This window comes from Amblyraja radiata, chromosome 24, assembly GCF_010909765.2.
Source record: "Amblyraja radiata isolate CabotCenter1 chromosome 24, sAmbRad1.1.pri, whole genome shotgun sequence".
Lineage (NCBI taxonomy): Eukaryota > Metazoa > Chordata > Chondrichthyes > Rajiformes > Rajidae > Amblyraja > Amblyraja radiata.
Window position 1 is genome coordinate 23,409,981 of NC_045979.1, and position 72,089 is coordinate 23,482,069.

The following is a 72,089-nucleotide window of genomic DNA, read 5'->3' on the forward strand; positions in this document are numbered from 1 at the left end:
TTCTGAAAAACGCAAGGAATCATGGGATTTGCTAGAGGCTAGACCATAAAGAAAAGGCGGACTGAAGAAACCGTGTATAAATTATTCTTTTTATTCATAATTTATGTGTAAAAAATATATTTAATCTGAGGATTGGGGGTGCCGTGTGGTCACATTATAGGAAAATTAATGTATTCCAGACTGGAGCACAACATTGATAGTTTCTGAGTCGAATATCACTATTCCGCTAATTCCAAGGCAATTAAATTCTTTAGCCTCATCTATAATACGAATGAGCAATGAAATGCTTGCTGCCAGAGAGACTCCCATAAATGGTCAACTTCAAAGGAACTGGTAGCAGGCGAGTGCGGTGTAACAGCGAGAGAGAGGGGGGCAGATGCGAGTGAGAGACGGGAGAGCGTGCACACAGACCTGCACCTCATCCGCAGCCAGAATCGAAGCTGGGACCCCGGCGCCGCAAGCGCTGCCCAACCGCCACTGAACCCCCCCCCCCCCCGAGTGTCCCATCCCCGCCCGGGGGGCAGCCGCAGATGTCCGGGGCGACCCCGGACCGACGGGACACCAGCTGCCACTGCCAGCGTGGAGAAGAAGAGCCAACTCCAACCCAACCCAACCCCGTTCCTGCCCCTTAGGAACCTGCTCCCCAACGGTCCAGGGACCGTCGGCTGCGCCTCTTGCATTGTCCAGTGGCTGTCGGCTGGTGCCCCATGGAATAGAGACCCAGCCTACTCAACCTCTCTCTATAGCTCACTTCCTCTCGTCCTGGCAACATCCTCGTAAGTCTTTACTGAACCTTTTCAAGCTGGACAATATCTTTCCAATAATATGGTGCCCGGAAATGAAAACACGGTGTTCTAAATGAGGTCTTGTAACACGTATTTTACTGTGGAGAAAGATATGAAGACTGGGGCACTTTTAACTGGGGACAGTTAATGGAAGTGTCTTGAGGACAATTGTTTGTATGTGGCTTATATCAATGATTTGGATGAGAATGTAACATGCTTAGCAGGTTTGTAGATGACACAAAAGTGGGTGGTATCATAAATATTGCAGATGATTATCAAAAATTGCAGCAGGATTGTGATTGGCTGGGCAGGTGGGCTGTGGAATGGTTAATGGTTACAGATAAGTGTAAGGTGTTGCATTGGGGGAAGTCGAACCAGGGCAAAACCTACACAGTGACTGACAGCTCTCGGGAGTGTTGTAGAGCAGAGGGATCTAGGGATGCAGATTGGTACATAATTTCTTGAAAGTGGGGTTGTGGCATTGTTCCTTGGGTAGTGGTCAAGGAGGCTTTTGGCACATTGACCTACATAAATCAAAGTATGGACTATAGAAGTACGGAGGTTATGTTAATAGTTGGTCAAGACATCGATGAGACCACATTTGGCGTTTTGCATTCAGTTTAGGTCACTTTTATAAGAAAAGTTGTTCTTAAGCTGGAAATGATGCAGAGAACATTTGAGGATGGCGCAAGGACTTGAGGGCCCTAAGCTATAGGGAGATGTTGCACAAGCTAGGTCATTATTCCTTGGAGTGCAGTAGGATAAGAGGTGATCTTATGCAAGTGTATAAGATCATGAGGTGAATAGATAGGGGTGAATGCATAATCCATAGTAGGGGAATCAAGAACCAGGGGGCCTAGGTTTGTGAGGGGGGTAAGATTTAATAAGAACCCGAGGGGCAACGTTTTGTACACGAAGGGCAGTTGAAATATGGAATGACTTGCCAGGAGAGGTTGGAGCAGGTACTATTACAACATTTAAAAGAAATCTGGATAGTAACACGGACATAGGTTTATAAGGATATGGGTAAAATGCAGGCAGGTGTTGATGGGGCATGATGTTTGCTGTGAGCAAATTGGGTTGAAGGGCCTGTTTCTATGCTATATTGCTCTATTTTACTTTGCTTGCAAGATGTTACGTGTTTTCCCTGGAGTGACTGAAAGCGGTGGACAGCAGGAAGTGAACAGTGACCTCGGACTGGTATGTGAGCAGCAAAGGGTATTTTGCGGTCCAAAAAGACAGAACTTTTCAAACAGCTGCCATTGAAAGACGACAAGAAAGGTAAGGTCGTCTTATTGCTACAGATAAGCATTTCGCAATAAAACATTGTTGGCATTATGCCTGGACAACGCACGCTGAAATTGCAGTATTATGTTGTATGTGGTAATGCATTGCAACATTTAAACATTGCAAAATTATTTTGTAGTACAACTGCACCACACCCACTGATTTTCCATTATTTAATCTCCATTACATTCTCAAAACTCTAATATATTTATTAAACATGATTTATTTCATAAACGATGATGACTTTAATCAAGCCAGTGAATGTTTTACCCAAGTGTGGTCTTTACATCATTCCTTTTTTTGCATATATAAATAAAATCTTACTATTTATAGGCGCAATCATACTTAATTTCAGGAGTGGAGGAATAGTAGATTACTCTTAGCCAATATAAACGGGTCACCACATTTCCAGTGCCATTTTTAGAATTTAAGTCAAATTTTTTAAAAGGCAGTCTTAACTTGGCCATCAAGGCTGGTGGTCAGTGATTTCTTAGCTATACTTGGGTCAAGTAGAGGTCAGGTCCTCAGACATGCAGAAAATACATGCATTTTCACCATTACTATTGTTAATTGATGTGCAGCACCAAATTTCTCACCATTCTTGGAATGGTAGGTGTATATTTGCCACCTTCTAATTTGTTGGTTTAAAGAATTTTGGAAGATGATCACAAATCCGTTCACTATTTCCAAGAACATAACATTTTGTACTCCTGAGATGCAGATCATCAATAATTGGGCATTTGTTAACCTTTAGCCCTTTTAATTTCATTTGCTCTATTTATTAATCGTGATTTTCTTTGTTCTTTATCTTGTGATCTTTTATCTCCTGAATTTTGTATGGTTATTTTCTGTTGCACTGCCTTCATAAAGCAGTTTTATAATTTTTCTTATTTTCCCGAATAATTTCCCTGTTTCTGATTAGGTGGGGGGGGGGGGGGGAGAAACACTTGAGTTCATTTATTTTCTCTGCTTCACATGTCATGGAATATTTTAGTCAGTCTGCATGTTTCTTTCAAGCTTATTCTCATTCTATTATTTCCACCTTAATAGTTTTGTCGTCTTACTGAATTTTAAAATTCTTCTAAACCTTTGGTGCAGTTACATTTTCCAGCAATGTTATGTGCATCATCTGTGGATCTATTACTATACAGAATTTCCTTTGGAATCACAGTTGTGACATCTTTGCTTTTTGACCATTTTTTTTGAAGAGGCTATTAGACTTCAGAACTAATTACTTATTTTACTCCTACATTACTGAGGTGCTTCCACGTACTCTGTATTAACTCTGCCTCATTGTTATTTTGTGTTTCCTTGGGTACCGCTTCATATTGCACCATTTCAGTGTTTTTTTGAATTTGCTGTGGTAAATGCTGTATCTATCTTACTAGATACTGTTTACTCTGACCTTTATGCAAACAAGGAATTTTATTGTACCCTGGCAGATAAGACAATAAATTAATCTGGTATTTGCAAATCTATTTTTTAACTATGAATTGAAAATAATAAAACAATAACGGAAGATGCTTGAATTGGGAAACAAAAGCAGAAAATTCTGAAATATTCTGGTCAGATTGCATTGGTGAAACTCTTCGTCAGTTTGCTTCCATCTGCAGCAATTAATTAAGCAGAATAAGGGGTAAGTCATTTAAAACTGAGATGAGGATAAAACGTTTTCACAGAGTTGTGAGTTTGTGGAATTCTCTGCCTCAGTGGAGACTGGTTCTCTGGATGCTTTCAAGAGAGAGCTAGACAAACTCTTAAACATAGCGGAGTCAAGGGATATGGGGATATGCAGGAATGGGGTATTGATTGTGGATGAACAGCCATGATCACATTAAATGGCGGTGCTGGCTCGAGGGGCCGAATGGCCTACTCCTGCATCTATTGTCTATTGTCTATTGTCAAGATAAGTGATTTGCCTTTCTGGGCAGAGAGAAGAAATGTCTTCACCCAAATTGGAGTGTATTTTTGGAATTCCCCCACCGTTGATGACCAATGGATGCACAATTGCTGAATGTATTAAAAATAGAATTTTGTATATTACGGGATTTTGTGTTCATGCAGGAAAGTGGCACTGAGCTAAAAGATCAGTCATAATTTTACTGAATGAAAAGGCAGTCGTAAGGAGTTAAATTGTTTAATACAGTTCTAATCTATAATCACATTGAGATATGCATTCTGCACCTTTAAGTAATTTTTGTTTTAAATGTAAGACAACCTTTTTTCCATATTTATATGGTTTTGACTTTTGTATTCTATGAGAGCAAGCATCTCTTATAGTGGTTGGGAAGGGAAGATTTGATGCCCTGTTTACAATAGATATCTTGTCATCAGATCTCTGTCTAATTATCATGATTACATTTACTATAGTATCATAACCACCTTTTGGAAGTACCATTTGCCCATCATGGCTGAAAGTTCAAATGAGACTCCAGTACCAAGATCTGCAGTGAATACAAGTATGTTCATTTTTTCTTTGAATCATAATGTCTGTTCTATCAAATGGTGTAAATGTTATGTGTGTAATTTTATATGCAGGAAGAGGAACTGAAATGGATACTGGCGATAGTCCTTGCGTCATACAGCATGGAAACAGGCCCTTCGGCCCGACTTGCCCACACCGACCAACATGTCCTATTTGCGCTAATCCCATCTGCTTTTGCTAAGTTTTGTACCAGGGTGGAAATGTTAAATGCTGTAGGGGATAACTCTAAGGTGAGAGGAAGAATGTTTAAAACAGATTTACATCAATATTTCTATGCAGAGTGGTAGGTGCCTGGAACTTACTGTCAAAGAAAATAAACACGTGATGGCAATATTTTAGCTATTTAGCCAGGCACTTCAAAGGGCAAGGATTGGAGGCCAAGTTCACATGGGAGGGCTGGTCCCCCAACGCAATATTCCACCTCTCCACCAATTCCAATATTGGTGGCCAGTTGTGGGGGCTTTCTGGAGCGCTACTATGGGTGTTGTGGGCCGAAGGGACTAGTTTCCAGAGGGCTAGTATGGACATTGTGGGCCGAATGGATTCTTGGTCTGGCAGCTCAATCACTCAGGCCTGGTGGGCTGGCAGCTCAGTTACTCAGGGTTGGTGGTCTGGCAGTTCACTCACTCACGGCTGTTGGACTGGCAGTTGGTTGACTCGCGGCTGGTGGGCTGGCAGTTGATTGACTCGCGGCTGGTGGGCTGGCAGTTGATTGACTCGCTGCTGGTCGGCTGGCAGTTCACTCACGGCTATTCCTTGAAATTCCATTTCCAAGTCCTCGGGGCTGCCTCAGTGACGGAGGACTGAGTTAGATGGCCAAAAATCATAGTGCTATATGATAGCGTTTTTTCTAAAATCAATATATAGCGCAGACAGGAAGTGGTCAAGATCAGACTTTTAGTTACATAGATATTCGGGTGAACTGAATGATAGCTGGGGAGGGAACAAAAAAATCAGGCAATGGTAATAGCAGCAAAACTGGACTAAGTTAAGCACTGAGAAGTAAAGTTACTTTTAAGAATTATGATCACAATTCATCATCCCGTGAAGCGGTTAGAATTTTGCCGTACGTATATTCATTCAATTATCAGGACAATAACAAATATTTTTCCTGCAAGAGGATTTGTGATCTTATGTTCAGTATTTGAATTTTATTGCAGACGTGTTTCATGTATTTGTAAGGGGATTACATTAAGTGGTGAATTGATTTTTTGATGACACAATGGGGAAATATATGTTGGAATGTTCTAAAGCATGTCTCTTCCAGTGATTACCTAGTCAAGCTCCTATTGCAAAATTCCATCCTGGCTTCAGAAGGAAATACATTTTGGGACAGAAAAAGCCATTAAATGCTTATCAAGTTGACTTTCATAAGTCCTGCATAACACGGGTCAAGTCCGGAAACCTCAAACCCTCCTACCTCAACGACGGTGGGGTGGGAGGAGGTTACTGTTCTCTATTTTTCCGCTTTCAAGTGCATAGTGCATCTCATCAAGTTGGGCCATAGCATCATGGGGCATGTGTTGCCAGTGAGGCAGATTGAGTAACTGCTGCTTCCAGTTTCTGATGGCTGCACCTAGCAGCATTGAGAAATGTATTTAGTATATCTTTTGTATCTTTTCCTCTGAACCAGCACATGATTTATGGAAATAGACAAACTGGGACTTGTGGACATTAGATGAGAGTCTAGCAACCATAGGTCATATCTGGTTGGATAGAGTTGATGTATGAAAATCATTACCTTAATGCTTTCGTTATCACTTCAGTGAACATAGAGGTATTGGTATGGTGATCTTGCCACTTCATACAATTTTTTGGAGGCATTGTTGGTTCCTCTCTAGACTGTTGAGGTGTTGTTCGCTATTCATTCCGCATTTCCTGTTCATAGCAAAGTGCACAGATGACAACTCCATTGGAGCAACTGGAGCATTGTTCAATTCTTGTTGCCAGGAAAGATGCGAGTGCATTGGCTAGCTACTGAATAGATTGGTAGGAATGGTTCTTCAAATGAAAAAAATTATATTTGCCAGAATAAATAAAGATTTGGGACTAGTTTCTGAGTGGAAATTGATATAAGCATGGAAAATAATGAAGAACCTTTGCAGAGTGGTTGGTCAAGGTTAAAGGAAATCAAGCTAAGATGACATGAGGAATAATTTGTTTCCTGAACATAATACAGAGATTACGGGCCATTCAGCACATCAATAATGTGCCAACCATCAAGCATCTTTTGTTTGAAGTAAATAAGCAACTTGGACATAAATGTTGGTGGGTTGATTAGTTCTTTTTGGAGTGCCTTTATAGGACTTTTGTCAGGTTGTCTTTGAAGTATTGTGTGCATTTCTAATCACTCCATTACAGGTAGGATGTGGAGACATTGGAGAGGGTGAAGAAGATGCTTACCAGAACACTGCCTGGATTTGAGGGTATTGGCTATAAAGAGAAGTTGGATACATTTGGATTGTTTTCTTTGGAATGATGTGGTTTGAGAGGAGACCTGATAGAAGTACATAAAATTATGAGAGGCATAAATGGATGTCAGTAACTTTTTCCCAGGGTGTAAATGTCAGACTTGAGAGGATTAGACGGGTAGATGCACAGTCTCTTGCCCAGAGTAGGTGAATGAGTAGGTGAATCGAGGACTAGAGGACAGGTTTGAGGTGAAGGGGAAAAGATTTAATAGGAATCTGAGGAATAACTTTTTCACACAAAGGGTGGTTGGTGTATGGAACGAGCTGCTCGGTAGTTGAGGCAGGGACTTTACCAACATTTAAGAAACGTTTAGACAGGTACATGGATAGAACAGGTTTGGAGGCATATGGACCGAACACGGGCAGGTGGGACTAGTGTAGCTGGGACATGTTGGCCGGTGTGGGCAAGTTGGGCCGAAGGGCCTGTTTCCACACTGCATCACTCTATGACTATGACTCTTATCAATTCTCTCCTCAACCTTGACATTGATAACAATGCAGAAAGTGCATTGAGTGGTTTTTCAGATGGTAGTTGAAGAGATTTGTAGAAGCCCCCAGTCTTATGCTAAAGGAAAATAAGGTATCCTGTTAACACATTGTTAATGTTCCATTTTTCTCCATATGTTCACAGGTCTGAGGAAAGCATTCATGGATTTCTTGGAAATATGTGATGAGCACAAACTCTTCAAATTAACACAGTTTTACCGGGACAGGTTAGAACAGGCAATTGAAGAAGAGGTGAAATCAATTGCCTTGCTTTTGAAAGAGCAGCAGCAGATCAGTAAACAAGAACTTTTGGTGAGTGACACAATTTGGTTTCAACCGTATTCACAAAACCAAGAGAGCATCAGTTTAAGTACTGCAAACGTATGCTGCAAAGAAACAGGCCAGAAAACCTGAGGAATTTAAAACTGGGAAAGGCGACCATTTTCAGCTGCTTCTGTACTGAAGTAGAGAGTGATTTGATTTCCTGCGTAAAAATAATTTTATTTTTGAAGGAAAGGGGAGATCAAATTTGGATTAAATAATTCAAGCAAAGCGCCTGTGAACTTGGTTCAACTGAAGGAACTTGGAGATGACACTGATATGTGCAAAAATGTAGCGTATTTCTGAGCAAACATGTAAATGTTTCATCGTCATATAGATACAACATGGACCAGTCCTTCGATTCACACCGTTCATCACCCACATATTTGCACTAATTCAACATTAATTCCATAATCTTCCCCATTCTCGATCGCCCTTTCTCCCTTACCCCGATCCCACCAGTTACCTATAAACAAGCTGCAAATTTGCCCTATATGGTTGTAAGTATGTGGTTGATGAACAGCGTGAATCGAAGGACCTGTCCTCTCTCCGTCTCTCCCACACTCCCACACCCACTCCCCCTCTCCCCCGGATTAAGCATTTATTCCTTCCAAACACATTCGGACCAAATTAAGCATTGCAGTTTCAAGCACAGGCAGGGCAGCAGGCCAAACAACTCATGGCATTGTCATTAAGGGCTAACAAATCATTTATTGCAAGTACATTGCAGACTCACAGTTCAGTTGATTCACAGCTTAGAATGACAGTCGTGGCCTGTCTCTCGTGCGATCTTGCAGGGTGACTGACACACCAGGCATCCGGGGGTTTATAGTCCTGCACCCCCCCCCCCCCCTCCCGGAAGGGGCGTTTACTTCATAGCGGTGATTGATAGGCGAGAGGACCAATCAGCTGATCTCAAGGTTTTTTTAAACACTCAAAACATTTTGATTTTTATAGATGGGAAAAATCCTCGGGGCTGGTTCAGCGGAGGAGGACTGAGTAAGACGGCCAAAATCACAGCAATACAGGGTAGCGTTTTTTCTAAAATCAATATACAGCGCAGACAGGAAGTGGTCAAGATGAGACTTTTAATTATATAGATAAGGATATAAGGATGGACAATGTCTACATTTGGTATATTTTTTAAAGCCAATAGACTGTAAGTGAAAGTAAGGCATGTAAATGAAGCCAAGATAAGGATTAGTTAATATCTTACTTGCTGAACAGCAGATTGCATGAAATAAATGTTACAGAATATTCATTCTATCTGAATAATTTATTTCAGTAGATTTTGATTGTGAGAGCTCCTCACACTGAACAGGTCAATTCCTTGTGTTTATTTTTCACTCTGATCCACAATATATTTGACATTATTTGCAGAAAGTTGAGGAGGAAAGGAATAAGGCCCACAGTTCCAAACTTCTTGTAACTCTTGTGATGGAGAGAGGCTCCTTCTCCAGAGAGGTAATGTGGAAATCCATTCTGAAAACAAAATATAGATTTCCAAAATTGGAGAAGATGTTGACAGATATACTGAATATGGGTACGAAAACATTACATGCTGAACTTGAATTCTTCCCATTTTACTATTTGCACATACGCAATTCATAAAATCTAAATGATTTAAACAGGTACTGATCATCAGGATTTCATAAAAATAATCCGGGGTTGTACAGAGATTCCCAGCCACCTAAAAGGTAAGTTAGATTTTCATTTTCTAATTATTCCCTTTCCATAAACACAATCAGTATTTGTGGTTTATCCTGAAATCCACTCTAATGAATGATAATGAGCCCCTTCTCATTGCCAGATGGAATCCTGTAAATGTACAATGCTTTTGGAGCTGGAATTCCAGGATGTGGATATGGCAATATTTCCAGATTAGGGCAATGTGCAACTTTGAGGAGAGTCTGCAGTTGTTGTTGCTCTTCTATGTATGAAGGCCCCTTGTATTGCAAATTTGGGAGCTGTTAGTGTAGTGTAGGTGGGTTATTGCAGTGTGGTTTGATGATGTTACACACGACACGAGTGGTGCCGGAAATGAATATTTAAGGTGATGGATGGCATTCTAGTCAATTGGGTTCCTGTTTTGTACTGCAAGTGTGGAAGTTCACTCATCCAGACTAGTAGAGGATTATCCAATGCACATTTCAAACCTATCTACTTATCTTTTCCACCATCTATGTGCTGTCAGGAGGTAAGGTCTAATCTCTGACCTTCTCTTGTAGCAGCATTATGGGCCTGTCCCACTTAGGCGACTGCAGGAGACTGTGCAATAGCCACATGGTCGCCACATGTTCGCGGTTGGTTTCCAGGAAATCGCCTTCATGGTCGTGAGGAGTTCCAGCATTCTGGGAACTAGTTGCGGCCTCATTATGGTCGCCGCGAATGTTTCAACATGTTGAAAAATTAGTGGCGACCAGAATGAAGCTTCCATGGAGAGTAGCGAGAATTCTCGTGCCGTAGGTGGGTCGCCAGGAGGTCCTAGTTGGTTGCCAGGAGGTCGAAGGTTCTCGTAGGTTGTAGCCGGTGCTGACCGGTGAATTTCATTGTCTCATTGGGGAAAAAAAACGTAAGCAGTAGTTTTCAGAACCATGGATAACCGACCGGTAATGTTAAATGTCTGCCGAGCTTCACAGCCATGTATCTCTTGCTTCTTCCTCCTCCTCAGCCCCCCTCCTTCTCAGCCCCCCCCCCCCCCCCACCTCTTTTAAAGGACAGACCGTGCACTGTGCTTTAGCCGTCTTAATTACAGCGCCAACCTTCCTGTTCATCGTGGCATTGCTCCACTGGCGGGAGCGTGGGGGTCATTTTCCCACACAAGCCATCGGTGACTGGGCAATCTGAACACAAGCACCAAGTTGTAAGTGGCTGAAGGTGCGCATCCCTCGGGACAGCCCCTACTCTCCCACGGCCACCCTCCGTGGGCTGTGAGTCAGGTGGAGCGGAGGTGTGGGACAATGTTCATCCCTCCACAGTGATGTGATGGACGCGGGGTCTGACAAGTCCCGCCCCCCGGCAATGTCATGTCCGTTATTTGACTTTTCTGTTGAGCGGCATTCGGTTCGTTGGCTTGTAGGCGATGCCGCCTTTCGGGTAGATGGCGTTTCGGCAGAGCAGCCATTCGGTGAATTTGCTTTTAGGCAATGCAGCCTTTCGGTTTGTTGGCTTTTAGGCCTCCCGCCCTTTCGGTTAGTTTGCATTTAGTTGTCCCACTCTTTCGGTTAGTTGGCGTTTCGGCTTCGTTTCCATTCGGTTATTTGGCTTCCACTTCTTTGTTTCGGCTTCTCGTCCGTCGGCGCCACGTCCGCACACGCTATTAAGTATGCCATTCTTTCCCATTCAGAATTGGTCATGTAATAGAACATGGAAACAGACCCCAAGCCCAACTTGTCCATGCCGTCCAAGATGCCGCCTTTAAACTTGTTTTACCTGGCTGTGTTTGACTATATTCCTTTAAACCAGGGGGCTCCAATCTTTTCAGCATGAGGGCCACATTATATATTTGGCACTTTTTTGCGGGCCGTAGGAAAAAATAATGTCACACATGCACGCATGCGCAGAAACGCACACGTGCATACCGAACCAGACGCACCCCACACCCCGCTCGCCGTGGGCCCCGCAGCCCGCTTGCCCGCAACCTGCCCTCTCTTCCTCCTCCTCCTCACCCCCACCTTCTCCTCACCCCCACCTCCTCCTCACCCCCACCTCCTCCTCACCCCCACCTCCTCCTCACCCCCACCTCCTCCTCACCCCCCACCTCCTCCTCCCCCCTCCTCCTCAGCCCCCCTCCTCCTCAGCCCCCCTCCTCCTCAGCCCCCCTCCTCCTCAGCCCCCTCCTCCTCAGGCCCCCCTCCTCCTCACCCCCCTCCTCCTCACACCCTCTTCCTCACCCCCCTCCTCCTCACCCCCCCCTCCTCCTCACCCCCCCCCGCCTCCTCACCCCCCTCCTCCTCACCCCCACCTCCTCCCTCACCCCCCACCTCCTCCTCACCCCCCCTCCTCCTCACCCCCCCTCCTCCTCACCCCCCCTCCTCCTCACCCCCCCTCCTCCTCCCACCCCTCCTCCTCACCCTCCCCTCCTCATCCCGCACCCCCCCTCCTCCTCACCCCCCTCCTCCTCACCCCCCCCTCCTCCTCACCCCCCCCTCCTCCTCACCCCCCCTCCTCCTCACCCCCACCTCCTCCTCACCCCCCCCTCCTCCTCACCCCCCCCTCCTCCTCACCCCCCCACTCCTCCTCACCCCCCCCTCCTCCTCACCCCCACCTCCTCCTCACCCCCACCTCCTCCTCACCCCCCCTCCTCCTCACCCCCCCCTCCTCCTCACCCCCACCTCCTCCTCACCCCCCCTCCTCCTCACCCCCCCTACCTCCTCACCCCCCCCTCCTCCTCACCCTCCCCCTCCTCCTCCTCACCCCCCCATCCTCCTCACCCCCCCTCCTCCTCACCCCCCCTCCTCCTCCTCACCCCCCCCCTCCTCCTCCTCACCCCCCCTCCTCCTCATCCCCCCCTCCTCCTCACCTCCCCCCCTCCTCCTCACCCCCCCCCCTCCTCCTCACCCCCCACCCTACTCTCCTCACACCCCCCTCCTCCTCACTCCCCTCCTCCTCCCCCCCCTCCTCCTCACCCCCCCCCTCCTCCTCACCCCCCCCTCCTCCTCCCCCCCCCTCCTCCTCCCCCCCCCTCCTCCTCACCCCCCTCCTCCTCACCCCCCCTCCTCCTCACCCCCCCTCCTCCTCACCCCCCTCCTCCTCCTCCCCCCACCTCCTCCTCACCGCCCCCCTCCTCCTCACCCCCCCCCCTCCTCCTCACCCCCCCCTCCTCCTCACCCCCCCCTCCTCCTCCACCCCCCCCTCCTCCTCCTCCCCCTCCTCCTCATCACCCCCTCCTCCTCCTCATCACCCCTCCTCCTCCTCATCACCCCCTCCTCCTCCTCATCCCTCCTCCTCACCCCCCCCCCCCCCTCACTCCTCGCCCTCTTCCTCTTCTCCCCCCCTCCTCCGGTATGGATATGTTAGGCCAAAGGGTCTGCTTCTGTGCTCTATTAGTCAATGACTCTTAAATGAATCATAACTTGCATAGTTAAAACTAATATTGTGAATTACTTTGCTCCAATGAAGATGTTCAACAGAAACACCAGGAAGAATTGTGCAAACAAACTGAAAAACTGAGAATGAACGTGCTTTTGTCAAAAGACGGGGTGAAGTTTTTCCAGCTGGATGATCGATATGCTGACCTTACAGTTATTTCAGGCAAACGAAAGCGGAAACATGTAGAACATGAAGTGCTGTCGAGAGACCAAGAACATGAAGAGTGGCACGAAAATCAGACTGAAAGAATCCCAACAGATAAATTGTTCTGGAGTAGTTTTGCCCAGGGTAAGAGGTCAGTTGCTGTGAGTGGAGATCCAGGGATTGGAAAAACAACAATGGTGCAAAAGATTGTTCATGATTGGGCCACTAAGAAAATCTACCAAAATTTCCAATTTGTGTTCAGTTTTAAATTTCGTGAGTTGAATGATACTAATTGTAAAATCAACCTGAGGGAACTGATACTGGACCAGTATCCTTACTTTGCTAACATCCTGCAAGAAATCTGGAAACATCCAGAACTATTATTGTTTATATTTGATGGTTTGGATGAATACAAAGACGGAATTGATTTTGCAGATAATCGAAGAAATACAGAGCCTAAGCACAAGTGTGATGATCCCGAGACATGGTGTCAAGTGTCTGACATTGTTTATGCTTTAATACAACGCAAGTTGCTCCCAGGATGTTCGGTGCTGCTGACCAGTCGCCCCACCACCTTGTATTTATTGGAAAGGGCTGAGATCGATCTCTGGGCTGAAATCCGGGGATTTGCTCATGAAGAACGGAAACAATATTTCAACAGGTTTTTTGAAAAACAGGCAGTGGCAGCAGCTGTTTTCAAACACGTGGAAGAGAATAAAATCCTATACTCTATGAGCTTCAACCCTTCTTACTGCTGGATTCTTGGTGAAACTATAGGCCCCTTCTTCATAAAAAGTGAAAAACTGCAGCAAATTCCCAGAACCATCACTGAATTGTATTCCTACCATATTTACAACATCCTGAAAAACCACAGTTCTATTATTCAAAAGCCTCGTGATATATTGCTGAAAATTGGTGAACTGGCCTTTGCCGGAGTTTCTGAGAGGAAAATTATGTTTCGAACTGGAGACTTGATCATGCACAAGCTGCAACCTTCCCAGTTCGTATCTGGGTTTCTGAAGGAGCTTTTCGAGAGAGATGATTCTGTTCAGAATATAGTCTATGAATTCACGCATCTCACTGTCCAAGAGTTTATAGCTGCACTTGCACAATTCCTAAATGCAGGCCCTGGTGACATCAGGAAACTTTTCGAGGAAGCCCGTAAGGTTGAAGATGGGCGATATGATTTATTTCTCAGATTCCTTGTTGGCCTGTCTTCACGAAAACGTCAGCCACTGATAGAGTATTTGGGACCATTTCCTATTGAAGCAACCTACCAAGTGATTGATTGGATAAAAGTGGAAGTTCAAAAACGGATTGCAAACACTGTGACCAAAGCCGGTAAAACTAGTCTCCTGAACATGTTCCACTACCTGTTTGAGTGTCAGAATAAACCACTGGTTGAGTTGACAGTGGGATCGGTGAACACACTTAAATTTAATGGATTGCAAATGAACCCAATTGACTGTGCTGTTCTGTCTAATGTTATTGGGTTCTGTGACACCATGAATGACATTGACCTGCAGAATTGCTCCATTCAGTGTGATGGGCTGCGGTGGCTGGAATCTGGACTGCACAAATGCAGAGTGTTGAGGTAATTGTTGATTTGTCCCCGATTGCAACTTTGGGAGGCAGGGGGTTGGGAGCTGCAGGTGGAAGAAATGATCAAACATGGCATGAAACCAGAGTTCTGTTTAGTGGTTCGCAAATAATTTGTGCTTAATGTAGATCCCTGTGAGGCGATATTACTCGGTTATCATATCCAATAATGAGCATTGATTTAATTGTAATAAATGTGTTCTTGTTGCATGTATGAACAAAGTCCCCTTTCACTGTATCTACACCCAGGCCAGGGTACGAGATGCAGTGGTCAGTGTGTAGCCGCATTCTAGTCTGTCCCAAGGAATGGGAACAGCCACTGGACTGTCAAGGTGAAGGGGTGTGAAGTATAAATGCCAAACATCCAGTAACTGAGGATGTTACTACTTTGGAATCACAGCTTTGCAAAGTCATTCAACCCTTGGGATAACTTGCTGCTAATGTGTTATCTGAGTTTACTTTTCCAATCCATTCATCATTTCTTTATTCAGCTGATATGACATTGGCCCCTCATCAGACAATTGATGCCAGGCCAGCATTCTCCTGGTGTGCAGTGTTTTATTCTTGTCTCAAGTGGTCAGTCTTTGGGTAAAGCATGGCAGCTAACTCGTAAATTTGGTAAAGTGGCCCGTGCTTGGGTAGAAAATGCCAAAAGAACTCACCAAATACTGTCCAATCAGTTCAATAGAAATGAGGTAAAACACTACATACATGCACACACCAGCAGTTTGTGGCATTGAAAACTTGTGATGAGTCTGAATGGAGTTTTATAGGATACTGAAACTGAAGTTAGCCCTTAAAATATACTTCTTCTTCTTCTTGCTGCGTATGGCGTGCACAGCCTAAAGTTGTAAGACAAATTGTTCTGTTTGATCTTCTGTTTGTGCACGCCAGGTTGATTGCATTCATCGAAACTGGGTGGACCACGTGAAGGTTGCAATCTCCCACCCCAAGAAGAAGAAGACGAAGATATACCTGGTGTAAAGTCCAGGATATAATCATGCTTTCATTGAATTTGTGGAAAGTCGCCCATCTCTTCCAGAAATCTAAGTTTTACAAAACAAATGAATACGTTTCCTCAGACATGATTCATCATTGAGCTTCAGGAGAATAAATCCAATTGTCTGAAACTAAAGATAGACACAAAAAGCTGGAGTAACTCAGCGGGATAGGCAGCATCTCTGGAGAGAAGGAATGAGTGACATTTCGGGTCGAGACCTTTCTTCAGACCGGTTAGAGGGCAAGAGAAATGAGAGATATAGACAGCGATGTGGAGAAGTAAAGAACAAACTAAAGATAGATTGAGGCACACTTGGAAAGTTCATGCAGCACTTTTAGTAACCGCATTTACTGATGATCCCTGAATATTCAGGAAGTAAGACTGACAGAAAATCTGGCACATCTGGTGTGTTTGCTGTAATCTATAATATTCAGTGATGGACATTGTAACAAAAAACATATCACTGTATCTTGGTACATGTGATGATAAACCTAAACCTAATCTAGCACTTGATTCAATTTATTTCTCAATGTCTCTGCTTAGATTAAGGAACAACAAACTGGGTGATTCGGGAGTGGAACTGCTGTCTGTTGCTCTGAGGGAACCTACATGTAAAATAGAAGAACTGCAGTAAGTAGCAGATTGAGAATAAATGTTGAGATATAATTAGTAAAAATTACATTATCATTAATACCTATTAAACATTAATACGGTATACCTCAGTGATTTACACTGAATTTTTTGTTCTCTTCTTATCTTGTTCTTTGATCCTTCAGACTGGGTGCGAACAATCTCACAGCTTCTTGTACTACGGATCTTGCTTCTGCTCTGAGTGAAAATCAATCGTTATTGGAATTGGACTTGAATGAGAACAAACTGGGTGATTCTGGAATTCAAAATCTGTGTGTGGTTTTGAGGAATCGGGCCTGTAAAATAAAGAAGTTGAGGTGTGTTCCAGATTGTGCAAAATGTTCTTTATTTTACTGGCATTTGAGACTACATATGGTGTACTCTGTAATTTCTTTATCCATTTTTCTCTTTCCTGATTCTCAGCATGAGAGCTAATGGTCTTACAGCTGCTTGTATCGAGGATCTTTCCTCTGCTCTCAGCATAAACCAGTCACTGACAACTCTGTCTCTGGGAAGAAATCCGTTAGGTGATGCAGGAGTGCGACAACTGCCCAAGGGGCTGTGTAGAATGGAGGAATTGGAGTGAGTATCACAGACGTTCTCTTTATAATGGTTCGCTGTTCACTACTGGACATCAGTTAGTAATATATATCCATTATTGAGTGTAATCATGACATTGCATAATTTGCACTGTCTCTTTTCCCATTATTTCTTCTTGCACTCTCAATCTTGTTTTCTGCTTCTTCCTTCCCTCCCAACTCCTGATGGATAGGTTGGATGATACCAGTCTCTCAGCTTGTTGCACTGAGGATCTTGCTTCCGCTGTTAGTACGTACCAGTCACTCAGAGCACTGAACCTGAGTAAAAATGACCTGGGGGATTCAGGAATTAAAATAGTATCTGCAGCTCTGAGGACATCTAACCAACACCTAGAAGATCTGCGGTATGTACAAGCCTTTGTAAAATGGGTTTCATAATAATTGGAGTGGTAATGCTAAACATTATCAGTAGTATGGGTAAGTATTACAGCTCATAATAATTTCATGTTAATTATCCCTAATTCCTTCAATGAACTCCATGGGTTTAAAGTGCAATTATTCCTCTTTGTCATTTATATCTTTGAATTCCAGACTTTGGGAAGTTGGGCTCACAGCTTCTTGTGCCAGAGATGTCGCCTCTGTGATGATCAGTATAAGCAGCTCGCTGAAGGTTCTGGACCTGGGTGGTAATAACCTAGGAGATCTGGGCATGAAAATATTATGTGAGGCAATGAAGACGAACCAGTACCCTCAATTAAAAAAGCTGCAGTAAGTGCAAGAGTCATAACAAATGGCTTACAATAACGATCTAACCATAAGCATGATTAATAATGGTGTAGATTAACACTGGAGAATGCATCATTTCTTAGGATTTCTTTTTTTTCATCCACAGATTCTGGAAGAATGAACTCACTGATTTATGTGCGAGTGATCTTTACTCTGCTCTCCGTGCAGCCCGGTCAGTGTGGATGCTCAACCTGAAATCTAACAACTTTACAGACCAATCTGTTCAGACATTCCGCAATCTCGTACAAGACTGCAGAAGTTTGAGGGACCTTGAGTGAGTATTCTAGTTACTCTTTAATGTCACAAAACATATTTACACTTTTCATTTTTTATGGAAGACATTTTTCTGTAAATATTGACAATACCACTATTTTCTCTGTAATGGGCTTTGATACAATCGGTTACATTGTATTCTTAAATTTGTTTCAGCCTGGATGACAATAAATTCAGTTCCGACGGGCGGCAGAGTCTGCTGTCACTGAAAGGATACAGAAATGGAATGAAGGTGTTTGTGTGAATGTTTTAATTTCCACACGTCAGATGCTTTTGATCAAGATTTGGATTGCTCTTTGTCCTGTAGATTTTGAGGATGGTGTAGGGAATCACTTGGGCATGATACATCCTTTTTTCTGAAAGCTATTGCAGCCATTTATTTAAAGCACAAAATACAAATTTTCAAGCAAATCTCAATGATGAACATGAATTGCATCGAGTAAAAAAAAATGTCTCTTTAACTGCATGCCTGATAGGTATGCACAAAAACTAAGACATAAATGTTCGCTGAGATATTGAAAACTGCACAGCAGAATTAACAAGAACTCCATAGAATGAATCTGGGTATATGTTTCTGGTTGTGTTAGTTGTGATTTTGTAATTGAACTGTTTTTAGGTACTGGCGGACCTGTCATATGTTTATTTTCTAGTTCTGAAGCATGGTTTTGACTTTGGAATTGGCATTTCAGAAGCTTCAAGCGAGGAGGCAGAGGAACAGCGGGCCTTTTAAGAGGACTGTTTGGCTAGCTGAGAGGTACAGCAGCCAATAAGTGGTGAAAGCATAGCAAAATGGCCGTGTTAGGGGAAATTCTAGGTTGACGCCAGCTGCTGTGTTGAAGCATGGTGTAACAAAAACATGGCTGTAAGCAGGGCAGAGCTAGCAGCACAATATTCCGGCGTATTGATGCTACAGGTGTGATGGAGATGCAGGCAAAAGAGGAGGTTTTGTTGCCTTTTTGATCAGGGAGGATATGACTATAATTCTCAGAGGATGTTCTTGAGATCCTCCAGTGATATGAGTAGAACAGGCACAGGAGGGGTATGATTACACTGGTGTAAATATATTGCAGTCCTCTCAATAATCATCACAAATTGGAGGAGCAGATATGTTTGAGATTGCAGATAGCTGTAAAAATAATAGGATACTATTTGTAGATTTCAACTTCACATTGCCTGAATTGTCCATAATGTAAATGGCTTGGATGGGGGAGAATTTGTTAAATGTGTCCAAGAAAGCTTCCTGAATCATTATATAGAGAGCAGGCAGCACTGTACCGCCCCTGAGGGAACATGGTGGGGCAAGTGACTGAAGTGTCAGTCAGGGGAACTTTGGGATCAGTGACCATACTTCTATTAGTTTTAAAGTAGTTACGGAGAAGAATAGGATTGGCCCACTAATGAAGATCCAAAATTGGAGTAAGAATGATTTTGGGGACATTGGGCCGGAACTTGAAGTCGACTGGGAGAGTTTGTCTTCGGGTAAGGGGGTGGCTAGCAAATTAGAGGCTTTTATAGGTGAGAAAGGAAAACTACAGGGACACAATATTCCTGTTGGGGTGAAGGGCTGTTAGAGGAAGTTGTAAAGACGGTCAGTTATGACATTTTAAAGACATTCAGATGAATGTAAGAATAGTGAGAGTTTAGAGGCCTGTTGACCAAGTGCTCATAAATGGGTTCTGTGCTTATTTGGCCAGAATGGACAACGTGGGCTGTGGGGGCCTGTTTCTGTTCTGTCCGGCTCTGACTTTGTTCCACTATAATGATCAGGCAAGAACTGCCAGCATATGCAAACTAGCTGTAAAAATGTCTGCTTTCAATTGCTGCACTGTTTATCAGACTAATAGTCTTCACTGAGCAACACTAAAGTTTTACATCAACAATGTGTGTTTCAATAAATTGGAGCATTGAAATATGCTCTTCTGCCCAAGTAGTATTTGCTGACCAAGATATCTACCCAAACTTGTCCCATTTGCCTATTTGGTTCTAACCCTTTATTATCTAAATATATTTAACATGTAAATTGCATCTGCTTCTTCAGCTTCCTCTTGCAGCTTCTTCCATAGAAACAAAGAAAAATAGAAAATAGGTGCGTGAGTAGGTCATTTGGCCCTTTGAGCCAATATGATCATGGCTGATCATCCAAAATCAGTACCCCGTTCTGGCTTTATCCCCACATCCCTTGATTCCCTTAGCCCTCCGAGCTAAATCTAACTCTCTCTTGAAAACATCCAGTGAATTGGCCTCCACGGCCTTTTGTGGCAGGGAATTCCACAGATTCACAACTCTAGGTGAAAAAGTTTTTCCTCATCTCAGTCCTAAATGGCCTACCCCTTATTCTTAAATTGTGACCCCTGGTTCTGGCCTCCCCCAACATCCGGAACATTTTACCTGCATCTAACCTGTCCAATCGTTTAAGAATTTTATGTTTCTATAAGATAGCCTCTCATCCTTCTAAATTCCAGTGGATACCAGCCCAGTCGATCCATTCTTTCATCATATGTCAGTCCAGCCAGTGAATCTTCCAGATGGCCACTAACCTCATAGTGTGGAAAAGGTTACCCTTCAGGTCTCTTCACATGTTTCCTCTTGCCTTGCATCTATGACCTCTAGCTTTAGAATTATGCCTTGGGAGAAAGCCAGTCACCATTTACCTTATCAATGCTCTTCATTATTTTATATACTTCTAACGTCATCCATCAAATTCCTATGGTCCAGGAAAAAAAGTCCCAACCCATCTAGCCTCTACTTTGAAGCCAGCCACTCTGGTCCCAGTAACATCCATATGAATCATTTTAGCACCTTGCACAGCTTAATGACATCCTTCCAAGATGTAGATGACGATGGTAGGCACACAATACTCTGGTTCCACCAATAACTTGTACATGAAATCCCAACTCTTCTACTCAGTATCCAGATAGTTGAATGCAAGTGTGTCAAACACCACCTTCAATTTGTCGATCTGGGTTTCAATTTTCATGGAATTATGTGGCTGTATGCCGAGGTCCTGCAGTTGTACAGCACACTCGGTCTCTGACATATACTGTGTGTGCCCTGCCATGCTTTGCTTTGCCAATGTAATATCTCGCATTGATCTGCATTGAACTCCATTTGTTATATCTTGGCCTGGTGATCCATTTGATCTAGAACCCAATGTTATCTTGGGTAACTTTCTTCACTGAATGCTAAACCATTAACTTTTGCCTGAAAACTTCTTAATGTTAATCCCAATCTCGTCCAAATCATTAACATGAATAAAGAACAGTGAAACCAGCACTAATCCTTGAGGCATACTATTTATCAAGTCTTCAACCGGTATAATAACCCATCACTGCCACACTCTGACCACTTCCAGCAAGCCAGTTGTCATGTAGTGCCTAGCCCACCTTGGATCCCATGCAATCTAACATTCCAGATCGCGTTCATTGATTGTAAATCGTGCTCTATCCAATTCACTTTAAGGGAAATGTAAGAACATGGAACTGCAGATGCAGATTAATACATAAGCATACAAAGTACTGGAGTACTTCAGCAGGTCAGGCAGCTCCTCTGAAGAACATGGATAGGTGACATTTCAGGTGGAGACCCTTCAAACTACTTAATGGGAATGTGTTATAACTGTTGAAGTTGTATTTTAAATGGTGAACAATGGATGAAGTAGAAAAGTTACAGTACAACATGTAATTTCCTATCATTATCCAGAACAATGCATTTTCTGCTTTTTAGTGTAATTTTGTAATAGTTGTAAGACATTAGTGTTTTTAATTAGTTCCAATAAATATATTTTGTACAGAATTAAGTTGTCATGGGTTTTTTTTTTTAGGTTAGCTACTCATAACAGAAATGATTACTACAATAATTCATACAAACATAATTGTTTAACATGGATGGTTAAATATGTCATGCAACATGAGATTAATTTGACCAGGTTAATGTCACCAGGTTAATTCCCAGGATGGCAGGACTGATGAATGATGAAAGAATGGGTCGGCTGGGCTTGAATTAGCTGGAATTTAGAAGGATGAGAATGGATCTTATAGAAACATAAAAATTTTCAGAGGATTGGACAGGGTGGATGCAGAAAAAATGTCCTGATGTTGGAGTCCAGAACCAGGGGTCACAGTTTAAGATTAAGGGGTAGGCCATTTAGGACTGAGATGAGGAGAATTGTTTTTTTTACCCAGAGAGTTGTGAATCTGTGGAATAAGCGAGTTCGGTATTCTGACTGCACATCGCCAGGTCATAGGTCACTAGCTATAAACAGTCACGGCAATGGTGGTGCTGCATTGTGTGCAAGCTTGCGTTTCGTCCGTGGTCGGGTTCTGGCCCAGGCCCGGCTCTCCGTCGCTGCGGGTTCTGTTGAGTTGCTGTTGGGCCAACCCCGTCCCTTCCCCGGTGTCCTGTCCCTGTCCAGAGGTGTCCGGGGTGGCCATGGGCTGGCAGGGCAGTCCCGGACTTGCAGCCGGCGCTGCAGCCGCCGGCTCCAGCTCGGCTGTGCTTGTCCCGCCGGGTTGGCCGGCTGCCCTCCACCTCCACCCCCCCCCCCCCTCAATCTGACACGGAAATACTGCTGAAGATGGGCAGCCGCCGGCCCTGCTCGAAGATGGGCTTCTTGGAGCTGCTGCTGCTGGAGTCGTCCTGGTCGGAGAGAGAGTCTGCGGACGGGCTCCTGCCATCCATGGGCAGGCCGGGCGACCGCTGGAGCTGCTTGTGATGGAGGTGCCGGCGGCAGCAGCAAACGCCTCCCCCTCCCTTGCCCAGCCCATGGGAACAATTGTTAGAATAAGCGATAGGTATATATTGCAGGGATATAAATAATCAAAGCATTCGCCCATCGATAGCGACCGACTACAGCTATACACCAACAGATGGCGAACTGCACATTGCATGATGTTTAATGCAGAAAAATGGGAATGATGCATTTTATTAGGAAAAATATGAGGAGACAACATGAGTTTGAATGTTCTTCCACAATGGATGCAGGGGTAGAGGCAATTCGAGGTATGAGCACAAGGCCTAGGATGTAAGCAGGCACGTTGAACAGACTGTTATTCATAGGCCCAAGAAGAGTAATAGGAAATGCTTGATGAGGAACATTTATGATGTACTAGTTTAACCGCGAAGGGAGTGCTATATTCATTCTAATTATTAAGTTAAAGGAAGTATGTAAGTCACTAAGAGTAGTCCAGCAAATATTTACCAGAATGCTTCATTCCTTGAGCAATTGCGTTAACAAATACCAGTTAGAGAGGCGGGGATATTTATCTTAGAGAATATCAAGCTGACCTGAAATTTCTACTGCACCAATGGAAGGGAACTCGACTGAATAGAAGGGACGGGGCGACTCTTTTAGTGTGTTGGCCGTTGTGAAATACGTCATATACACAAAACAGAGGGAATATAACTAACGGCCTGGCTGTGATCTGCAATTAATCGCCTGCATATTACGGGGATCTGGTTCCATTTGGAAAATAATAAAGAATTTGATAGGTATAGAAGGGATGATCGGTGATGGGAATGGTGAGCTGCTCTGGTACAGAGCTGGCGTGACTATATGGCACTAGCTGTCTAATTTCATGCTGCATCGAATCAAGGATTCATTATTTTTTGGAAGACGTTGAACATTTGGGATTGGATCTACAGAGGGGAAGGGAAATGGTGCATATATTCAATGTTATGGATAATTAGGACTGATATCCAATTACCTTCTGAGCCAATAAACAAAGTGCACAATTCTGAACTGATTTCCAAGAGAACAATCACGTTGTTTTTATTTACTATTATTTTTCACAATATTTGTTGTGTTATACAATATTAGGAGGAAAATCCAAGCACAATTAAACATCAGTAATACAATTTTAAAAACAAGCAACATAAAGAAGATTTAGTCAATTCCGTCAAAGGGACGAAAGAATGTGAATGCCCTCCTTACATTGGAATTATTAAAATCGGATCAGGAAGGAGTTTGCAACGATGAAGGCAATAAAGCTCACGAAATATTACCGGGGCAGAGAAATTAAATGCCATAAAATGAATGCAGTATAGTTTTGGAACATTATTTCTGGTGACCTTTAGACATGGTAAGGGGTCATTTATACATTCCCTTAATATTAAGTCAGTCATTTTTCTCCACTTTTATTTTGATTCTTGTAAATTAATTTGCTTCAATTGCCGTTTGGGACACTGGGATGAAATAACGATGAAACCATTCTGAGAACACATTGTTTGATTCCGAGTGCCCGTGATAATGTTGCTTTTATACAATGGAGAAATTGAAATCATATGTATTTTTAACCAGTCCCTTCACTACTGTACACAAGGCGCTTGACACAAAAATGGTCAACGAGGATCAAACACGCTAGCAGACAAAGCTTTTCACGAAAATAAAACAAAGGTAATATTTTAGGAGGAAAGGAAGAGCGATGAAAGGCTTCAGCGGTACATTCACTGCTTTGACTATGGTAGTAAATTGGAAAGACAGAGACTTAGATAGTAGAATATCGGGTGAGCAAGAGGTAATGTGATGTCATTCTGCCTGAGAACATGTAGCATAACACGATATATAATTTATGATGCTTTTATAAGTGATATACTAAGATTTTATATGTACTTTATGATATTTTTTTATATACAATGCATTTTTATGTAATGTTGCCCCTTGTCTGGACCTTGAGTCCTAAATAAAATGTATTATTATTATTAATATGAAGGTACAAAATTCTCTTTCCCTCATTTTTACTCTGTGTTGTGTGCATAGACATTTACTTTATTTAGTTTTAAGTGGAAAACACAAATATTAAAATGAACATTACGCGTCTCCTTCAAAGTAAATAAAAAGGGAAATAAAACACTCCGAAATTGATATGCGTTCGCGTTATGTTTCTCTTCAGTTCCTGGATTATTCAGAAATGATCAGCGCATCACCGAATGGCCAGTTCAACTCTTGGATGAAATTCAAATTCAGGGACGGCAATCTGCCTTTAGATTGTTTTTTGCTTTCTAATTAATTGAACAATTCTAGTAAAAGGATATTTCACAACAAGCTCCAACTGTTCTCTAAACGTTACCCGCTTAATACCATATATAAATGTATTTGTGAATAAACAAACTTTGGAGCATGTGCGCTACTTGTGCAAAGATATATTCAGATTTGGTGTATTTTTTTGGATTTGTGCCAGCAAATCCCCCCCCCCCCCCCCCCCCCCCCCAAAAAAAACTGACATAATCCACAACAAAATGAAACTGCCGAAAGGGTGAAGAGTAAAACCATTGATTTATTTCTGTTCTCCATCTCCGGGTCACTGCGTAAAACCCCATTGTTCTGTTCCCCAAGTCGCTTACTGACCTGACTTGCCAATGAAATGTAGCAAAAGAATAACAACAAAAGGCAGCAACGGGGTATAAAAGCTTTTCTTTGTATCACAAAACCATGGTACATTATCAATCACCTCTGCAGGTACGAATATAAAATAAAATGGTATGTTTTTTATACAAAACACGATGCCAGTTGTTGCTAGGACTACGGCTGAATCTTTCTCCCTGCTATACTTTGTATTCAACTTCTGACAAGAAATTGCCACAAATCGGTCAATGGTGTATGTTACGGTGAACCACAAAGAAGAACAAATATAATATTGCAAACAAACCGAGCTCAAACTAGAAATATTTGTCTAGTTACGCTTGCTCTGGACAAAGTAGAAATGACCTAAACATGTGCACCGAAAGCCGTATATGAGGGTCGAAGAAGTGCATATGAACCGCTGTCTCATCGGAAAGGCCTGCTGGTGTACCTTGGATGTTGGTGAGGGAGGAGGCACAGTGCAAATGAGACATTTCCTGTGGTTGCAGAGGAATGTACCTGGGGAGGTAGCGGGTTGGTAGGGGAACATGAATGAACTAAGACGTTGCGTAGGTGATGACCTCTGCAGAAGGCAGAAAGGAGTGGGAGGTTGTGTTGCAACAATTTATTCTCTTGCTTCCCATAGTGTTTTCGATGAAGCTTGGGAGATGTATCAACACCCTTACGGGTTAGGACACTCATCACCTTAGCGATTCTAATGCGTGGTATCCTCCTGTAATTTCAGCACGTCCTCTCGTCCTCGTGTATTTTTTTGCTGCGGGAATATGATAGGTTAACTTTCCATTGAGCAAATTCATTGAGCTGTTCTCATATGGCTCCACTAATGGATGACCACTTTCTTAAATTCATGTCACAGAAGCAGAATTAGGCCATATAACCCTCATTCTGCAGCCCTCTCTCCTTATCCATTGATACCCTTTACTATTCAAGTAACTGTCAATCCCCGCTTTAAAAATAGTCAATAACGCCCTTCACAGCCACCCGTGGCAACGGATTCCATAGATTCACCACCCAGTGACTAAACAGATCCTTCTAATCTCCTATCTGCAGGCACGTCTTTTTATTCTGAGTTGGGCCCTCTGGTCCTAAATTCTCATTCTGGTGGGTAACTCCTCTCCACATCCATTCTATACGGGCATCATTCTCGTTAACCTGCTCTGGACTTTCTCCAACGCAAAGACTTTCCCGCATCAGATATGGGGCTCAGAAGCTCAAAATAATACAAATGCGGTCTGACCAGTGCCTTATAAAGCCTCTGCATCATATCCAAGTATATGTATTTTAATCGTCTCGAAATAAATGCTAACTTTACATCTGCCTTCCTTACTACCGAGTCAACTTGCTAACTTTCTCTTTAGGAATGCTGCATCTGCATTCCCATGTCGCTTTGCTCCTCCGATTTCTGAATCCACTTTGGATTTCAAGGTTTCTCTTGTTTCTCCAGTTGCCACCTCTTCCTTAATGTAGTGCCAACATCTAAGTGGATTTATCCTTAATTTTGTCCGCCAACGCAACCTAATGTCTCCTTTTGCCACAGTGAATACAAATTTGACTGGCCAATATACATCCAAAGTAAATTGTTAGATTTACATTCATATACCTGCAAGTCAGGCATTACAATCCTTGCGCTATCTATAACTTCAGTTGTATATGTGCAAATGAGAGCACGACATACACTTAAATTAGGTGGTACACCTCGCAATGCAAGACAAACGTATTCCCTCCACAAACTATTCACCGTTGCCTTTATGAGCAAATTGCGTATTGTAACTACGAAGGAACATTGTATATTGAAGATCTCACCAAAACATGTGATGAAATAAGAACTGAAAGTTCAAAAACCTAACGACATTAGCAGTCACGTGATCCAATGAATCCAGGTGACATTTTTTACTTTGGCAGGGTTTTTGCATTTATATCGTTTTGTAATAACTTATATTGCCGCATATCAAAAATTTAACGCATTCTATTTTGATATTTTTAGTTCTTATATTATAGACGATGAAATGATGTCGATCATCCTACCATCGACAATCTATGAATGACAACTGGGAAATGATTTTTTGAATATTTGGATATATGAAACATGTCATTCATTTCAGTGTCCCGACATCTCCCCCCCCCCCCCCCCCCCTACATATTCCCGAGGCTCTTTCGAAGAAACGTAGTTTACATATCCTTTTCATTGAGTTTTAATAAAGCAATTATATCAACATTCTCTGCAGTTTTTGCCGAATTTGGTATTTTCTCGGTTAGCTGTTTATTCTTTGGTGCCGTTGGATATCGTTGTGTACACAGTACTTTTAATTAATTTGATATTGCACGGCACGTCATTTGTGTCGTGAACTAAATTGGAAACATCTATAGCCATGGTCACGACATGGTAATCCGTGGGTTGGTTGCAATCATTATGAATCTATTCGGCTTCCACGAGCATTGAACTCGATCTGAATAACATAACAACTTGGCGAACAAAGAGGTTAATTTTATTTTGGGTACGAAAATAAGTCGTCCCCATCATACCAGGGTCTGCTCTAACAATGTCACGTTTATTATGCGAACTGATCGTCCGCAAGTCTTGCATCAAACAGCAAGGTATCAATGAATCAGTAAAATTATTTACTTTCTAAAATCTTGCCAGATTCTGAAAGCTAATCTGAATACTGGTTCATATCACCCAGCAGTTGCTATTTATATGTTTCACTATTTCAAATGATGCGACCTTGAATGTTTTGCAGCGCAGTGAAATGTGTCCAATTTTACCAGGGCAGGTCAATCCACAATCTATGAATTATATTTCTGCTGCCCTGGTAAACAAATACCCGGTTAAACCGGTTTTAGCAATTATATAGTTTGTTTCCGAAACAACTGTTACACGATTTAGGAATTTCGCTAGATAAAATGTAACAGACATGTATTTTGTTCTTGTATCCTGTGTATAAAATAATCTGTTCAAATATAGACAAAAGAATGGAGATCTCGTAAGAAACTATCGTTGATTTATTTGTCAGCTTTGACGGAATTACATGATGTCATTATCAAGATAAAACTAAACCGAACTGATAGAAACCGAACTGATAGCATAACTCACATGATAAATGACGAGAATCGCGTCATGGAAACTGATTAAAGCCCTCCTCTAAAGAATAAGAAAAAAAATGTAGTACTTCACACAGCTGAATATCTAGGATAAATTCTTGAGGGTGTAAATTAAACAAAATGCAATATCAGGCTCACGGATAATAGTTTTTTTTGCGAGATATTCGACATCTGAAGTATTTTTGTCTCGGCAAGTAGAAACTGTGTTACATAGGACGTTGAAATCGGGAGTGTAATCATTTCAGCCAATTCTTATGAAATTCATGTGAGCAAGGCATTGCAAATGCATCCTGTTGAATATGAGGACAACGTAATCTGCATCTATGGTCGCACATTTGCAACCGTACTGTGCAGCAATAGGTACACAAAAATGCTGGAGAAACTCAGCGGGTGCAGCAGCATCTATGGAGCGAAGGAAATAGGCGACGTTTCGGGCCGAAACCCTTCTTCAGACTGATGGGGGGTGGGGGGGGGGGGGGGGGGGGGGGGGGGGGGGGGGGGGGGGGGGGGGGGGGGGGGGGGGGAGAAGGAAGGAAAAATGGAGGAGGAGGAGGAGCCCGAGGGCGGGGGGATGGGAGGAGACAGCAAGGGAGGAGGTTGTGAAACTGTCTCCGGAGAGAGAAGGAGAACTTCTTCAAAGTAGGCATACCTTGAGGAGATATCGCAGTGGAGTAGACAAAGCAGTAATATGCTTGGCACAACGATATCAGCAATTAGGCAACATACAAAGGAATCATGTCGTCCCCTAACACATGCATAACTCACATGATAAATGACGAGAATCGCGTCATGGAAACTGATTAAAGCGAACAGATATCAGGACAAAACGTATGACGTTCAGGATCGCAGCCAATGTTTTCCTCCTTTGAGCCAATCACGTGCGAACAAAGAACACGTAGGAATTTGCAGACAGTTATTTTACAAACATATTCATTACGGAGTTAGAGCAATCGGACCAAACCACAAAGACTGAGGTGAGGTGGAGATATATTTTGCGAATTATCTTTGGTGAAGTGTGTGCGTTTCAGTGAGAGAAGAGAGGGAGAGAAAGTGAAACTTTCAGAAACCCTGTGCTTGATAATGAGAGCGTAAAGCCTTGTCAGATGAATTCAAGTGCGTTTTGATGGTCCTAATTCTGTGGCTAACGTCCTTTATCTTCCAGATAAATCCTAATCTAATTGATGATTAGTTAATCGCAGACACAAGGTTAAGACAACCAGTCAGGTGATATTACAAATTATGCTGTTCATAGTGAAATATAGGAGAGAGTGATAACAGCAGCGCATGTTGTATATTGCCTGGAATCGAATGGAGATTTAATTTAATTGCTTTGTCAGTGCACAATTTTCAGGACTCGTTGAGGTATCTTTCTTCGCGAAAACATTGATAAGGAACGTTTTTAGTAATGGATGTGGTGCTCTTCACTTCATATTTTATTCACAGTGAGTAGGGTATATAGAAGCTCATTTATTCATGGAGAACGTGTCAGCTGTTTTGTGAACGAGGATGACATTTGTGTAATTAAGTCACAAACAGGCAACACGTCAGGTTTATGTCTGTATCTGTGAGAGAGCTTGTGAATAGGTGACTGTGCGAGAGATAAGGTTTTTATTTTATAATAACGATTGTATATTCAATCTGTTTGGCATGCTGAATTTATGATCAAATACATCATTATGCTTACAATTAAATAGATTGTAGTTAAGTTACAGGGGCATTAGATTCAGAGCTATGTTTAAGTGGTGCGCGTAAGTATATTCCGTTTTAACGCCTAATCCGTATTCAGCACCTGCTATAACTAATTAATATATGCGTTTAGAAGATTGGTTTTGAATCGGACCCAGCTCATTATGGAAATTTGGGGAATGTGAGCGGCAATCGCTCATGGTTGAATTAGGTGGCTCATGGTCGCTGCAATGCCTTATCTTCGTTTAGAGTACTCTCACTGATCCGGGCATGAAATTGATAGCTTTGTGGCCATCAAATAAGTTTGCGGATGATCAGAAGATTGGTAAATAATCAATTGGATGATCAGAAGATTGGATGATAAAATTGGTCCATTGGAGAAACAGAGTGGGCAGTTATCTGCAGAGCCAAAAGAGATGGGGGAGATATTGAACAATTTCTTTTCTTCGGTATTCACCAAGGAGAAGGATATTGAATTATGTGAGGTAAGGGAAACGAGTAGAGTAGTTATGAATACTATGAGTTTCAAAGTAAAAGAAGTACTGACACTTTTGAAACATATAAAGGTGGATAAGTCTCCAGGTCCTGACAGGATATTCCCTAGGACATTGAGGGAAGTTAGTGTAGAAATAGCCGGGGCTATGACAGAAATATTTCAAATGTCATTAGAAACGGGAATAGTCCCCGAGGATTGGCGTACTGCGCATGTTGTTCCATTGTTTAAAAATGGTTCTAAGAGTAAACCTAGCAATTATAGACCTGTTAGTTTGACTTCAGTGGTGGGCAAATTAATGGAAAAGATACTTAGAGATAATATATATAAGCATCTGGATAAACAGGGTCTGATTAGGAACAGTCAACATGGATTTGTGCCTGGAAGGTCATGTTTGACTAATCTTCTTGAATTTTTTGAAGAGGTTACTAGGGAAATTGACGAGGGTAAAGCAGTGGATGTTGTCTATATGGATTTTAGTAAGGCCTTTGACAAGGTTCCTCATGGAAGGTTGGTTAAGAAGGTTAAACTGTTGGGTATAAATGCAGGAATAGCAAGATGGATTCAGCAGTGGCTGAATGGGAGAAGCCAGAGGGTAATGGTGGATGGCTGTTTGTCGGGTTGGAGGCAGGTGACTAGTGCGATGCCTCAGGGATCTGTGTTGGGTCCTTTGTTGTTTGTCTTGTACATCAATGATCTGGATGAAGGGGTGGTAAATTGGATTAGTAAGTATGCAGATGATACCAAGATAGGGGGTGTTGTGGATAATGAAGAGGATTTCCAAAGTCTACAGAGTGATTTAGGCCATTTGGAAAAATGGGCTGAAAGATGGCAGATGGAGTTTAATGCTGATAAATGTGAGGTGTTACACCTTGGCAGGACAAATCAAAATAGGACGTACATGATAAATGGTACGGAATTGAAGAATACAGTTGAACAGAGGGATCTGCGAATAACCGTGCATAGTTCCTTGAAGGTGGAATCTCATATAGATAGGGTGGTAAAGAAAGCTTTTGGTATGCTAGCCTTTATAAATCAGAGCATTGAGTATAGAAGCTGGGATGTAATGTTAAAATTGTACAAGGCATTGGTGAGACCAAATTTGGAGTATGGTGTACAATTTTGGTCGCCCAATTATAGGAAAGATGTCAACAAAATAGAGAGAGTACAGAGGAGATTTACTAGAATGTTGCCTGGATTTCAGCAACTAAGTTACAGAGAAAGGTTGAACAAGTTAGGGCTTTATTCTTTGGAGCGCAGAAGGTTAAGGGGGGACTTGATAGAGGTCTTTAAAATGATGAGAGGGATAGACAGAGTTGATGTGATCAAGCTTTTCCCTTTGAGAATAGGGAAGATTCAAACACGAGGACATGACTTCAGAATTAAGGGACAGAAGTTTAGGGGTAACACGAGGGGAAACTTCTTTACTCAGAGAGTGGTAGCGGTGTGGAATGAGCTTCCAGTGGAAGTGGTGGCGGCAGGTTCGTTGGTATCATTTAAAATTAAATTGGATAGGCATATGGATGAGAAGGGAATGGAGGGTTATGGTATGAGTGCAGGCAGGTGGGACTAAGGGAAAAAAGTTGTTCGGCACGGACTTGTAGGGCCGAGATGGCCTGTTTCCGTGCTGTAATTGTTATATGGTTATATGGTTATAAGATAGATGAATGGGGCATGTAGTGTTGAGAAAGCCGGGTGTTTGCAGAAGGACTGGGACAGGTTGGTAGAATGAGCAAATACGTCGCTAATGGAGTACGCTATAGCATTCTTTACGGCCATGAACTGTGGTTGAAGGAATAAAGGCGTAGACTGTTTTCTAAATGGAGAGAGGTCAGAAATCGGATACTTGAGATTGCCGGGGAAGTAATCCCAAAAGGTTAATTTGCAGGTCGAGTCGGAAAAAAAGAAGGAAAATGCAATGTTAGAATTCATCTCGAAAGCAGTATATATAAAAAATAAGAATATAATGCTATGGCTTTATAAGGAGTTGGTCAAGTTAAAGATGGAATATTCTTGGCTCCATATCTGTGAAAGGACGGGTTGGCTTTGGAGCGGGTCTAGAATAGGTTTACAGGAATGATCCTGGCGATGATTGGGTTATGTTTGAGGAGCGTATGATGCCTCTGGTCTGTATCCGCTGGAGTTTAGATGGATAGGAGGATCCATTTGAAACCTATCGAACAATAAAAGGCGTAGATAGTGGAAATGGAGAGGATGATTCCAGTTGTGGGAGTGATTAACGACATGAGGTACAGTCTCAGAATAAAACAACGTGCCTTTAGAATGAATACGAGGAAGAATCTTAACCAGAGGGTGGTGAATCTGTGATATTCATTGCCAGAACCGGCTGCGAAGGCCATGTCATTGGGTATTGTAAAGCGATGGTTGATCGGCTCGTGATTAGTAAGGGAGTTACAGTTTTCGTGGTGAATGCAGGAGAATGAGGTTGATGGAGGAAATTGATCAGCTATGGTCGAATGGCGGAACAGACTCGTTGCGCTGAATGGGATAATTCTGCCGGTCTTACGGGCTACCGGTTCGCCGAATTAATTGATCGTGTTTTGGGTATTAATCTATTTTCAATACCAAAGTTTGAGACAATGAACGTGAATAAGATGTGTGATCGACGCGTCTATTTTAAGGTTACCGTCAGAAAATAGATCAAATCAGAAACTTTGGCTTTTCCATTTAGTGACACTTAAATTGTCCAATGCTTCAAGTATATCTATTCCGAAATTACTTCATCGAGTTTTTTTAATTTCCTGCCATAAATTAATATCTGCGATTTAATCTCAAATTCAGTTTCAAGATTTGTCTGTAAATTCATGAACGTCGTGTGAAGTTTGCATCTGTGGAACATATTCGGGTAACACAGTTACCAATGCACCATCGACCAATTTAATCTAGTTAATTGTTATATTCTCAAGAACTACAATATCCATGTTTATATCACTGGGTGCAAATATTTCAATTTCCAAATTTGTAAGAGCATTCAGATGGAGGAACAAATAACAGAACTGGTTTTAAGAACGGATGCTAAACCGTTGTCTTTGATGGAGTGCAAAATGGTCCTGAAAATACTTCACAGCTTTGACAGCAGCAGATGCGCCACCACAAATATTTCAACGTTATACCTCCGAGATTACTTCAGCATTTTGTCTTTTGAAGCCACATTTGCCTTCAGTTCTCGGCAATCAAATTCTGCAGGGTGATAGCTAGATTGTTCATCCGCGTCGGACCCAGGTGCTGCTGTGCATTACCGGGCTGCAAGCACCGATGCCCTCGGTGTCATGTTCGATATCGTCACTTTTTTCCTAAAGGGATTTAGGCTTTGTTCATGGATATAAATCGTAGGCTTATTACATTATACTCTGAGCGGAAGATGATGTACAACTGTTGGTGTATATAATCATTTATTGAGATTTTATCATGGCGTTGTGTTATATATATTATCCCCGATTGACAGGTACAATTTGGAGTTCTGCAGACGTTAATTTGAACTACTTGCAGACATCTGTACATGTTACAATGTACTTGTTCTCTTTCAAATAGAATATAAGCAAAACAATGATTGTCATTCTAATTATTTCCAGTTTAACCTTCGGCTATGTCGGCAAACGAAACTAGAACGGAGTCGAGCGAGGACACTGATCATCGCCAATCTAACCATGAAGTAGATGGCAGAGAGCATCAAATTGGAGAAGGTCCGTGAGTGTTAACGCAACATGTCTGCTGGCTTCTTCTCGGCAATTGATATCGCCCATTATTTTTATTCTGATCGCGTTCATTGCAATTCATAACCAGTCTATGTTGGCCACAATCGGGGATAACGAATAGGTTATTAAATGGCGTTTGACGATTTAGCATATTCTTGGTTGATTTGTACATTCACCCACTCTTTACCGTTTCGATATATTTTATTACTCTACCAATTGGAAGGCAGTTTTACTATCGGACTGGAGGATTCCAGAATGTTTTTACGAAAGCTAATTTCCAATAGAATATCAATTTTATATCAATATCAATTTTATAATGAATGAACATATATGTTGTATATCACGTGGGTATTTCTACAATCGTCGTGATAGAGGACTTTGCATAAAGTAGCGTCACTTGCCTTTACCCCGGAATTACCACTGAAAAACCACTGAAAATGTTTACTTACTCTAGCTATCTCACTACGCAATTGATTTCCACTCTCTTGACAACCCTGTTCTAACCGGGGAGTAATGAGGTTGCTTACACTATTTCTTGCATACAAAAGCAAACAGAAGTCTACAGTACATAGTTCCCCGATTCATTTGACTTTATGAAGACAGTGGGAATATCCAGCTAAAACACGTTGCTGTCGAAAGGCATATAAACCCCGCGATTCCGGCGGGAGAAGTTGCAGTTGCGGGAGCACCGAAAAGTGGTCTCCCACCAGGGACCTGCGAGCCCCCGATGCTCCTGTCTATCGGTCCTGCGGCCGGAGCCTCCGAAGCTCCGAGTCGGGTCGCAGCCGGGCGCCACCACAACTCTTCCCGTTCCGAAGTCGGCCAGCTCCTCGACGGAGCCCTCAGGTTGGTTCCGGTTGAAGGCTGCCGCCGGCTCCACGATGTTAGGCCCAACGACATCGGAGACCCGACAGGGAAAAAGTCGTGTCCCGTACAGGGAAGAGATTAAACGCCCCCACCCCCACCCCCACACATATACACAACTAAAAACATAATAAAAGCTACAATCAAAAACATACATTTAACGAGACAAAAATTAAAAAAAGACAGATGGACTGCAGTCGAGCCGCTGCCGTTAGGCGACGCCACACTCCAGATATAATTTCCACTCGGAAATTTTATTTTTGGATTATGTGTTCTCTTATTTTTGTACTTCATCTTTAGACTTCTTTCCCAATTTGAAATATATATTAAAATGAATAAGGGTGATTGTGTTTAACGCCCAAATTATTCGAAAACATTGAAATATGCCAGAATTTATGACTGATCTCAAAGATCAATGATTAATTTTGGTTAGCGGGATTTCAGAACTAGGCATCGGTTATCGAGCATTTTGTTTCATTACTAATGTTTCGGACGCACGAAACCCACATCACTTTTGCCGACAATCGGCGTGGAAAGTTCCTTGGATATCGACTTTAATTTATACATCCGTATTCGATAAGCCTGGCCCACACACTTTTCTATGTGTTCAGTTAATCTGCTACGGATGCTTCATCTACTCGTACACAGGGGAAGAGCCATACTCTCCCTAACAACAGGCATCTAATCTAGCTGCACCTATATTTTGGCCTACCTTTGATGCATTTCATTGCTAACTTATGCCCCTGTCCCACTTAGGAAACCTGAACGGAAACCTCTGGAGACTTTGCGCCCCACCCAAGGTTTCTGTGCGGTTCTCGGAGGTTGCAGGTGGTTGCCGGAGGTTGCAGGTAGTGGAAGCAGGTAGGGAGACTGACAAAAAACCTCCGGGAACCGCACGGAAACCTTGGATGGGGCTCAAAGTCTCCAGAGGTTTCCGTTCAGGTTTCCTAAGTGGGACAGGGGCATTACAATAAAAAAAATAATGGCCAATGATTTCCATTTCCATTTCAAATTAACGATGCTCTGGAAAGTGCGTCCCCACCAGTAAATATTTGCATAATAAAACGAATCCTTATTCACCACAGAGTCCTTATTCGAGGGCTGGTAAATCGGAGCTCTCCAAGTAATAAACCATATACAAGTGGGTCAAAGTACGCCTTTAGCATGATGAGATAGTTACTTGAAAGATCCAGCACAAAGGTAATCCGATATCATCTTTTCATTTTGGATGATTTGTGTTGATGAGTGACATTAAAGCTTAAAAGTAGTTGCGGGCACATCAAAGCATACTTTTCTGACTAAAACTGAGAGAAGCATTGTGATTGATTTTCTTACGAATGTGTGAGTGCATGGAAGTGCAATATATTCATTTATTTCGTTCACAGCAGTCAAAGTACTAAGACAGCTCAACAAGAAAAGAAGTACGTTTTTAATTATTATATTTCTATTTTTATGTGATATGTATATATACCTGGTTCATCAAATATTCTCTCTCATCTCTATACACCCTCCCTCATATTGTCTCTATATTTACACACACACACACACACACACACTCACACTCACACTCACACTCACACACACACATAATGATGGATATGAACGAGGATGGTTAGAGATGAGATGAAGGAGAATGTTTGATGTAGGCGATTCGGCTCTGGAAAACAATAAAAGGGCCGGCACTCACATTACCCTCTATATTCATCTATGGGATTTGTTGATTTATAAAACAAATTAAGAAGTTAGGATTCCCTTCCTTGAGGTTTAGAAGATGCAATTAAAAATAATAAATGCATTAGGAAATACCCTTTCCGTGCTTGAGAATACAATGCACTAACTTACAGCTACTTACTGTCCCCGTGAGAGAACTGGAGTTGGGACAAAATCAGAATGGTCCGCGAGCATGAGAATCTTATAGTTATAGCGAGGTGGTCACGCCTAAGGTAAAGGGAGTAATTATATGGGTGACCAGGAGAAAACAGGAGTCGGCAGAGCGTTCAGGTGACCATTGCAGATAGCCCCTGCAGATAATATTAAAGAAAATCAAAACAGATTATGTGGAATCTAATGGAAATAAGGTGATTAGAGAGAGAAAATATGGCCCCGTAGAAAGAAAAACGGTTATACCTGTGTTTGGCCGCACGGGATCGGTTAGTATTTCGTCTCTGTTTTACCGTTGAGAAAGGCACTGAGACTGGAGAACTTGAGACAATTACTGGAAATAACTCGACGACAATCTGTATTACGGGGGAAGAGCGACTGTGCGTGCTCAGGCGCATGAAGGCAGACAACTCTCCTGGAACTGACGGACAAATTGCAGGAACCATGGCTGAGATATGTAAATAATCATAAAATGCATGTGAGATTCCAGAACATTGGAGGATGGATAATGTTGGTGCCTTTATTTAAGAATAATTAAGAAGTAAATCATGGCATCTATAGACCTAGGATTCTAACATCAATGGTAGGCAAGTAACTGGAGTGGAATCTCAGGGATAAGATACAGTATGTATGCATTTGGATAAGCAGGGGGCAGATTAGGGATAATCGGCATGTACGTGTGAGGATGGGTTTGTGAGTCTGATTAATATTTGTGAAGATGGCACCAAAACGATTGACAAGGGCATTGTCCACATGGACTTCAGCAATGCATACTATAGGGAATACTGGAAGGTTAGAAAGCCAGCCGACTGGATAGAACATTGGCTTCATGGAAGGAAGCAAAAATAGATGGCGGAAGGTTGTTTTTCGGACTGGAGGGCTGTAACTAACGGAGTGCCTCAGTGATCAATATTGGTCCCAAGTTTGCGGTCTATATCAAAAGCTTGGACGAGAATGTACAAGACATGAACAGTTAGCTCGCAGATGTGGTTGGAAAGTGGTTTGAATCGCAGATGGTGAAGATGAGTATCAGTAATCACATCAGGGGTTTGTTGTGCCGGACAAGCGAATGATGCAGATAAGTGCGCGGTGCGTATTTTGGGAAGTTAAGGCAGGGCAGGACCTTCGCGTAAATAATAGGACTTTTTTTTTAAAGAGGACGGAGAGCTACGAATGCAGGTTCATAGTTCAATTAAAGTGGAGTGACATGTATGTAGATCGGTCAAAACGGCTTTCGGTACATTGGCCTTCATCAGTCAGGGTATCGTGTATAGACGTTTTGTGGTGTAGAAATAAGGGTTCCGACCCAAAATGTCATCCATCATTTATCTCCAGAGATGCTGCCTAACCCTCTGAGTTTCTGCAGCACGTTGTCTCGATCTGGATTCCAAATTGTTTGGTAATAAAAGGCAGATTGTATAGTGTAAGGGTGTTTTTTTACTGTGCTTAGATGACCGTTAGCTGGACTGAAACGTCAGCAGTTTGCCACATCAATTAATTATTTAATTATAAATGTGCTTACGTGTGATACTAAATAGCAAAAAAAATGGAGTATGTTCCTCATCGTAAATGGAGTATGTGCCGCATGTTATCCATCGGTTAGTGAAATTAAAACATCACGAAGAGATTAAATTTAATTATAATACGTGCGAGGTGATACTTTTGTGAGGATGAATAAGGATTGGTCCCCTATAATGAATGACCACATTGCAGGGGTATTGAAGTACAGATAATAGTAGAATAGTAGAACAGCTTACTACTGGTCTAATTTCCTTTCAAGATGAAACAACATGCGATGAAATGAAAACTGGTGGGTAGATTACTTCAAAGGTTCTGATATGCATATCTTTCTTTTTATTTAAACCTTAACTGCTACCTATGTGTTCCTCCCTAGTATAACCACGTCGTGATTAACTGCTGTAACCTGTGAGCACATCAAATATTTTTGCTGGGGCTCGCAATTCTCTCTCATTGTCCAATGCTCCATAAGGAATAACAGGCTTCACTCGTGCGTATAAAAAGACATACACTTCGCGTGATAGATTACGTGATGAGTGATTCTACTTTCGCATTCATTTGGTCCTCTACCGCACTAATTTTATCACTAAATATTAAGATTTATTTTGCCCGTGTATCTATCCTTGGGCGTGACCCGTTTTATCACCCGTTTCTGAACTGAATTCCATGTGTCACTCTTTTGTAAGTTCGTCAACTCTTATACACTTTGTTGAACAACTGCGTTAACCTTTCTATGTTTTCGGAGCATCTTGTTGCCTTTGCCCCCAGATTTCAACCGACCGTTGATCAATACCGCCAATAAAGTTTGATTAATTCTGAAACCCGCGGATCAATATCAGCAATAGATTCAGCCGAGGAACAAAAACAATGGTGAAGCCTTTGCTTCTATTTGTCTGATATAACGACATTTCCCGATGGTTTCATTCGATTTTACATACCATTGAAACATCAAATTTGGCTTTATGAATATGGTCGTTCATCTCCGATTCATTGACTAAAAATGAACCAAAGCTGTTTAGAATGGATGACAATGTCCACTCCATGCTGATAGTTCTGTGCTCATTGGTTGTTTTGTGAATGATTAATGGTTATGGACATATAATCAATAGTTTTTTCCCAGTCGTCCGTCTATAAATATAGTTTTGCACTGGCTGCGTCAAGTTCTAACTGGCAGTAGTTACTTATGTTCAGTAAGCATTAACATGCAGATTTTAACAGAACGTCGGTTATGCTTTGTGACAGTATTGCATTGATCCAAGTTATTGTGTCCTGTAAATTGAATCGTGTGTTGGTTTTCTGCACAAAAGCAGTACATTTATTATTTACTCAGGACATAATAAAACATTTGCTATCTGATTATGAGTTCCACTAATAAAGTGTATTGGTTACAAAACTGATTAAAGATAAGCAAACCAAAGCACCCCATCAACATTTTTTTAAAGTTAATATAATGTGTCGTACTGCAATTTTTAACATTATAAATTCACAGAACTGGAAAAACTAAGGCAACTGATTCACAAAAATGGTAAGATCATTTGGATATACATTACACGGAAGCAATTTTATTAATTTTCTTACCTTAAAACAATATAAAAGAAAAACAAGAATGTAAATGAAAAGACAATGGCAATGCTTTAAATTGCTTCGTCAGCTCCCTAACTTGAAAACATTGTCATTTTAGAAAAGATGCTACTTGAAAAGGAAATAGGTAATAATCTAGAACATTAAACTATGTAGCTATATTGTCAATAAGATGTGTAAATGCGATGTTCGTCCTCTTCTAATGATGTGTGTTTTTCTCTTGTCATGAGTTTTTGATTAGCATTCTGATGTCAATGTGAATTTGGATTATTCTTTGTTTTTATGGCGGCCTACGGGAATTCGAAACAGAATGTTAAAAAAAAAGATTGTTACCTGTTTTGATGAGTATTATTAAATGTAAAAGTAAAAGCTCATCGAGCAATTTCAAAATGAAGTGGAATGAGGCGCAGGTAACAGCTGGCATTTATGTAATATTCAAGTTATAAACTCGTTGAGGGAACAACATAGTCGATGCAATGTGAATAGGTTGACACGGCTGTATATAAAATACACATAGAGAGCGATGTAGTAGTTTATGTGCAAAAAATCATTAAGTTTGCACACCTTTGGAAATTGTATAATTTATGAAGGAAGAAAGTGTCCAAATATTTTCTGCTTAAAATGCATGAGCAACGAAACGGGGGCAATACCCTTCGAAATACTGTTTTGATTAGTGTTTGTCATAATTCAAGACAATTGTAAATCGCTAGCGATAGATCAGCAGATAATTACTCGCCTAGTGTAGGTGATGAGATATTCAGATTATATGAAATGGAAAGAGAGATAGATAAACACATTATATAGATTAAATAACGGATTAAGATCGTGACCATGGAATTGAGTATTATTGGTAAAATCCCTTCCAGGTTTATTACCCCTCCCCCTCTCCCCAGATGCAGTCGACCTGACGTAGCAAGCAAGTTAAATAATTGCAGCGCGGAATGTGTATGATATTCCTTTGAAAGCAAGAAGTAGATTTTCCCAATACTTTTGAAAAAATATATATTACGATGAAAGCTCTGGATTAGCTCCGGGTAGATCATGCTTTTTGTGATACTTGATGGAAATAAATTGTTTTATTTTTCTTCATAACAGTGACCATACTAACATTGATCCTGGTATCACCGCTATTATGATGGTATTTCATAAGAATGAATTCCTTCTATTTACAGATTTATTTGAATACGATGAAGAGACACGTGAGTTTTTGAGACGTTTCTTTAAGACCGGTGAACTATGGAGTGCTATGCCATTACGTTGTTTGAGCTTGTTTGTCTGTACAATGTTACCTCGGATGATATTATCTGTCCGGCTTCCCTGTTCCACCCCCAAATTCTTGATTTCATTGTGTCGCGGTGTTGCATTCATTCTTGATCATTGTAAAATGATTGTATTAGACAATGACCGAAGCCGCTCTTTCAGTGGTGAAGTCTTTCATCACATACCAACACCGCATATTCCGCTTGCGTGGCTTACAATGCAATGGTTTGAGCATTGGTAACCAACAATAGTTCCGTTCCTATTCCTCCCCCCGCCCCGTCTTGAACGTGCCTGGTGACTGAAGCCCGAATCCCCATTTAAAAAAACCCGAAAAAAATCGTCATCGCAATGAAGAGTCCTTAGCGAATGCTAACTCCACGTTCCACGAGTCTGGATCTGGTGGTGCGCTTGCTTGGGATAATTGTATTGAAAGCAGAGCTATAGTTTATGAATAGACGTCTGACATAGGTGTCCTTCTTACAGATGTTCCGGGAATGAGTGAAGGGCCAGCGAGATGGCATCAGCCGTGGTCTTGTTGTGGCGGTAGATGAACTTCAGTGGATCACGTTTGCTCGGTTATGGCATTTAATATGTGCCATAACCAGCCTCTCGAAGCAATTCGTGGTGGTGGTTGATGGACGGTTGTTTTTAAAGCATGAGACTTTGCTTTTCTTTGGCAACGGAATGATAGTTGTCTTCTTGAAACAGGTAGGTATCTCAGAACAGAGAAGGGAGAGATGAAAGATCCCACGGAAACCCCCGTTAGTTGGACTATGCATTTCATAGGGACCGGACCATGGATTCCATGTGGACAAGTTGCTCTCCGTGGGTTCACCCTCAGGAAGGCTGATCTAAATTCTGAAAATGTGAAGATGGGAAAAGTCACCCTCGAGTCTGACAGGATGGATGTCTTCGCCCTGTGCACCTTCTGATCGAAGCGAGCATAGAATCAATTTTGTTCGTCAGGGACGGCCACATTATCAATAGCGATGCTGCCCTTTTTCACTTTGCAGCCAGTTACAGTATTCAGGGCCTGATACAGTCGAAGGGTGCCCGGATGATTACACCAGGTCTCAGGTTGGTCCCGGTAGGTCTCAGGTTGGTCCCGGTAGTGTCTGTTGGCATTTGTGATTGCTTCCTATGTTGTCCTTGGATATATCTCAAGTTCATCCAGGGAAATAAAGTCACATCCACAACTGCCACAGTCACCCATGGTGTTCCTCGGGGATCGGTGCTGGGGCCACTGCTTTTTATCACCTATATTCAACCTCTGGGCAATATTCTCCGTCATTTTGGAATCAATTTTCACTGCTACGCCGATGATACACAACCTTACCTCTCCACAAAACCAAACACCTCCCTTCCCCCCACTGCCCTCACCACCTGTCTTCAAGCTATCAGCAACTGGATGTCACTCAACCTTCTAAAACTCAATGGAAATAAAACAGAAATCATGCTAATGGCTCAAAGTCCACACTCTCCAAAACCCACCCGTTCACCATTTCAGTTGATGGCTCACCCATACCCACCTCCTCCCATGTCAAAAGTCTCGGCGTCATTCTGGACAGTACACTTTCCTTTGGTCCCCACATCAGCAATATCACACGCTCTGCATACTTTCAACTCCGCAACATCTCCAGACTCCGCCCCTCCCTCTCCAAAGACAATACAAAAGTCCTCATCCACGCTCTGGTCACATCCGGCATCGATTACTGCAACGCCCTCCTCACTTGCACCTCCAATAAACTTCTTCATCGCCTCCAATGCATTCAGAACTCTGCAGCCCGGATCATCACCCGCACCAGATCATCGGACCACGTCACACCCATCCTCACTCAGCTCCACTGGCTCCATGTGCACCACCGGATTAACTATACGATTTTATTGCTGACCTTCAAAGCCCAACAGCATCTTGCTCCCCAATACCTCTCTGACCTGCTGCTACCATACACTCCTTCCCGGTCACTTCGTTCCTCCTCAGCTGCAATTTTAACTGACCCCACATTTAGACTCAGCACCATGGGTGCCAGAGCCTTCAGCTGCTCTGCCCCACGTCTCTGGAACACTCTCCCACCTCCCATCCGTCACCTGGACACTATCGATCAATTCAAATCACAACTCAAAACACACCTGTTTAGATTAGCATACCCGACATAACTTCCACCATCTTCACCCTGATTTTAATGACTTAAAATGGTTTGTGTATTTTTGTTGTTGTTTTTGTTTTTAATCAACGTGATTTTAATATTGATAAATGTATTGTGATTTTATGTCCTGTAAGGTGTCCTTGGGTGTCCAGAAAGGCGCCAGCAAATAAAATGCATTATTATTATTATTTATATCTCGCTTCCCATGTTGCCCTTGGATATATCTGATCAGACCTGGGCGGTTTATCCACATGCATACATTCTAAGATATTCAACTGTAATACACAAGAGAGATCGCGAATAGATTTGACAAATTCCCGCGTTTTCAATTATTTCTCCATGGCAAGACCGATATTATGCATTCTTTGAAGACCATGCCCATCCCCTGCATTCTACATATGACGATCATTGGATTCTCCTTATTTTTGCCTGCCAGAGTTTTCCTGTGTCATCTTTACTGAATGTCTTCTTAATCGCACTCTTCAATTTGCTGTATTCCTCCAGGGATACAGTTCCAACATTCTGCGGAGGGAGTAGACTAATGGACTGAATGACATTGCATATGCATTCGGACATAGAAGAGTTACGAATTAAACCTATAGCTTATTTTACCTTGTCATGCCGTCAGCTCCTGCTAAATCTGCCCTGCGAAACCTCTCAAACAAAAGCATCAGCAGAATAAGCATGGGCCTTATGTATTATGAAATGTGCCTGTTTGTATGTATATCTACGTTACGAGTTGAATGTTTGATGAAATGTTGGAACCTGTATCGAGCTGTACTGAGAACAAATTCCACCAGCCTGGCTGTGTGGTCATTAAAAAATACAATACAATACAATACAATTTACCATCAAAGAAAATCCCTTGCCTCTCCAAAAAATCTATTTAAAAACAACCAGTCCGAATGGCTGCTTTGTTACTACGCCCCTTCCTTTAATATACAACTTGGAGCTCTCACTCCTGAACAATAACGTCTGCACATTAAATATTCGGCGCTGCTTCTCAACTCAACTGCACACTCAACAGTGAAACCGACATGTGCTCACGCTTAAGATTGCTTTTCCATCTCCCACTCTGCTTCTCCTCTCAACTGTGCCACGGTGAAACTGAACTAGTCCCATTGTCTAATTGTCAATCGTTGGAAGAGATATGTAGTTCAGTTTCATAGTCTTGGCGATATATTACAACCTTTCCACCTGGATAGTACCAAACGTTACGCGTAGAATGACGTTTTTTCTTTTGTGTGCCTCTGGAAACAGAATTGCCCCTTAAATAGAGACATGCCTTCGTTATGTAGAGTAAAGTACTATAATCGTAGAATGGCATCACTCTGTGACCATAATTCTCTTACGCTAGGATTTAACAAATGAATGTCTAAAACCCATTTTCCAATTAAAAACAGTTTTCGGAAATGCACACGGATGCTTGCGTATTGAAGATGAAATGCCCTTACATCAATGTACGCCAAAATGAAATTGTGGGTTTATTGTGTTTCACTGTTATTGTATGTTCTGGGAATACGTTTTCACCCCTTTCTTTTCCAGAAATGCACTATGACTTCGAGTGCAACGGTAAGTGAACTACTTACGTTTGTTTATTTTTCATCAGTTTCCCACACTTCATGTATAACGGTACTGGACCCCGCATCCACTGTAAATCAATCAAATTAAAATTCTATGCCATCGGCAGAACAAAATAAGTGTATTGGTGATTCCCATACAGATTAACCAAGTCTTGCGATTTTATATATACGAATTTTCATGTACGCGATTATCGTGAATTTGCGTTGCATGGGAAAATCTCTGTGTAACTGAATGTTTACCAGTCTTAGGGGCAACTGATACTAGATGATATATATTGTTACTGTTAATGGCTGAAGACTAAGTGCTGTGGCTCTTGTTCTTACAGTTTATTCTCTAGGTCGAGCTAAATTACAATCGATAACACCAACACCAGGGCGATACACGAGGATATGTGGTGTAATTCGTATTTAAATAAAGCAAAGAATAAGACTGGTTCAGAGAAACTGAAATAAGATAGCAAATATTTCTGGTATGCACCAGGTTACTCAACGTCTTATTGCAACCCATATAAACCGCACACACTGCACTCCCCTCATCAATAAACTATGGTGTCTCCTCAAGATTATCTTGAGAGCGTTAATTAGACGGAATGAAAGTCCCTGCATTTATTCGGTAGGTCAAATAAAACAATGGTTTGACAAGCGGAGATGCGCGTGTCAAAAGCCTTTGTTGCAACACGAATATTTCATTCTGTAAAATTAGCTTCCATGTTTGACCATATTCCCCGGTCTGTATAACGTATATTACAATCTACTGTCATCTTATTTGATTAAAAGTGACCACTACCTATCAAATGCTGACTAGGTATTGCACATTCGGCAATTAGTGGCTACACAACGTATTCGTCAAACTATTAAAATATGTTTTCCTTCTCAGTATTCAAAGATCTGCAGACAAACATCACCGAAATCTGTGAGGATTTTTTCCATTAGTGCACGAAGTCTAGAATGTGTAGCACGCAAAAGGATCTAAAATTGAATCGGGTGCATGCACATTGTGAAATTGTGGATATGGAACAGATACTATAGTATTGTCCAACAATTGAAAGTTTGTTCAGCTGATGAATGATCTTTATTGTAGTAATCGGGGAAAATAATACGAATGGTATACGAAATCTTGCTTTGCTGAGAGACTAAATGAATGTATTTCCGTGGAGCTAATGCTTCTATCATATCATATACAGTGCATTCAGAAAGTATTCAGACCCCTTCACTTTTCCACATTTTGTTACGTTCCAGCCTAATTTTAAAATGGATGACATTCATTTTTATCATCAATCTACACACAATACCCCAAAATAAAAAAAAGCGAAAACAGGTGTTTTTGAAATTTTGGCAAAGTAATTAAAGAGAAATAACTGAAAAATCACATTTACATAAGTGTTCAGACCCTTTACTCAGTACTTTGTTGAGGCACCTATGGCAACGATTCAAGCCTCAAGTTTTCTTGGGTATGACGCTACAAGTTTGGCACACCTGTATTTGGGTAATTTCTCTCATTCTTCTCTGAAGATCCTCTCTGTGGAGGATGGGGAGCGTCGATGCTCAGCTATTTTCAGGTCCCTCCAGAGATGTTCGATCGGGTTCAAGCCCGGGCTCTGGCTGGCTCTCTCAGGGACATTCACAGACTTGTCACGAAGCCTCTCCTGCATTGTCTTGGCTGTGTGCTTAGGGTCGTTGTCCTGTTGGAAGGTGATCCTCCGCCCCAGTCTGAGGTCCAGAACGCTCTGGAGCGGGTTTTCATCAAGGATCTCTATGTACTTTGCTCCGTTCATCTTTCCCTCGATCCTGACTAGTCTCACAGTTCCTGCCGCTGAGAAACATCCCCACTGCAAGATGCTGCCACCACCATGCTTCATTGTAGGTATGGTATTGGCCAGGTGATGAGCGGTGACTGGTTTCCTCAAGACATGACGCTTGGCATTCAGGCCAAATAGTTCAATCTTGGTTTCACCAGACCAGATAATCTTGTTCTCATGCCTTTTGCCAAACTCCAAGCGGGCTGTCACGTGACTTTTCCTGAGGAGTGACTTCCGTTCTACCATAAAGGTCTGATTATTGGAGTGCTGCAGATATAGTTGTCCTTCTGGAAGGTTCTCCCATCTCCACAGAGGAACTCTGGACCTCTGTCAGAGTGACCATCGGGTTCTTGGTCACCTCCCTGACCAAGGCCCTTTCCCCCCCATTTCCTATTGGCCGGGCGGCCAGCTGTTCCAAACCCAGAAAAAGCTAAAATTATGACCAATGTGAATGATTATTCATGGTAAATGTTTGTTTGCAATGGGTGGAGTTTTCCCAACATAATTGTTCTCTTTCCGCAGCAAATGAGATTAGAATTAAACAAGAAGGCAAGTATTAGAACGCATTTCAGCTCTAAATGATTAATAATCGTTTATACTTCATATATTGTTTATGAGTGAGTACTCTCATCCTATTTTGATACTCTTGCAAAATTGACGTTTTATATTACGGATCTTTTCCATCAGAAATCAAACCACTTTTGGAAAATATAGGTGAGTGTTTTGCGTAAGTAACAAACCTCAATACTACTTGCATATCTGTACCCTTTTAAAACAGTAAGATTGTTTATTTGAATAAAAAAGTAAGTACATTTTAAATAATAAGATATGTAATTATTGTTAAGCGGCGGAAATGTATTTCATCAGAATGAACCTCCATGTATCTCCGTAAAATATGATGATATTTCACCGGGAGTACATATTATGTTTTATATTCTATTAGTAGTGCGGCAGAACATGCTGAATGTAGTCTTGGTTAAATGCAATGTCGAATTGAGGGGTTATATAACCTGGGGCGAATTAGGTTCAGGGCTCCGAGTCAATTATGAAAAGACACGGACATATTCTGCGCAGACTATCGTCGAATGATGCAGTCTGATGCTTGTGATAGGGATTCAGATTTTCTTGGAATAATGATTTAGCCGTTAGCAGTGTGAGCATTCCTCCACCAGGCGCGCCGGGGTGATAGAAACATAGAAAATAGGTGCAGTAGTAGGCCATTCGGCTCTTCGAGTCTGCACCGCCATTCAATATGATCATGGCTGATCATCCAACTCAGTATCCCATCCCTGCCTTCTCTCCATACCCCCTGATCCCTTTAGCCACAAGGGCCACATCTAACTCCCTCTTAAATATAGCCAATGAACTGGCCGCAACTACCTTCTGTGGCAGAGAATTCCAGAGATTCACCACTCTCTGTGTGAAAAATGTTTTTCTCATCTCGGTCCTAAAAGATTTCCCCCTTATCCTTAAACTTTGACCCCTTGTTGTGGACTTCCCCAACATCGGGAACAATCTTCCTGCATCTAGCCTGTCCAATCCCTTAAGAATTTTGTAAGTTTCTATAAGATCCCCCCCTCAATCTTCTAAATTCTAGCGAGTACAAGCCGAGTCTATCCAATCTTTCTTCATATGAAAGTCCCGACATCCCAGGAATCAGTCTGGCGAACCTTCTCTGTACTCCCTCTATGGCAAGAATGTCTGTCCTCGGATTAGGAGACCAAAACTGTACGCAATACTCCAGGTGTGGTCTCACCAAGACCCTGTACAACTGCAGTGGAACCTCCCATATTGAAAGTAGCTGGTAAACATATTGATTACCTGATTATCGCAGGTAATCAATATGTTTACCGGCAATTTTCACTTGATGAAACATCGATCTGATATCAGCCATTAAAGCAATCGGGTCTTGTCTAAATTTAATGAGAACATCAATGAGTGAGTTGGTAAGGTTTAGACCTTGCAGTAGTTCATCGTTAAGTGATGTTCCTTTAAAGACTGCAGCACAGTCAAAGACCACCCTCGGGGTCCCTTTCTTTGAGTGATTTCGAAAGATGGAGCGTCGTTATTAAGGGAAGTCTTTTTAAATAGAAGCTGATAGAAACTTCTCGCAACATGTGACGAATCTATAGAATTCTATTCCCGGGTTTGTGAAGGCGGAATCGTTGAAGAGATTTAAAGAGAACGTGTATACATTCTTGAAATCAGTAATATGAGGGCCATGGGGAACTGGTACAATAAGAAGGTGTGTAATAGAAGAGAGTTTCAAAGGGCCACGCATGAGAAGCCGAGAGATTTTGTTTTTGTTTTCTTTTCTTATATCCTTGTCTTCTCATGTTCATCTCGAAATCCGGCTCAGAGAACGAGACACAAACTGTACAGAAGACTCGAGGCGTGTAAACATCAAGACCGTAATGTTAATAATACAAGATGATGTGGAACCTGTTTTATTGTAATGCTTCGCTGTGAAGGCCTGCATATGTTTTATTTGTAATTTTATCAGACTTGCTGGTACTCACGTAAAACAGGCCTCTTCCCTCCTATCCTTCTCGCAGTCTATCGTCATATAGATAATAATTACAATGCTTGTGTTTTTCTTGTCACCAATGTGGATAACGTCCCCCTTATCAACCTCATATTATATCCAACATCTATTCATCGGCTTCCGCAGTTCGCCTAGACTTCTGTGGAGCTTCTTTTCAATTTTCTCAGAACGTTACCCAGTCACGTGCCCATGCGTCATCTGCAAACACTGATATCAATCACATGTAACTTCCTAATTGTAAATCATAATAAATGTCATAAATTGTTGGGTCCCGGCACGGATCCCTGCAGTGATGTTGCATTCAAATATACGTCGTTTATTTATTCCGTTTATTGTCTGTCTGCCGACGCATTTACTGTCTATATTAGCATTTTATACCAAATCCAAAGTGTTTTAGTATTGTATTCCAAGCAATTACATTGCATGTAATCGATAGGTTTCTGACATCTCAAATTCATCACTTCAACTGTTCTCCTTCAACTATCCAGATGGTTACTTCCTGGAGGTAGATTTGTAATTGGAATTGCTTGCTGAAAGCCGTGCTGATTTTGTCCGATCCTGTCAAAATCTCCCTTTTACCTACAGTTACAATTAATGTAATGGAGTACGGCATTTTCCCGCTGCCGATGTCACACCAACTTGGCCATACTTCCCTTTGAGCTCACATTTTTCTATTTCAAGATAACGACTGCATATGTCAGTTACTCGCCATTCCAATCAATCTGTACCACAATGCAAATGATTTTGGGTATGCTATTCCTTAGATATTCCGGGAAATGGTGTATCAGACCCTCGTTTTACATTGCCGTTCAAACCCATAGCATCATTGCAATTTTAACATTAAGCACATTCATTTTTTTGCTCTAACCTGACATCATGTTGTTCTGGATGGTTATTTGTGTCATTCTTTGTGAAGCCAGAACCGGTTTACGCGTTTATGTAGTCTTCCATGCTTTACTTCATCATTTAACCATATAACCATATAACAATTACAGCACGGAAACAGGCCATCTCGACCCTTCTAGTCCGTGCCGAACACGTATTCTCCCCTAGTCCCATATACCCGCGCTCAGACCATAACCCGCCATTCCTTTCCCGTCCATGTAACTATCCAATTTATTTTTAAATGATTAAAACGAACCTGCCTCCATCACCTTCACTGGAAGCTCATTCCACACAGCCACCACTCTCTGAGTAAAGAAGTTCCCCCTAATGTTACCCCTAAACTTCTGTCCCTTAATTCTCGTCATGTCCCCTTGTTTGTATCTTCCCTACTCTCAGAGGGAAAAGCTTATCCACGTCAACTCTGTCTATCCCTCTCATCATTTTAAAGACCTCTATCAAGTCCCCGCTTAACCTTCTGCGCTCCAAAGAATAAAGCCCTAACTTGTTCAACATTTCTCTGTAACTTAGTTGCTGAAATCCAGGCAACATTCTAGTAAATCTCCTCTGTACTCTCTCTATTTTGTTGACATCCTTCCTATAATTAGGCGACCAAAATTGTACACCATACTCCAGAATTGCCCTCACCAATGCCTTGTACAATTTTAACATTACATCCCAACTTCTATACTCAATGCTCTGATTTATAAAGGCCAGCACACCAAAAGCTTTCTTTACCACCCTATCTACATGAGATTCCACTTCCAGGGAACTGTGCACAGTTATTCCCAGATCCCTCTGTTCACCTGCATTCTTCAATTCCCTACCATTTACCATGTACGTCCTATTTTGATTTGTCCTGCCAAGATGTAGCACCTCACACTTATCAGCATTAAACTCCATCTGCCATCTTACAGCCCACTCTTCCAACTGGCATAAATCTCTCTGTAGACTTTGAAAATCTATTTCATTATCCACAACCCCACCTATCTTAGTATCATCTGCATACTTACTAATCCAATTTACCACACCATCATCCAGATCATTGATGTACATGACAAACACCAGTGGACCCAACACAGATCCCTGTGGCACCCCAATAGTCACTGGCCTCCAACCTGACAAACAACCATCCACCATTACTCTCTGGCATCTCCCATTCAGCCACTGTTGTATCCATCTTGCTACTCCACCATTAATACCCAGCAATTGAACCTTCTTAACCAACCTTCCGTGAGGAACCTTGTCAAAGGCCTTACTGAAGTCCATATATACAACATACACTGCTTTACCCTCATCAATTTCCCGAGTAACCTCTTCAAAAAATTCAAGAAGATGTCAAACATGACCTTCCAGACACAAATCCATGTTGACTGTTCCTAATCAGACCCTGTTTATCCAGATGCTTATATATATTATCTCTAAGTATCCTTTCCATTAATTTGCCCACCACTGACGTCAAACTAACAGGTCTATAATTGCTAGGTTTACTCTTAGACCCCTTTTAAAACAATGGAACAACATGCACAGTACGCCAATCCTCCGGCACTATTCCCGTTTCTAATGACATTTGAAATATTTCTGTCATAGCCCCTGCTATTTCTACACTAACTTCCCTCAATGTCCTAGGGCATATCCTGTCCGGACCTGGAGACTTATCCACTTTTATATTTCTCAAAAGTGTCAGTACTTCCTCTTCTTTGAATCTCATAGTTTCCATAGCTACTCTACTTGTTTCCCTTACCTCACATAATTCAATATCCTTCTCCTTGGTGAATACCGAAGAAAATAAATTGTTCAATATCTCCCCCATCTCTTTTGGCTCTGCAGATAGCTGTCCACTCTGATTCTCTAATGGACCAATTTTATCCCTCGTTATCCTTTTGCTATTAATATAGCGGTAGAAACCCTTTGGATTTACTTTCACCTTACTTGCCAAAGCAACCTCATATCTTCTTTTAGCTTTTCTAATTTATTTCTTAAGATTCTTTTTACATTCTTTATACTCCTCAAGCACCTCATTTACTCCATGCTGCCTATAATTATTGTAGATCTCTCTCTTTTTCCGAACCAAGTGTCCAATTTCCCTTGAAAACCACGGCTCTTTCCAATTTTTACTATTTCCTTTCAACCGAACAGGGACATAAAGATTCTGTAATCTTAAAATTTCACCTTAAAATGTCTTCCATTTCTCTTCCACATCTTTCCCATAAAACCAACTGTCCCAATTTACTTCTTTTAAATCCTTTCGCATCTCCTCAAAGTTAGCCTTTCTCCAATCAAAAATCTCAACCCTTGGTCCAGTTCTGACCCTCTCCATAATTATATTGAAACTAATGGTATTGTGATCACTGGTCCCGAACTGTTCCCCAACGCATACCTCTGCCACCTGACCCGTCTCATTTCCTAACAGGACGTCCAGCGCCGCCCCTTCTCTAGTAGGTACTTCTATGTATTGCTGCAAAAAACTATCCTGCACACATTTTACAAACTCCAACCCATCCAGCCCATTTATAGAATGTGTTTCCCAGTCTATGTGTGGAAAATTGAAATCTCCCACAATCACTACCTTGTGCTTACTACTAATATCTGCAATCTCCTTACATATTTGCTCTTCCAATTCTCGCTCCCCATTTGGCGGTCTATAATACACCCCTATAAGTGTTGCTACCCCTTTCCCATTTCTCAGTTCCACCCAAATAGCCTCCCTAGACGAGCCCTCTAATCTATCCTGCCAAAGCACTGCTGTAATATCTTCCATGATAAGCAATGCAACACCTCCACCTCTTGCCCCTCCGATTCTATCACACCTGAAGCAACGAAATCCTAGAATATTTAGTTTCCAATCACAGCCCTCCTGCAACCATGTTTCACTGATCGCCACAACACCATACTTCCAGGTGTCAATCCAGGCTCTAAGTTCATCCACCTTTCTTACAATGCTCCTAGCATTAAAATATACACATTTAAGAAACCCACCCTCTCTTATTCTCTGTTTATTGTATTTTTCTTCTCTCTCCCCTACATTTTGGGTCAGAGTGCTACCATTCTCTGCCTCCTGCCTCACACACTGACTGCTAGCTTTCCCAATTTGAGTCCCTCCCCCCAACCATACTAGTTTAAAGTTTCCCCAGTAGCCTTTGCAAACCTCCCCGCCAGGATATTGGTCCCCCTCGAGTTCAAGTGCAACCCGTCCTTTCTGTACAGGTCGCACCTTCCCCAAAAGAGGTCCCAATGATCCAGAAACTTGAATCCATACCCACTGCACCAGTCCCTCATCCACTCATTTATCCTCCACCTCGCTCCATTCCTACTCTCACTGTCGCGTTGCACAGGCAGTAATCCTGAGATTGTTACCTTTGCAGTCCTTCTCCTTAACTCTCTACCTAACTTCCTAAATTCTTCTTTCAGGACCTTTTCTCTTTTTTTACCTATGTCGTTGGTACCTATATGTACCACAACCTCAGGCTCCTCTCCCTCCAATTTCAGCATTTCTTGGACACGTTCAGACACATCCCTGACCCTGGCACCAGGGAGGCAAACTACCATCCGGGTCTCCTGTCTGCGTCCACAGAATCGCCTGTCCGACCCCCTGACTATAGAGTCCCCTATTACAATTGCCCGCCTCTTCTTTTCCTTACCCTTCTGAGCAACAGGACCGGTCTTTGTGCCAGAGGCCCGGCCGCTGTCGGTTCCCCCAGGTAGGCTGTCTCCCCCACCCTTACTCAAACATGAGTACTTATTTGTAATTCTTCTGTTTCTAACCAAAAAAGGATACATTTCCTTTTACTAAATACCGAATGCATTTGTTTCTGAACCACAGAGGTTCTCGCATGCAGAGTGAAGGGCAACTGAATTATTTTGCACAGACGTTTCACTGTTTAATGATACTTGGATTATGTTTCCTATTAAATAATATTTTTTACTTTTCTAAATGATTAATTGAGTACATTCCTCAGACGATGGGTTGATCTAACTAATGGCTGTTTAATCGTTGCATTAAAGTACTAAATCTCAGGAAAACCACATTGAGCTGTGTAATTTTTATATACATTGAAGGTGCGGCAGAGCACGATAAATCATTGAAAAAAAACAAACAAAATAGGTTCCATTAAATACCTGGTAAATTAAAGCAGAATTATATGAATGCTTGATCGCTTTCCGAGGCGTTACAAGTTTCCACGAAACGCCAATTTTCCATCCTCATATCTTCTGAAATTTTTTTTTCAGAAAGCACCGTGGAGGCAAAAGAGAACGGTATTACATGCTGTTGAAAATTCAAACTACACGTGGATTTTTGCTTTGTTTGTACGGAGTTTACTGAGTGTTTTTAATCCCTTTAATCTTTTAGCACTGAAGAGTTATATGATGAGACGCGGTGAGTTAAATGAATGTATACGTTTCATTTGGCGGTATAGTGCTGATTGCCTGGGACCATGAGCGGTGAAGATTATCCGCTCGTACCGATAGATAAGTCAGTTCTCCGTCACGTTATCTCAATAATTTCAGATATTTCAAAGGTTCGGCACAATTTTATCCAGTTGTCTCATCTTACCCATCGTTGTACTCAGCGTCGAGCCTTGTGGCAGAGTAATTACGTTCTGAAGGATGCATTTGTATCCACTTCGCATCTGCCCTCAATTTTCAGCAACACATATTGTTACATGAATGTGACTCCGTAAAATTAAAGCGTACACAAGACCCTGAAGTATTTAGAATTTATTTTGTTTTCTCAATATAATATAATTAATTCTATATAATTTTGTTTTATTTATTTTGTTTTATCAATATAGTATGATTATTTTAGTTATTTTTTTTAAACTGCTGAAAAACTTGCGTCAGTGTACCTCAACAGCAAAGATGTTTCAACACATATTCCTGTGACTGTACGGTAACTCACATATAACTACCAATTGGTGCGTGTGACAATAAATGTGAACTTAAACTTGCTTCTTCACCAGACTTCACATTACAAGCCTATCCTTCTCACCCTTTCGCACACTTTTTTTGTCTTTTCCGTTCTGGACTTTAGCCAGCCATTTCCAATCATACCCCTCCCCTCGTCAATAGTCATCTATCACTTGCCGGGATTTGTCCCGCCCACATCTCTCATACAGATTTTTCACCTCTACTGAAGAATGGTCCACTCCCAAAATATCTCATCCATGTTATGAAGAGATGCTGCCGGATCTGCCGAGTTTACTCCAGCACTTTGCTTCTTTCGTTGTTTTACTCATCTCCTGACAAAGGTTCTATGTCTTCATCAAACTTCACATTTGTCATACACTGTGGTGCAGCATGGTATTTTTTTTTCGAATTCCCGTCGTAAAAGAATTACAAACGGCCTTCATCGTCTAATATCAGATAATATCCATTGGGGTTCACACACTTCTTTAAATTTACATGGATATGCATGGCGTAATTTTTCTAAATCTTTGCAAAAACGTCCTAATAACCAGATTAGCGCAACGTTGCTATTTCAGCGGTCGCAGGATTTAACATATACATTTATTAATGCTGCATTAAAACGGCATTACATCCCAGCATTTCTGTAGCATTTATATGTTGCAATATCGTCTCACCGAATAGATACAATACACCACGCCATCTGAAAGGCACACACATTAAGTCGTGTATAAACTCAAATCTGTTTTGTACTTTACAGAAATTGTTCGCTCCAAAGTTTTGACTGGTGAGATGGATGTTTTATTTAGTATTGCATTTTCAGTATGTGTAATTTAATTCGGTTAACAATAGTATATGGTGGGTGTCATAAAATGTTGAATGAACACGGGTCGATAAGGTGGTTATCAGGAACATTAACTAAATTTAATGCAATCGATCATTTGCCCTCCAGTTGCATCACATTTACGTCGGTGCAGATTCCTTGACGGGATTTGTATTTAACGACTGCACTATTAATCGATGGATTTAGCATCGCGACCGGTATTGTAAATCCAAACAAATCGATTAACCAAAAAATAAATAAATAAATTACTACAAACACGAGGAACCAGGAATTAACTAATTCAATTATTCCAGGCACCACACGGAAAAACACGTGTGTTATGCCGTACGTATTTCAGTTGATGCCCTTAAATATGTGCGTTTATGCAGGCTGTCTGCTCTGATTTCTGAAATGTTAGGCACATTTCGAAATAATGGAACTTCAGCGGATACTGCAGCATCTGGACGTTTATTTAAATACACCAGCACCCACCTGTTCGAAACCATAATGGGCACTCTGTAAAATGAATATCCATTTCGATAAAAATGTATTTCCACTCGGTGTGCGTTTAACCCAAAAATGGACTCACCCTCGCAATTGCTTACACATTTGCCAATTTTCACTCACTGTCCTATTCTCTTTGACCGATTTGAATTAGATCCCATGCATGACGATTGAGCTGAACCCCACCACATCCTCTAAATATACATTAACAAAATAATGGGATGTTCAAGCACGTAGTTATCGAGGAGGATATGATGCAAGAGACTCTGCGAAATCTAAAATGGTGGAGATCGCGCTGAAAGCCGTTTTAACCATTTTAGGGTAATTGTAATAATACTGCAACATATCAACATGCAGGAGAAATAGGATGGTAATCAGACATGCGGAAATATCCATCGTCTAGAAACATAGGACAAATAAGTGCAGCAGTAGGCGATTCGGCCCTTTGAGCCAGCACCGCCATTCAATGTGTTCATGGCTAATCATCAAACATCAGTACCCCGTTCCTGCCTTATCCCCATATCCCTTGATTCCTTTGGCCCTAAGAGCTAAATTTAACTCTCTCTTGAAAATTCCCAGTGAATTATCCTCCACTCACTTCTGTGGCACAGAATTCTCTGGGTTGATTAGCAACTCTCCGGGCGAAAATGTTTATCGTCATCTCATTCCTAAATGACCCATCCCTTATTATTGGACGGTGACACCTGGTTCTGGATTCACAAATATCGGTAACATTTTCCTGCATCTCGCCTGTCCAATCCTTTAAGAATTTGATATGTTTCTATAAGATGCCCTCTCATCCTTCAAATTTCCGGTGTCTACAATCCCAGTCGAGCGATTCTTTCACCATATATCAGTGCCGCCATCCCGGGTATTAATCTGGTGATCATACGCTGCATTCCCTCAATAGCAATAATGTCCTTCCTCAAATTAGGAAATCTACATTGCACACAATACTCCAGGTCTCACCAGTGCCTTGTACAACGGCAGTAGGACCTCCTTGCTCCTAAACTCAAATCTTCTGGCAATGAAGGCCAACATGCCATTAGATTTCTTCATTGCCTGCTGTACCTGCATGCTTTCTTTCAGTGAATTATGTACAAGCACACCTAGGACTCGTTGCACCTTCCCTTTTCCTAATCTGACATCGTTCAGAAAATAATCTGCCTTCCTGTTCCTGCCACAAAGTGGATAGACTCACATTTATCCACATTATACTGCATCTGCCATGCATCAGTCCACTCACCCAAAATCTCCAAGTCACCCTGCAGCCTCATAGCATCCTCCGCGCAGCTCACACTGCCACCCAGCAATGTGTCATCTGCAAACTTGGAGATATTACATTTAATTCCCTCATCTAAATCGTTAATATATATTGTAAATAACTGGGGTCCCAGCACCGAGCCTTGCGGAAACCCACTAGTCACTGCCTGCCATTCTGAAAAGGACCCGTGAATTCCTACTCTTCGCTTACTGTCTGCCAACCAGTTCTCTATCCATGTTAATAGCCTATCCCCAATGTGCTCTAAGTTTGCACACTAATCTCTTGTGTGAGACCTTATCACCGGCTTTTTGAATGTTCTGATACACCACATCCACCTACCTTTTACATCCTCAAAAAAATCCAAAAGATTAGTGAATCATGATTACCCCTTCATAAATCCATGCTGACTTTGACCGATCCTCTCACTGCTTTCCAAATGCGCAGATATAACATATTTAATGATCGACGCAAGCAACTTCCCCACTACCGATGTAAGGCTAACTGGTATATAATTCTCCGTTTCCTCCCCCCCTCCTTTCTTAAAAAGTGGAGTTACATTAGCTACCCTCCAGTCCACAGGAACTGATCCATAGTCGAGAGAACATTGAAACATGATCACCAATGCATCAACGATTTCTATGGCCACCTCCTTGAGTACTCTGGGATGAAGGCCATCAGGCTGTGGGGAATTATCTGCCTTCAGTCCCAACAGTTTACCTAACACTATTTCCTGAATAAAGTGGATTCCCTTCAGTTCCTCTCTCCCACTAGATCCTCGATCCCCAAGTATTTCTGGGCGGTCCCCTAGTATTTCTGGTGCTAATTTCTGAAGATACACGTCGAATTCGCTCATGTAATGATTGCAGACAAAGCGAATAATTTTAGTCATTTGTTGGGAGACATTTTACTCCTGACATAAATTCATCAACGGAATGCACAGCCCGATGTCAATTGCAAATCCAATTCCTTCATTTCATACTTCGTTACAAAACCGATTTGAACTCCGGTGTACATGTTGACAGTTGCACAATCCTGTAGTGGTTAACCTTCTTCACTAAAGACGGTTATCCAGGAGACAGCCATGCAGAGCAATGTAGAACCGATAAGAACACCATTTTTAAAGGATCACTTCAGTGTTCTGAGTGGTACTGAAAAAATCAATAAATTGTTTCATTTCTTCCGTTCAGAATTGAACACTGTAAAAGTCAATTTGAACGTTTCAAGTAAGTAGAAAACAAAGCAAATTATTTAGCACTTTTTACAGCGATGAGTCCGATCAGTCTAGTTTCCTAAGCCACATACACTCGGTACTTATGTGGATAGTTCGACCCGAGGAGGGACCATACTTGACCTTGTATTGGGAAACGAGCGTGGCCAGGTGATTGGCGCTGCAGTGGAAGACAAATTTGGAGATAGGCGATCACACCTCCTTATGTTATAAAAGGTAGACACAATATGCTGGAGTAACTCAGCGGGACAGGCAGCATCTCTGGAGAGAAGGAATGGGTGACGTTTCGGGTCGAGATCCTTCTTTTGTTATAAGATTGTTTTGTAGTCGAACAGCTCTGGATACTGTGGGGAGAATATAATTCGGGCAAAGCAGATTGCAATGCAATGATGCAAGAGCTAAGGAGGGTAGGCTGAGAGCAGTTGTTATTAGGTCAGTCCCCAGAAGACATGTGTACTTCGTTTAAAGTGTTGCTGATGAAAATGCTGGATCAGCATGTTCCGATAAGGAGGAGGGATAAAGACGTCGAAGTAGAGAACCGTGGATAACTTAGGAGGTTATAAGATGTGTCTCGAGGAAAAATAAAGCATATATCAAAACTGAGAAGATGGTATCGGACGGGGCTAATGAAGAATTTACAAGGAGTAAGAACGAACTCAAGCTAATTTGTGGAATAATCAAAAGGGGCCATGAAAGATCTTTGGTGAGACTTTTTATGGAAAATCCCAAGTCCTTGTTATACTACGTTAAAAATAAGAGGATAACAAGGAAATGGGTAGGACCGCTCAAAAATACCGAAGGGAAACTAGGCTTGGCGTCGGAGGATGTAGATTAGGTACTAAAGGAGTATTTTGCATCTGGATCTCCCGAGGAAAGGTACTCGGGGCACAGCGAGATCAGTGTTTAGAATAAGCATCTCCCAGAACAGTTTGTCGAGAAGGAAATTGTACAACGTCACATGAAGAACATTAAGTATGTCACCAGGGACTGTTCGGTTCTATTCAAGGTTATTGAAGAAGGCAAGAGATGAGATTGCATGTGGCCTTGATGAGAATCCTTGTTTCTTCTCTAGCCACAGGCAAGATCCCGGGTGACTGGAGAGTGGTATATGCTGTTCCTCTCTTTAAGAAAAGGAGTAGTGAGAATCCCCGGAAATATATGCGGGTGAGCCCGAGGGTTGGGCTAGGGAAGCTGTAGGATTAAGTCTTATGTAATAACCGGATTTGATAAAGGACCTCGAGGTTAATGAGCCATTAGGAGGTAGTGACCATAACATGGTCAGGTTTAATCGACAATTGGAGAAGGAGAAGGGTAGATCGGAGGTGTCATTGTTACAGTTGAATAAAGGGAACTACGGGGCCATGACGGAGGAGCTGGCCAAAGTTGACTGGAAAGATACACTGGCAGAGATGACAGTGGAACAAAAATTGTAGGCATTTCTAGGAATAATACAGAAGGGGCAGGATCAGTTCATTCCAAGGAGGAAGAAAGATGCCTAGGGGAGTAAGGGGCGACCATGGCTGACAAGGGACGTCAGATTAAAGCGAAGAATTACAATGTAGCAAAGATGAGCGGGAAGCAAGAGGATTGGGTAATGTTTAAAGAACAACAGAAGATAACTAAAAAGACAATATGGGGAGAAAGGATGAGGTACGAAGGTAAGCTAGCCAAGAATATAAAGCAGGACAGTAAAAGCTTCTTTAGGAATGTGAGGAGGAAACAAAATACTTCAGACCAAAGCTGGATCCTTGAAGACCGAAAATTTTGAATTTATTATGGGGAACAAGGAAATGGCAGATGAGTTGAACAGGTACTTTGGATCTCTTTATAACAAGAGACGTCCAGTATAGGAGCAAAGAGATTCTTCTGCAGTTGTACAGAGCCCTAGTGAGACCACACCTGGCGTATTATGTGCAGTTTTCGTCCCCTAATTTGAGGAAGGAAATTCTTGCTATTGAGGGAGTGCAGCGTAGGTTTACAAGGTTAATTCCCAGGATGGCGACCCTGTCATATGCTGAGAGAATGAAGCAGCTGGGCTTGTACACTCTGGAGTTTAGAAGGATGAGAGGGATCCTTATTGAAACATATAAGATTGTTAAGGGTTTGGACACGCTGGAGGCAGGAAACATACTCCCGATGTTGGGGGAGTCCAGAACCAGGGGCCACATTTTAAGAATAAGGGGTAAGCCATTTCGAACGGAGACAAGGAAACACTTTTTCGCACAGAGAGTTGTGAGTGTGTGGAATTCTCTATCCCAGAGGGCGGCGGAGGCAGGTTCTCTGGATGCTTTGATGATAGAGCTAGATAGGGCTCTTAAAAATAGCAGTGTCAGGCGATATGGGGAGAAGGCATGAACGGGGTACTGATTGGGGATGGTACACAAAAATGCTGGAGAAACTCAGCGGGTGCTGAGCGGGTACTGATTGGGGATTATCAGCCATGATCACATTGAATGGTGGTGCTGACACGAAGGGCCAAATGGCCTACTCCTGCACCTATTGTCTATTGTCTATTGTCTATAGAACATAGTGAAATACATCACAGCATATCGTCACTGGATTTGTGCTGAGATAGATAGTTGAATTGCCGTTTCATGTAACCATTCAATTCCAATCTCACATCCAATTCACATTTCAAAGCAATTTCTCAACTAGCAACTCCCTGCTATTCGTTACACAGGAGTTCTTCTACGTTCTATACCTTCCAAAAGTCTCGTAAATTGCACTAATGTGGCGGCCTCCACCATCAGCCCCAGGAAAGCGTTATAGTCACTCACCTCGGCAAAAAACGATTCCGCCGCACATGTCATTTTAATGTTGCATCTCTCACCTTATAGCTATGCACTCCAGTATTTCATATTTCCATTCTTGGAAAATAATGTTCTGATTGTCTGCTCTATCAACGCCTCTCGTCATTTTATATATACTTCGTTCAAGTCTCCCATCAACCCTCGGCGTTCAGGAGAAAATAATCCAAGACTGTCTAACCTCTCCCAGTAGGCCACAGAGACTAATCCGGGCATCATTCAGATAAAACTCCTCTGGACTCCTTTCAAAGCCTCCACGGCCTTGCTCTAGGTAGCGACCAGAGCAGCAGCCAATACTCCATTGCGACTAACCAAGTCCTATAAAACTGCATCATTACTTCCTGTCTCTGACACCCAATACACGAAAGATTACGACATTATTGATGATTCGTTCTACTTGTGCTGCCATTATAATTGTGTTATGGATTTGGCACCAAGGATCCTTCCACATTAAAGTTGTTAAGTTTCTTTCCATTAATTGTATAGTTTGCCCTTACACTCCAAAAGAGAAACATTTCACAGTTGCCCGGATTAAACTCCACTTGCCATTTCTCCGCCCGTTTCTGTGGCTGATCTGCATTAATTCCACAGTCTTTCTCACAGCCCGCCACCACAAGACACTTGTTGTCATCTGCAAGCGTTCTAACCACCCCGTATACATTTAGGCCGAAGTCGTTTATATTTATTACACAATTAGAGGCTCAGTACAGATGCCTGCCGAACTACACTCATCAGAGATCTCCAGCCTGAATATTGTTCTTTCACCACGACACTCTATATCCTCTGATGACGCCAGTTCTGAATCTGTAAAATCAAGTCACTTTTACAGTTCTGGACCAGCCTACTACCGGGACTATCAAATGCCTTATTCGAATCCGTTGAAATTTTCACCACGCAACACTCGCCCATTACCTTCGTCACCTTTGCTCCGATTTTCTCGAAAGTAGTGAAGGCAAATAACTATGTTTATGAAATGTATTCATGATACATATTTTTGAAACGAGTGCAGTATAGGCAATCATGAATACGTGACGTCTGTTGACTCTAGAATAGTGCTCACGGCACCGCCTATTCTTCATAGCATTCTAGCAATTATTTACTGACGCTTGGAATGTCAATGGATGATACGAGCCCTGTCAATAGATTGTTTTTCACTTAACTCATTAATTTCGTGAAGTGACACCGAAGATTTATTCAGTGATATGTTACCCCTTTATCCGTAGTAATTATCTAATATAGCAACATATATCCACCACAATCTATTTCATATACCACGCAGATGACGGTGATATATTACACGAACTGAACTCTCCCATGCATAGTGAGGGGACATATGTAAATGTAGTGAGCAGTATATGCACTACCCCAATGAGAATTATGTATTTTCATTTTAATTAGAGGTTGAAAAGGACATCAAATCTGCAGGTAATGAAATTATATCCTCATGAATTACTTCGATTTGGAATTCAGTGCGTGACCATCAGGAGACATGTGGGGAATAATATGATGAGAGCCGAACAGGTTTTATAACATTACAAACAAATGTAAATTGCGATTTGATTGCATTTGCACGTACAGTTCTACAAAGAACACCAGGCAGGCTGCGTAAATCAGCTGCACAGGTGGCCTTGCATTACATGCCTGATGCTGTAGTATGCCATGTTGTGATAAATATGATCAGGATCCCTTCGTGCTTTATCGCGCAGGGACTTTGTATTTAGTACGATGCTTCCCACCAACCAATGCAGACAAATTTCAGCAAATTAATTTATTCCGCGCGCCAATAAACATTTGAAAACTAAGTTTACATAAGTTTTGTTTTGTTTTCCTGCATTTCATTTTATGTTTATAATGGTTTAATATGCTTTAATTAATATGCATTTTATAAAAAAATCGCGAGTATTTTCAACTAATTGCGAACGATCGGTAAATTTGAAATATTCCATGGGTTATTGGTGACGTGGTCTTTCCTTCCATTGTCAACGGCCATGTAGGCGCTGTTTGCCAAGCAGGACTTCGTAGTTGCACGGTTTTATTTCTTTCAATACTGTCCCATGGCTCGGACAGGGGCTTGAGGGAAACAAGGGACGTTTAGCTCCAATATGATACGTTTCTTATTTACTATGTACACTCACAATAATCTCTACCCTGTTTTTTTTTGCCGTAGAATTGAAACATTGTCTGCAGCTGTTCCGTGAGTAGACTGGACGATTTTGTTTGTAAATTAAATTATAATGTTGAAAAACTTCGCAGGTTTTCGATACGAATTAACACGTTTCAATGATCAAGATAAAATTTACCTTCATGCATTGCAATATCTGTGTGAAAATGGTATCCCTCGGATTCCTATTAAATCTTTTCCCCTTTAGCTTGAACCTATGTCCTGTGGTCCTCGATTCCCCTACTTTGGGCAAAAGACTGTGCAAAGTCAAAGTCAAAGTCAATTTTATTCGTCACATGCACCGGAAGGTGCAGTGAAATGAATTCGGCAGCAGCGATACACTTAAAAAAAGAACACACAATCCACAATAAAATGTAACATACATCTACCACAGCATTCTTCACTGCGTTGGAAGTTCAGTCAGTCCTCCTTTGTTCATCCGTGGTCGGAGCCATGAACTCTCCGTAGTCGCCGCTACGGACATCCCGATGTACAGGCCCTGTCGTCGGGATGATCAAAACGCCGACGTCGGGACGGTCAAACACACTCCGTGGCTTGGAGTGCCCGAATCGGCACTTTCCTACCGGAGACCGCGGCTCCAGGATGCTATGGGCTGCAGGCAGGCAGTCTATTCAACCGTTCATGATCCCGATATTTCATCAACGTGAAACGTGAGCTCAGTAACTCTGTTTTTCCTCTTTTAATACACACTCGCCAGAAATGCTTGGTTTTCATGCGTTTATTTTTAATTCACGTGCTCAGTCACTGTTGTGTGCGCCCTATATCAAGTCTGCAAACGTTATGTTCTTGCTCTCTGTCTGCTATTTTCAATCGTCCAATTATGTATATTTCACCACCAAACAGATTGGAAGCTATTAATATATGTAGCTCTTCGACTCATATTTGACACCAGCACAAGCAATTTAACTAATTCAGTGTCGTTAGTCCACGTTCTCACAGTCAGCCCTGTGTGTTTCCGGTCCCTGCTGTTGGTATATGGAAGCCATTAGGGACCGTAGAAAACATCAGTGTTACATGCTATGTTCCTTGATAGAAATGGGGGATTACATGAAGAAAATATATTCTGCTAAATGTTTTAATTCCGTCTTGATAATCGAGGCATTGCAATGTAACTTTGTAGAGTTGAATAAATATAAAATCAATGCAGGTAAATAAGATTTATTTACTTCTACCAATCAAGGTATTTCTACCTGTAAAAAATTATATCAAATATGTTTAATTGGGAAAGGCTCCATCTCAATCTCTCTTTGTGTGCTACTTTGTGCTCAGGTCGTATGTACAGCAAGACGAATCGATGCGTTTCGGACAAAGGGGCGCATCAAATAGCATTTGCATATCAATGCAAGTGTAAATAATTTTGAGGCATAAAGGAGAGTACTACGGTCCCTAACATGCACTCTTTCGCGATGGAAGGTTAATCTCGGGTACCTTTGTTAAAACCCGCTTTAATGGTCTACAATGCCTCCACATAACTGTATTGGACATATTTAACGAAGCCCGACCACAACCGGAAAGCGAATGAATGACATAACTATACCCTCAATACGTCAACGCGGTAGTCTCTTCCTCAGCCGCACTGAATACTATTTACATAAGTTATATTACAGCATTTAAATTTTTTTGTCTTGATTTATCTACACGGTGCTTCTATCAGGATTGCATTGATCGGGAAAAATGAGACTGCACAGTAATAGCGACGTTTTCGGTGGTATGTTCGTGTCCTGGCACTAAATGCATTTCAATACATTTTATAGAAAGAGCAATGAATAAATTAATTACAGGTAAGCTAGACGTTTCATAAAATTAGATCCACTACCTTATGTTTAATTATACAATTGACCGCTGTAGGTGATAGACAGGTGGATAATTTGATGAAACGTATTAAAAAGGAAAAAAAACCCAAAATTAAATCTGTCTATCTTCAAATAACCATTTGAGAACATCATGCACGATATGCAACATTACTAAAGTATTCCAGTCCACTTAATATAAGGGACTGCTTAAATTTGCCTGGTCACCGACACCTGTTCTATTATATCATGCCAGCCAGGTTCTCCACAAATCCATGCTTGACAAATGCAAATCAGTGCAGAGCAGTGGCATACAAGTATCAATATAGACGTCTTTCCTTTACATTTCCCCACCACAAAACCGTGGTTAAGACAAAGAAGCTTTAGCATGACTCACCCAAAGGATAAATAGTAAACATTTTTACATGTCACCTCCACTTGGAAGCCAACTTTATCGATTATTGTAAAATGTAAATGCTTGTATCTGCCTGTGTTAATTTGTCAAACCCCATACCTTACATACCTTCTTCCCTGAAATGGCGAAAAGAATGCGGAATGCAATGTATCTAGAAATTAAATAAAACAAAACAAATCTGCGCAAGGAGATCCGAATTATAAAAAAATCACGATTGGAAAGAATGACGCAGACACACACCGTTATCTCTAAGAAGGAAGGGTGATGAGGGTGCACACCAAATGCAAGCCCATCAATGCTAAAACAGACGCTCTAGGCCAGCTCTGTTCCGGGAATATGGCGAAAGGAAAACACGTCAAGCATGTTGTGGAAACGTCATTGTTACGCACAACAAGGCTAAAATACCAATGGGAATATCTTGCGCACAAGCAACCCAGTGGGGATTGATAATTTGGAGTGACACCGATGCCTCTTGTCCATTTAACGGACAGAATGTAAATGGGAAAGGGTCGCAGCAGGTTCCACACAATCCACCTCCCTGCTTTACCCTTTAGTTCACCCAACCCTTTCCATTTGCTCAGTTAAATGTGCTAACGTTAACGCATCGCAGTTTCCTCAGGACTAGATTGGAAGCATGTAATTGCCTCCATTGGGTGACTTCCAATGACGGAATGTAAATGGAAGATACGTTTTTAGAAGCATTTCAACACATGGAATGGGAAGTTGTCGAGATGGGGTCTATAATGCGGTACAAAACAATTATACGATTGAGATATTAGTGCACTCAAACTATTGAAGCGTAACTGAGTATATGAAGATGCAGTTCAAAGCATGGTGCAATCGGTATCTTGGAGGAATACAAGGCAAGCCTATAATGATTTCAATACAACGGTACGGATTAAGGTAGCGTGCCTTAATGACGACCGTCCAGTGGCTTTGACATCCACCATCATGAAGTGCGTCCGGCCTCCGGGCTACATTGATCAACTACAACTTGCTTAGCGCCGCATCAGATCCACTGTAGATTTCATCTCCATGGCCAGAATCAGATCTCTGGAAGAGATTTAAAAAAACATGGATTCGTACATTAGATTCCTATTTATCATCTACACATTTGCCTTAAAAGCCCTTCAACGCTGTAGTGTCAAATACGTTCACCTCCAACCCCGGGACGTAGAATTCCCCCCCCCCCCCGCCACACAAACACACACAGTTACTCAATACCCGACATTCTGACCCACGGACCTCAATCAGCGAGAATCGGTGATAACACCTGCTCCGTAACAACTTTCAACATCAGTACGCCGCAAGGTTGTGTGCTCACTGCCCAACTATACTTACTTTACGCTAACGACCTTACGGCAAATGTAGCTGAAGTTCAATCCACATATTTGCAGACGACATCATTGTGGTGGGCCGAATGATGAACAATGAAACAGAGAATACAGGACGGAGCTGGAGAACAGAGTTACGTGGACAATAAACTCTCAGTCACTGTCAGCAAGATTTTCAGGAAGCATGTTAAGGTGGTGCCGCGGTCACGGTGGGGCAGCGGTAGAGTTCCTGCCTTACAGCGAATGCAGTGCCGAAGTCCCGGATTCGATCCTGACTACCGGTGCTCTACGGAGTTTGTACGTTCTCCCCGTGATCTGCGTGGGTTTTCTCAGAGATCTTCGGTTCCCACCCATACTCTAAAAACGTACAAGTTTGTAGGTTAATCGGCTTAGTAAATGTACAAAAATGTCCCTTGTTGTAGGATAGTGTTAGTGTGCGGTTCCGCGCTGTATCTCTAAACTAAACTACGCGCCCCAGTCAGTATCTGGTTGCATCGTTCAGTCAACATCTATTTGCTATCTAAAATTTAATTGAACGCCAAACGACGTTTCGAAATTTATAAGTTGCGTTGGCCGTGTGGAGCTATTTTGCCAAAGATTTATTTATTTTTTGAGGTTATAGTCTTTAGTTATTCTGCAATAAATTAATAATCAAATTATCGCAGTCTTTCCGAAAATTGCCGACCATCTTTGGTTGTGAGATGAGTACAGAGGGACGAAAGGAATTATTTTACTGGCGACCATTTAATGATTTCATGTTGTCCGCAGATTTGAAGTTATCTCTCCCTGGTGAGTGAAACCGGCGTTTGGTCTCTTTTTAACATCCACTGCCGCTCTCTGCGAATGACATTTGCACGTTATATGCAACCTATAAAGGACGCTCTTACTTTCAAAGAAGCTGCCCTGCATTCAGTTTCGGTCATGCCAGTTGACTTACAATTATGTCTACTCGGTCAATTCCATGCACGTTCGCCTGCATGTCCAAATGCCTCTTCAGCTTTTCCAAGTATCTGCTTTCTTCTATTCCTTTAGTACAAACGGTTAGCTGACACAGTCAGCCAGTCGCTGCTGTCCAAATGTTCCTGCACTGTAGGAACGCGCAATTCCTGAAATGCTAAATTTCACTATCAACACAAAGTCAATTATACTGGCTTGCACGGGTAAATGACGTTGTAATCCTGCAAATAATTGGAGTCAATTAAAAGACGGCTCATATATGATCAAATAAAGAAATTATTACCATGGTAGGAAGGGGAAATTAGCGAAAACTTTAAGAATATATGAGATACTGACAAATGGAATTAGTTCAGCATGTTATAACATTGATAGCCTTACGGAATTCCATTGAAAATGATCTGCGTCCAGGTGAGTTCGTGCACCTTGGTTTGAATTGCATATTCAAGCGTGCAAACGGAAAACAGCTGACCTCATGTTTACCATGTAGGCAGTAGTACGTCACTTGGCACGTGAAATATGTTCTCCTTCACTATGATCGGGCCAATACTAATGAAAACAGAGTTCGTAAGTTACAAGACCTAGCTGAAACAGAAAATATTTGGGATAAGACTTGGACGTCAGGTAACATCTTTGGAAACAGAAGCTGAATTACTTAGAAAGCAAAGAAAAACAACGGAATCGGGAACATGTTCATACATTCTTGATTCTATTCAGTGAATTTGTTCAGGAAATTTATGGGCTTCGGCGTGGATAGACCGCTCTTTTGACCCCCGGGAGTTTAAGGGTGTTTTGGTTGTTGCCCAGTATATACCAAACTAATCTCATAACACCAATATATCCTTCATCCGAAAAGAATGCTGTATGGTATTGTCCATTTAAACAATGTTCTTATCATTTATATTTCTTATCACAAATGGTTAACCTGACATTCCCTAAACTATACACACAAAATGTTGGAGTAACTCAGCGGGTGAGGCAGCATCTCTGGAGAAAAGGAATGGGCGACGTTCAGAAGAAGGGTCTCGAACCGAAACGTCGCCCATTCCTTGTCATCGACAAGAATGTAGCAAATGCCTTCTTTATTAAATGAATAGTATCAATGATGCCACGTTGTTTCTGTTCTCAAAGGTTCAAAGGTTCAAAGGTTCAAAGGTTATTTATTGGTCACATACACCTAGGTGTAGTGAAATGCTTCTTGCCAATGCAGCACATAAAGAAAGAATACAGACATAACATTAATAAGAGATTTAAACATAAAGAACATCCCCCGACAATGGCTCCCACCATGAGACTCACTGCTGCTCCCTTGCTTATATTCACTGATAAATTGCCTAATTTACCAATTTACCAATTTTCAAACCAAATTCCTCACCTCTGACTCACTTCTAACTCTCCTCCCACTCGTGCTACAGCCAATCAGTGGTTTATCCTGCTTCTCTTTGCTGTTGTTCCTTCAAAATCCACGGAAGCTCCGAGTTAAGTCTGTCTGTGTTATTCCGCTCTTTTTAAACTGTTTTCCCCCTCTAACTCACTTCTAACTCTCCTCCCACTCGGACTACAGCCAATCAGTGCTTTTTCCTGCTTCTCTTTGCTGCTATTTTTCCAAAATCCACGGAAGTTTTAGTTCAGTCTGTCTGTGTTTTGCAGCTCTTTTTAAACTGCTTTCCCCGACTCACTTCTAACTTTCCTCCCACTCGGGCTACAGCCAATCAGTGATTTTTCCTGCTTCTCTTTGCTGCCATTTCTTCAAAATCCATGGAAGCTCTGAGTTAGATCTGTCTGTGTTTTGCCGTTCTTTTTAAACAGTTTTCCCCCTCTGACTCACTTCTAACTCTCCTCCCACTCGGGCGACAGCCAATCAGCGCTTGTTCTTGCATCTCTTTGCTGCTGTTTCTACAAAATCCACAGCAGCTCTGAGTTCGATCTACAAGTGGCTCCCTGCCACAGAGGGTAGTCGAGGCCAGTTGATTGGCTATATTTAAGAGGGAGTTAGATGTGGCCCTTGTGGCTAAGGGGATCAGAGGGTATGGAGACAAGGCAGGTACGGGATACTGAGTTGGATGATCAGCCATGATCATATTGAATGGCGGTGCAGGCTCGAAGGGCCGAATGGCCTACTCCTGCACCTAATTTCTATGTTTCTATGTCTATGTCTATGTCTAATCACCAGATGGCGCCACATGACCCTCCCTCATGTCATAGCACTACCTACCGGATAGCGCTACGATTTTTCGTCAGTTCACTCACGGTTCTCCCGTGCTGCGGGTGCACCAATTTTCGTTCCTATCAGCGATACAATGTACAAATTAGCGTGGTTTAAAAACCGTAAATACTGCGCGTGCGCAGATCGATCTCCTCTACTGCCAGTCAGCGCAGTACGGATTAGTCTCTTCTCCTGTCACTCCGCGGGACGGTCCGCCCCTTCCTGCGCCATCGCGTCTTTACTGGAGCTGAGGGAGGCTGGCGGAGGTCTCCAACCGGACACAATCACGGTGGGACCGGAAGCGGCGCGGATGGTGATGTCGCCAAACGGAAAGCGGTGTGTCTGTTCCCGGCGTAGGAGCGCGCCCAGCGGCCGCTGTGAGTCCCAAACGCACCGTCAACTCAACGTCCCGAGTTCCAGCCCCCTCCCCTCTGCCCCCCCCCCACCCGCTGGCTCCCGTCCCCCTCCGCCGTGATACCCCATGGATCTTCCCCCGTCTTTTCTCCGAGCTCACCCCCCACCCATTCACCCCCCTCCGCCCACACGCGGAATGAATGGTACCTCCTCTCCAGATCGGGTTTGAAAAACTGCGTTACAAATTCTCTCTTGTAATCACCTGTACCGTAGCATATATCGCGTTTTGGACCATATGCTATTTAGATTCCGATCTTCTATAGTTGGGCTCAAAACTGTATTCTACATTCAGCCGGACAATTCTACGTCCAATATTTAACGAGAAAGATGTATGAATCTTATGTGTGACTGATGATTTAACAGCTGATTTCAAATCACTGTTGAATATTAGTGTGGAAATAACAGCAACCGAATACATTATATATTTCATAAATAAGTTTAATCCATAATGAAAGACTGAAGTCGACCCTGGAAGCATAAATTCAAATATACTGAGTGCACTCTAAGGCCAAAACAGCAAAAGTAGCGAATTATATATTTGGATTAATTTCTTTCCACATGATATGTTTTGGCCGGGAGCCGAGAAATCACTTTCATAATATTTTTCTCAAATATATAAATAACAAGCAAAACAAATGAACACCATCGAAATGTGTCACAAAGTTTGACTGGTAAAAGAATGACAAATAAATATCAATCAGCTGGTACAGCCACTGCTACAGTGATGTGTTTTTTTTACGAACTTAAACAGCCTTTGTGAATCTTGTACTCTTACCGATTGTTCACTAAAGTAATTTTGTTTTTAATTCGTAGAGAAAGTAAGCCCACCGGTGGAAGAAAAATCACAAAGTGAGAATCGTGCATATTTTGAAAATTCTTTGAAACGTGAATTTGCATTTCTTCTAAATATTAAGCCCACACCATAACGCATTATCTAGTAGGGTATCCGTACTAA

At 42.0% G+C, this 72,089-nt stretch overlaps 1 protein-coding gene and 1 long non-coding RNA gene across 2 annotated transcripts in view; both read left to right on the forward strand.

Annotated features, from left to right (window-relative positions):
- Positions 1 to 1,865: 1,865 nt before the first annotated feature.
- Positions 1,866 to 21,366, forward strand: LOC116986885 (NACHT, LRR and PYD domains-containing protein 3-like). The gene is made up of 13 exons (XM_033042654.1): positions 1,866 to 2,066; positions 4,443 to 4,531; positions 7,660 to 7,826; positions 9,216 to 9,378; positions 9,467 to 9,532; positions 12,957 to 14,664; positions 16,213 to 16,299; positions 16,446 to 16,616; positions 16,723 to 16,881; positions 17,072 to 17,242; positions 17,430 to 17,606; positions 17,731 to 17,898; positions 18,054 to 21,366. The coding sequence occupies exons 2-13, from the start codon at positions 4,480 to 4,482 to the stop codon at positions 18,139 to 18,141; spliced, it is 3,177 nt and encodes a 1,058-aa protein (XP_032898545.1). The 5' UTR covers positions 1,866 to 2,066; positions 4,443 to 4,479; the 3' UTR covers positions 18,142 to 21,366.
- Positions 21,367 to 69,888: 48,522 nt separating this feature from the next.
- Positions 69,889 to 72,089, forward strand: part of LOC116986605 — a 15,408-nt gene continuing 13,207 nt past the window's right edge. The window contains exon 1 of the long non-coding RNA XR_004415533.1: positions 69,889 to 69,992. This is a non-coding gene — a long non-coding RNA (uncharacterized LOC116986605). The remainder of the gene's footprint in view (positions 69,993 to 72,089) is intronic.

Excerpts from the sequence above, each read along its gene's own strand:
- LOC116986885 (XM_033042654.1), top strand. The coding sequence starts at position 4,480 with ATGGCTGAAAGTTCAAATGAGACTCCAGTACCAAGATCTGCAGTGAAT. Across the intron at positions 4,532-7,659 it reads AAGATCTGCAGTGAATACAA|GTCTGAGGAAAGCATTCATG; the intron begins GTATGTTCATTT and ends ATATGTTCACAG. Across the intron at positions 16,617-16,722 it reads TGTAAAATAAAGAAGTTGAG|CATGAGAGCTAATGGTCTTA; the intron begins GTGTGTTCCAGA and ends CCTGATTCTCAG.